The sequence below is a fragment of the Zingiber officinale genome, chromosome 10B (assembly GCF_018446385.1).
Source record: "Zingiber officinale cultivar Zhangliang chromosome 10B, Zo_v1.1, whole genome shotgun sequence".
Taxonomy (NCBI): domain Eukaryota; kingdom Viridiplantae; phylum Streptophyta; class Magnoliopsida; order Zingiberales; family Zingiberaceae; genus Zingiber; species Zingiber officinale.
The window spans coordinates 61,046,748-61,118,836 of record NC_056005.1 but is presented as its reverse complement, the minus strand read 5'-3'; the positions used below and the strand labels follow the sequence as shown (position 1 = coordinate 61,118,836).

General features: G+C 39.1%; 2 protein-coding genes across 2 annotated transcripts; both read left to right on the top strand.

Moving 5' to 3' along the window:
• The first annotated feature begins 20,708 nt into the window (after positions 1-20,708).
• LOC122029160 (NADPH--cytochrome P450 reductase 1-like) lies at positions 20,709-22,400 on the top strand. Its single transcript, XM_042588106.1, has 5 exons — positions 20,709-21,035; positions 21,108-21,167; positions 21,252-21,368; positions 21,453-21,536; positions 22,206-22,400. The coding sequence occupies exons 1-5, from the start codon at positions 20,709-20,711 to the stop codon at positions 22,398-22,400; spliced, it is 783 nt and encodes a 260-aa protein (XP_042444040.1).
• Positions 22,401-34,681: 12,281 nt separating this feature from the next.
• On the top strand, positions 34,682-63,027 carry LOC122029158 (NAC domain-containing protein 37-like). Its single transcript, XM_042588105.1, has 4 exons — positions 34,682-34,942; positions 35,042-35,316; positions 35,434-35,525; positions 63,012-63,027. The coding sequence occupies exons 1-4, from the start codon at positions 34,780-34,782 to the stop codon at positions 63,025-63,027; spliced, it is 546 nt and encodes a 181-aa protein (XP_042444039.1). The 5' UTR covers positions 34,682-34,779.
• Positions 63,028-72,089: the final 9,062 nt, after the last annotated feature.

Genomic DNA, 72,089 nt, shown 5'->3' with positions numbered 1-72,089 from the left:
AAGGGAGAAGGGAAAACACCTTTTCATTCTTCCCTTCATTTAGAATGCCCTTAACTAAGTGAAGGGAAAATGAAGGGAGAAGGGAAAATGAACTCTTCATGCCAAGTGAAGGGGAGAAAGAAAAGATAAACTTTTCTTCTAAGTGAAGGGAGAAAGGTGTCCCTTCACCATCCCTACCCTTAACTACAATTTTCCTTTCCTTCCTACCAATACTTCCTCTGGAGCTAATGGTTCTCCCATACTACATAAAGCTTTGTCACCTACTAAAAGGTTCAAGGTTCGAACCTTGGGCATGCTTCTTTTTTGTTCTATTTTCTCTTATTAATCTTTTTTTTTTGAAAGAGTCCTCATAAAGCTCATTCTGATCATGCAATAAATTATATAAAATTACTTGAGACTTTATCGGTGTTACATCAATATAGTAGTAAAATTATTTTATGAGCTGTAGTTGGTCATATATTTAATTTTGGAAATTTTTTAATTTTTTTTAAGAAATTTCATTTTAGGGAAATTTCCATATTAATTAGAAAATTTTAATTTAAAAAAGTTTCTGAAATAATTTAAGCAATTTCGATTTAAAAATATTTTATAATAATTTAGAAAATTTTCATTTGGAAATATTCTGAATTTATTAAGAAATTCTATTTTTAGAAAGTTTCATAATTAGTTAGGAAATTTTAATTTTAAAAAGTTTATGAAATAATTTAGAAAAAAATCTAAATTTGCATGATTCTAAATTAATTAAGAAATTCAAATCATATGTTTCCTAATTAGTTAGGAGTTTAAAATTAGAGAATTATTATTTAATTATTTTGGTTTTATTAATTAGGAATTATTTCCTAAATAAAGTATATAATTAAAATTTAGAAATTTGTTTCCTAATTTAATTAAAGGAATCTTGATTTATGGAAATCAGATTCTTAATCATATTTTTTTTACAAATAAAATTATGATAATTATGACATTATTAACGTCATGATTATGTCATATTGTATGTCATGTAGATACATTAATTATTTCTGATATTTATACCATGATTAGAGATAATTATGGCTTGTCATGTAGATAGTTCATTTGCTTGAAAGGTAGATGAGACCAAATCCCTTATGAAAAATATTAAAGTTTACATCTTCCTTTAATATGGTAAGAGTCAAAGTTTAATTTCTTGTTTGAGTTATTATATTCATTCCAAGATCAACCTTAAATTAAAAATGTTTGAACCATTGAGATATGATCTCATGATTAACGAGATGACTTTAGCTTGAAATGTTGATTTGTTGGACTCATTCCAAGGTTAATGTAGATAGAGGTGAAGTTGGGTGATATATATCTTATATATATGTGTTAATGTGTTAACAACCCGATATTTTTGTGAATATCAATTAGTTGATAGGATAATGTGATAGTTGCATATATGTGATATGGAATCGGTATATTTGATACCTACCACTATAGCTAAGATTGACTTGTTAGACTCACTCCAAGGTTGTTCTTATCTTTAGTGGATATCAACCCATTTGGAGAAAACCTATGATCTCTTGAATTTAAAGTAAGGGCTCTTGAATTTGATAAGTAAGTGGGATATCGTATTTATGTAAGTTGTTTACATTTACAAAATTAAATCATGTCTCTCATATTTGCTCAATTATGTATTTCTAGGTTAATTGTTTGATTGTGATGTCTTTAAATTTGCGTTTGATTTTAGAATCAAACAAATGGACTGGGTCAAACTTAAAAACTTGAGAGTTCTTCTCAAGATTGAAGAGCTTGTATATGCCCTTGATGAGCCTCTTCCCACAAGTCTATGGGATGATGGAACTTTAAACCAATTGTTAGCCCATCAAAAGCATACGACCTATTCTAAGCTTGCTAGTTGCATCATGTTAGCCTCGATGCCTCCTGAGCTATAGAAGTAGCATGAGCATATGAATACTTATACTATTATCTATCATCTTCATGGGTTTTTTGATGAGACGGCTAGATCCGAAAGGTTTGAGGTCTCTAATCTTCTCTTTTGCTCAAAGATTCAAGAGGGTTCATCTGCGGTGCAATTTATACTGAAGATGAATGACTACATTGAGTGATTGGGATCACTCGATTTTGTAATGAATCACCAATTAAGTATTGACTTATCCTGCATAGTTTACCTAATAGTTATTCACAATTTGTGATAAACTATCAGATGAACAATCTTGAATCCACCATTCTCAAAATGATCAACATGCTTAAGACTATGGAGCCATTTATTAAGAAAGAGCATAAGACTGTGATGTTAGTTAACTCTTTTAAAAAAAAAGGTTCTAATAAAAAGTCAAAATATCAAGCCAAAGGGAAGAAGAAGGCTAAGAAGGAAGAATCGGTACAAAAGGGCACATGCCACTATTGTGATAAGATGGGCCACTGGCGAAGAAACTACAAGATCTATCTTGAGTCACTGAAAAAGAAGCCAACATCTAATGCCCATCTATTTTAGGTATCTTCGTTATTGATTGTCATACTATTTCCTCATACACCTAGATATTAGATACATGGTGTGACTCACATATATGTAATGACATACAAATGCTAAGGAATAGCGAAAGACTTGTCAACGGAGAATCAAATTTGTGAGTTGGCAGTGGAACAAAGGTTGTAGTTGTGGTCATCAGAACATATTTATTAAAACTTTCTAGTGAACTTATCTTAGAACTGGATAATTATTATTTCGTTCTTGTATTAATAAAGAATATTGTTTATATTTCTTGTTTAAATAGGACACATATGATTCTTCAGAGATATGGATTTCTTATAAGTGAATTGAATGATGTGTTGTTCATTGAGGATGAGGAACCTACTGATTATAAAGAAGTTCTTAAAGTTTAGAAAGGGATATGTGGCTAATGGCCATGAAATCGGAAATGAATTCCATGTATGAGAACTAAATTTGGAACTTGGCACCTAAAGGCATTACGCCTATTAGATGCAAGTGGGTTTTAAAAAATAAGACTGACATGGATGGTAATATAATTACTTACAAAGCTAGATTAGTGGTGAAAGGCTATCGTCAAAGGCAAGACATTGACTATGACGAAACTTTCTCACTGATAGTTATATACTTAAATCCATTCGGGTACTCTTGGTCATAGCATCTCATTATGATTATGAGATATAGCAAATGGATGTAAAAATGACATTCCTCAATGGGAAACTATTTAAGAATGTGTATATGATACAACCCAAGCTTTTCACATCTATTGAAAGAAATAAAGTATACAACCTTCAACGATCCATTGATGAACTGAAGCAAACATCCAGAAGTTGAAATATCTATTTTGATTAGGTAATCAAGGAGTTTGATTTCTTATAAAATTATGATGAACCTTGTGTATACAAAAAGATAAGTGGGTGGGCAGTCGTGTTCCTAGTTAGGAAATGATGTGCCCGTTTTATAGTCAGTTAAACTTTGATTGTCCAAAATGTTCTCCATAAAAGATATGGGAGAAGAAACCTACATCCTCAAGATTAAGATCTATAGGGATAGATCTAAATAGTTACTTGGTTTTCATAGTCTACATATATAGATAGAGTGCTAAAGCGGTTTACCATGGATGAATCCAAGAAAAGTTTTATACCCATGAGGCATGGAATCCACCTTTCAAAATATATGTGCCCACACATAGAAGACAAGAGGATTTGTATGAGTAAGATACCTTATGCGTCAGCGATAGAATCTATCATATATATTATGTTATGTATAAGGTCTTATGTATCATATGCTTTGAGAGTCATGAGTAGATACCAATCAAATATAGGCATGGACCATTGGGTGGTTGTTAAAATAATCCTAAAGTACTTAAGAAGAACTAAGGATATGTTCATGGTATATGGAGATGGTGATATGGTAACACGCGAGTATACGGATGTCAACTTCCAAATGGTCAAGGATGACTCCAAGTCCTAATCTGAATACATATTCACATAAAATGGAGGTGCATTAAGTTGGAAGAGTTCCAAGTAATACACCCTCACTAATCCAACTACTGAGGCGGAATACTGTTGGTTGCTACGCGAAATATCATACTGATTCCCCTATATAAAAATTTTGTACAAGTTCTTAACCTTTACTAACAACCTATCATGTTCTTTAGAAATTAAATTAGGAATCACAAACGGAACTTAACATTATTGATTCCAAATTTAGCTTATCTATTCTTAGTGGTTTAGACTTGGATCGCAAACGATGCTTAACATTATTGATCCAAATCCACCCATGTTAAAAATTCAATTAAATATTAATTTCATAAATCGGCTTTTAGGTTAAACATGGTGAGGCACTAAGCCTTCTTGGGTATGGGAGCTTCCACCACTTCCTAGACAAAGCCTTTTAATGAAATTAATATTTAATTTCCTTATATAACCTTAGGTTTAACCAAAAGGAACAATCAAATCAAAAATTTGAAAAGCAAAAATACACAAACTTGAATCACAAATTCGAAATCTTGAATTATATGCCTCTTGTGTTTGGAATTCATACAAAGGAAAACTAGTATGATGCGGAAAACAATTACTAGTTATACCATTCTTTGTAAGCAACAACCTCTTGATCTTCTACCGTATTCCCCTTGTTTTCTCGGACGTCGTATGGGCGACAATCTATCGAGATGAGAACCACCCAAGCCATTCTTCTTCCTTCTTCCAAGATTCGGCCAAGCAACCTTCTCTAAGAGATTATAAGTCTCGGCCACCAACCAAGCTCCAAGGAAAACTAGGAAACAAAACCTCCTTTCTCTTCTTCTTCTCCAAGCTAGATCCGGCCACCAAAACAAGCTCCTAGAGATTGATGAGGTTCGGCCACTAAGGAGGAAGAGGAGGAAATTATATGGCCGGCCACCACCAAGGAAGCAAAGAGAGAGGAAAAATAGAAGAGAGTTGTTATGAGGTGAGGCACCTCTACCCCCTCTTTTATATTCCTTGGTCTTGGCAAATAAGGAAATTTAATTATAATCAAAATTCTCTTATATTCCTTGCCTTTGGTTAATAAGTAAAATTTAATTAAACTTTCCTTTTAACTTTTATCATGGTCGGCCACATCACAAGCTCCAAATAAGGCAAGTTTTAAAGACAAAATTAAAACTTCCTTATTTGTTTCTGAAAATTTTAAAACAAAAATTTCTCTAATAATTTTTCCCTTCATGGTTGGTTATAAAAGGAAATTTTATAAATTAAAATCTCTCTATTAAAACATGTGGATGATTTCCAAAAAGGAAAATTATTTTAAAATTAAAATCTTCCTCTCAATCTACAAATAAGGAAAGATATCAAATCTTTTCTTAATCTTTTGTAGAAACTATAATAGGAAAGATTTAATTTTAAAACACTCTTTTATATCATCAAGATGGTTACAAAAAAAGAAAGTTTTATGAAACATTAAAATCTTCCTTTTAACTATAAATAAGGAAAGATATCAAACCCTTCACTTAATCTTTTATAGAAAGCTATAAAAGGAAATATTTAAATTTAAACTCTCTTTTAAAACCATGGCTTCCACATAAGGAAAGATTTTAAATAAATCCCTTTTATTTTATATGTGGTCGGCCACACCTAGCTTGGGCTCCAAGCTAGGGCTGACCACTAATCTTGGGTCAATCCCTTGGTTTTGGCCGGCCCAAGCTTGGGCTCCAAGCTTGCTTAGTCGGCCACCTAAGGGTGGGTAGGAAGTGGGTATGTGGTGGGTATAATTCTCTATATACAAGAGGCTACGATAGGGACCGAGAGGAGGAATTGGTTTTGGTCTCCCGATGAAATTAAGCTTCCCGTGTTCGCCGCGAACACCCAACTTAATTTCATCAATAATAATTCATACCACTAAAGAAATATTATTGAACTACCACACCAACCCAAATTACATTTTGAGCTCCTTATTATCATGAGTGTGTTAGTCTCCTCGTGTTTAAGATATAGAATGTCCACTAATTAAATGAGTTACTGACAACTCACTTAATTAATATCTAGCTCCAAGAGTAGTACCACTCAACCTTATCATCATGTTGAACTAAGTCCACCTGCAGGGTTTACATGACAATCCTTATGAGCTCCTCTTGGGGGCATCATCAACCTAGATTACTAGGACATAGTTTCCTTCTATAATTAACAACACACACTATAAATAATATCATTTCTCAACTTATCAGGCCTATTGATTTATCAAACTAAATCACACCCTTTGATAAGTCAAAGAAATAAATACTAGATATATGTGTTTGTTATTATATCAGGATTAAGAGCACGTACTTCCATAATAACAAAGGTCTTATTCTTTTATGTAGTTAGTACAAAAAAACCTTACCTTAAATGGTTCTGCTTAATACACTTAGAGTGTACTAGTGTAATTTTATAGTTAAGATAAACTAATATCAAACTACACTACGACTATTCCAATGGTTTATTCCTTTCCATCTTAGTCGTGAACTATTGTTTATAATTTATAAGGAATTGATAACATGATCTTCTGTGTGACACCAGACACTATGTTATCTACAATATAAATTAATCGAACAACTACACTTAGCTTATAAATGTAAACATTTGACTAATGTGATTCTTATTTCTAAATAAATGTTTATACAAAAGTTAGACTTTTAATATACACTCTAACAAATACATTGTGACTTTGGATGCTACAAAGGAAGCAATGTGGATCCAAAAGTTTATCACTAAACTGGAAGTGGTTCTAAGTTGATATGGTTTAGGTTTCGTGGATCCCTGGCAAGGTAGGGAAAGAAGATAACCAAGTAGAGGAGATAGATCAATATCGGCCGGGATATACCTCACAGGAGGTAGACCAATATCGGTCGTGATATACCTCAAAGGGGATAGGCCAATATCGGCCAAGATATACCTCAAAGGAGGTAGGCCAATATCGGTCGCCATATGCCTCAAAGGAAGTAGGCCAATATCAACCGGGAAATACTTCCGAGTGAGTAGACCAGTGTCGACCGAGACATACCTTTAAGAAAGGAAGGCCAATATCGGCCGGAATATACCTCCAAAGAGGTAGACCCATATCGATCAGCATATACGTCAAAGGAGGTAGGATAATATCGGCTGAGATACGCCTCCAAGGAGGCAGGCCAATATCGATTGAGACATGCCTTTAAGAAAGGAAGGCCAATATCGGCCGGGATATACCTCCAAAGAAGCAGACCCATATCGATCAACATATACCTCAAAGGAGATAAGATAATATCGTCCTGGATATACTTCCGAGTGAGTAGACCAATATCGATCGAGATATGCCTTTAAGAAAGGAAGGTCAATATCGGTCGGAATATACCTCCAAAGAGGCAGACCCATATCAATCAGCATATACCTCAAAGGAGGTAGGCTAATATCGGCTGAGATACGCCTCCAAGGAGGCAGGCCAATATCGATCGAGACATGCCTTTAAGAAAGGAAGGTCAATATCAACCGGGATATACCTCCAAAGAGGCAAACCCATATCGATCAGCATATACCTCAAAGGAGGTAGGCTAATATCGGCTGAGATACGCCTCTAAGGAGGCAGACCAATATCGATCGAGACATGCCTTTAAGAAAGGAAGGCCAATATCGACCGGGATATACCTCCAAAGAGGCAGACCCATATCGATCAACATATACCTCAAAGGAGGTAATATAATATCGTCCTGGATATACTTCCGAGTGAGTAGATCAATATTGACCTAGACATGTCTTTAAGAAGGAAAGTCAATATCGACCAGGTTGACTAATACCTTGAAAAGATACTTGATAAAATACAGCCCAGTGCAAGCTAAAATAATAAACATAAAGGAGCCTGGATGGGCACTGCCCAGGAGCTTCATTAGAGGTAATAATAATTGATCAAACATAATTAAGCTCAGCTTTGATCAATACAAGGAACATTAGTATATTAAGTTATCTATGATGTAGTAAAAACAAGAGGGACGAGTAGGAAAGGTAGAAATACTTTAAAAGAACTTGTGAAACAAATGAGAATTAATATTTCAAATAATGCGATGCAGGAAGATATTTGCAGTATATGATTGTATGACAGGTGTTATATGTTTTGGCCGAAAATGTATTTTTAGACTATTTTGCAGGTACTAGACGACAAAGAAGGTACATCTGGGGTACAAAAAAGATTCCTTAAAAGTCGTTTACCACAAGTACGCAGCTTACGTCATCTCATAACAAACTCTAACAAACCGGGGTCCACTTCATGACTACGGAGGTTATATGAAGTGGTATAAAAAGGGTAAGCCTCTCCATTGGCTAGGTAAGTTCACATCATTGCGCACATTCATGACCCTAATTTTTAACTACTATTGATTTTCTTCTTTCTTCCTACATCCACACCGAGAGAGATGACTAACTTGAGTGTCGGAGGGCCTAGCCAGGGATTCCCACCCCGGTCTTAGGTCACTGACGATAGTGTTGGTTGGTCTTTGGTGCGCAGGAAGCCTTGGAAGCTCCGGATCTAGGTTTTCTTCTGTCAGGATCTATTTATCGCCATTAGTACTTTGCATCGGAGGGACATTTCGGGGTTTCCTCTTCTTGGATCCGCTTTGGGTTTCTCGGATCGGTGTTCTATAGGTATTATTCTTCACCAGCAGTAGGTTTTTTCCTTCCAACTCTCCGTCTTGTCTAGTTTCTCAGACAGGATCAAATTTGGCGCCGTTTGTGGGAACTTCACCTGAATTTGAGACTACAAGATGGAAGAGGCTGGAAAATCAAATATACTCACCATCAGCCGTGAGGATTTGGATTTCCTCATTAATTCTCATGTGCAAAAAGCCTTGCAACAACAACTTCAGGCGCATACTGGAGCTACCCTGCCAACAGCTCATAATCCAGCGATTTCAACCACTGAGCATCGAAAAGGAAAGGAACCGGAAGAAGAGGAAGATGCATAATTTCCTCCAGCTGTAGTTTCTCCGACGCGACGTCCGCGAGCCTTTCTTTGTACTCCCATGGAGCAGGGGGGTTGAAGGTCCGTGTTCCAAGATTCTTCTGGTGAAGCACCGGACAAAGAAAAGCATAAGATTAAAATGATAACCAGTGATAGCTCACCAGAAAAAGTCATCTCCCCATTCTCTCAAAGTGTACTGGATGATCCGCTACCTAAGCGGTATCACAATCTTCAGATCGGTGAGTACACTGGAACAACAGATCCAGAAGATCATCTATTGAAATTTGAGAATGTAGCATTATTACAACAATTCTCTGACGGGGCAAAATGTCGGATGTTTCTTACTACCCTCGGTGGAGCCGCACAACGCGGGTTCAAGAGGCTGCCAGAGAAGTCTATCCAAAAATTCAAAGACTTCAAGAAAGTTTTCCTGCATCACTTTTCTAGCAACAAAAGGTATCATAAGACTCCTTGGAGTCTATTTTCAATTAAGCAAGCATCCAAAGAGTCCATCCGAGCCTACATCAAAAGGTTCAATCATGTAGCTATCGATGTATATAATGTTACCACTGAAATCTTAGTAAGCGCTTTCTCTCAGGGTTTAAATGATAATGATTTCTTTAAAGACTTAGTGAGAAATCCTCCTGTTAATTTTGATTTCTTGATTGAGCGTGCTACTGAATTCATTAATGTGGAAGAAGCTCAAGCCGCTTGTAGAAAGGAGGGAGTTACTTCTTCTCCTACCCCGGTTAAGGAGAAAGCTCCTGCCCCTGTTCTGTTGGGTTTTTCGGGCCGCGAAAACCGCATTTTCGAGTCGTGGAAACCCCGAATCACCCATGCCACTGAATCTCGTGCGAAGGATAGATTTCAAAATTTAATTACGAGTACGAGTTTCTACTTAGATCTACTCCTAGACCTACATGAAGAAAGATTTATACCTTCGATGCGAAGCCCTTCGAAATCCCGCTTGTCCTCGGTTCGCCGGATCTCGAAAGTGTCAAAGTAGACACTTCTCTATGTGTATCCACACAAGCAAGAGATGGAGAAAAATCTCTAAGGATGTGCTAGCAACCTTAAAGATCAGTAGGGAGGAGAGGGAGAGCAAGAAGAAAACTCAAGAGGAAGAAGAAGATGGAGTTACAACCACTTGAAAAATGAAAAATCAATTTTACATTACACCTAAAAGTGGCCGGCCACTTCAAGGCATGTAACCCTTATGGAATATCAAGAGTCAAGTCTCTTGATCTCCTCCATGAGGTGGCATTTGGTCAAGTCAAACTTGACCAAATGAAGAAGCCTTGATGATGTGGCATTTGACAGGTCAAAGTCAAGTCAAAACTTGACTCTTCATCTTCCTACTTAAGTCAAGTCAAACTTGACCACTTCTCTCCCTTGGTTGATCTATTCTAACCATTGGTTCAAGTCAATTTTAATTTAATGAATCTCAATTCATTGAATTAAATTAATTAAATGAGTCTAAGTCCAAATTAGACTCACTTAACACATGAACCAAATTGAGTCCAACTACTCTTAATCTAATTTGGTTCATCATATGAACGTAATCATTTAGGTTCATCTAATGAACCTAATCTCCATCTAATTGCCCTTAGTGTGTGACCCTATAGGTTCTTGTAACATTGGCATTGCCCCTAAACCCATTTAGGAGCATAAGTAATGAGCGGTATCTAGCAACACATCATTACTACCCAAGTTACAAGAATGTTGAGATCCAACATCACCTTGTGACTACTAATTGTGACTCCTCACAAAATATGACAAGTGTCCTTCTATCCTAGACATCTAGATTGATCAATGCAAGGCATATACCGTGTAATCCTCTAATCAATCTAAATCTTGAACTCCAAGTAGACTCACTCAATCAAATGAGCTCAATATCCTATATTGACTCATTTGGGCATGGTCATGCACTTCGTGGTCTCACTCTATCAAGAATATCGATGTCGCTCCCGTCATATAGGAGGGATAGATCCCATCTACATCACTCACATCCCTCTGCATAATTCGTTACATACCCAGTAATCGCCTTTATAGTCCACCCAGTTACGGGTGACGTTTGACGAAACCAAAGTACGTAACTCCTTATGTAGGGATCCATGGTGACTTCAGGTCTAAGGACTAGTAGTCATACTAATAGCCACATGAGAAAGTATATGACACTCATATAACGATCCATGATACTTTCTCATGGCGGGTCATTCAGTATACATTCTCCAATGCATACCCATGTGTCAACTTGATATCTCTATATCCATGACTTGTGAGATCAAGTCATCGAGTTGACCTACATGCTAGTCTTATTGCATTAACATTGTCCCTGAATGTTAATACTCGACTAGGAATGATTAAGAGTAGCGTTCCCTATATCATCTCACTATCGGTTCAACTAACCGATTGATATAGGTGAGAACCGTCTACTCAAGGGCGTTATTATACTTAGTTTATTTAGCACCAATACAAGTAAGTATAATAACCAAAAACCAAATGCCTTTATTTATAAAGAATATGATACAACAAGTCCAAAATACAATCATCAAATGATTGGCTCTAGGGCTCTAGCTAACAATCTCCCACTAGCACTAGTGCCAATCACTGTAGGCTCTAAGCCCCAATGACCTAGTGTGACCATCATGCTTCCTCTGTGCTCAAGCCTTGGTCAAGGGATCTGCGATGTTAGACTCTGTAGGTACTCTGCAAATCTTCACATCTCCTCTCTCGATGATCTCTCGAATGAGATGGAAGCGCTGTAGTATGTGTTTGGTCCGCTGGTGTGAGCGAGGTTCCTTCGCCTGTGCTATAGCTCCATTGTTGTCACAATAGAGCTCAATAGGTTTAGCAATGCTAGGAACCACCCCAAGTTCAGCGATGAACTTGCGAATCCAAACTGCCTCCTTTGCTGCCTCTGATGCAGCAATATACTCGGCCTCTGTTGTAGAATCAACTACTGTGTCCTACTTCGAACTCTTCCAGCTCACAGCACCACCATTAATGCAAAACAAGAACCCCGACTGCGATCTATAGTCATCTTGGCCGGTCTGGAAGCTAGCATCACTGTAACCCTTTACAGCTAGCTCATCATCACCTCCATATATCAAGAAATATTATTTAGTCCTTCTTAAGTACTTAAGAATATTCTTGACCGCTATCCAGTGACTTTCACCTGTATCTGACTGGTATCTGCTTGTCATGCTCAAAGCATACGAGACATCAGGTCGAGTACATAGCATAGCGTACTTGATCGATCCTATGGCTGAGGCATAAGGGATCTGATCCATGCGGTCTCTCTCCTCTCTAGAAGAGGGACCTTGAGTCTTTGAAAGACTCACGCCATGTGACATCGGCAGAAATCCCTTCTTGGAGTTCTTCATGGCAAACCGTAGGAGTACCTTATCAATGTATGTACTCTGACTTAGGCCAAACAATCTCTTAGATCTATCTCTATAGATCTGTATCCCTAGAATGTGGGATGCCTCACCTAAGTCCTTCATTCAGAAGCAACTCCCTAGCCAGGTGTTGACAGACTGAAGGATAAGGATGTCCTTCTCAATGAGCAGTATGTCATCCACATACAATATGAGGAAGACAACTATGTCCCCTACAACCTTCTTGTAGACACAAGGCTCATCTTTGTTCTTGATGAAACCAAACTGTTTGATCACATCATCGAATCGAAGATTCCAGCTTCGAGAAGTTTACTTAAGTCCATAAATAGACCTATGCAGCTTGCATACTCTGCTAGTATGCTTTGGATCTATAAAACCCTCAGGTTGTGTCATGTACACATCCTCGAGTAGGTTTCCATTCAGAAATGCGGTTTTGACATCCATCTGCCAGATCTCATAATCGTGGTAAGCTGCAATAGCAAGCATGATCCGAATGGATTTAAACATCGCTACTGGAGAAAAGGTTTCATCATAGTCAATACCATGAATCTGCTTGAAACCTTTAGCTACCAAGCGACCCTTATAAATAAGTCCATCCATGTCAGTCTTTCTCTTAAAGACCCACTTGCACCCAATGGGTTTTACCCCTTCAGGTGGATCAACCAAAGTCCATACTTGGTTGGTGTACATGGATTCCATCTCGGATCTCATGGCTTCTAGTCATTTCTCGGAATCTGGTCTCATCACAGCTTCCTGATAGGTGGTAGGCTCATCATCTATGAGCACAACGTCATCATGGTCAGACAAGAGAAATGAGTATCTCTCAGGCTGACGACGTACCCTATCAGACCTGCGAAGAGGTATGTCTACTTGAACTGGTTGTTGTTCCTCAACTCTTTGTGGAACAACATCATCGACAACACTTTGTGGTTCCAGTTAAATTTCCATCGAGGCTTCAGTGTTAGGATCCGCATCTTGAACTTCTTCAAGATCGAATGTACTCCCACTAGTCTTTCTAGAAACAAAGTCCCATTCTAGAAAGACTCCAGTCTTTGCCACAACTATCTTGTGCTGACTGGGAATGTAGAAGTAATATCCCTTAGTTTCCTTGGGATATCCTATAAAGTAGCACTTGTCGGATTTGGGCCCTAACTTGTTTGAGACTTGACGTCGAACGTAAGCCTCACAACCCCAAATCCTCATGAAAGACACCTGGGCATCTCTCCCAGTCCATATCCTATATGGTGTCTTCATCACGACATTGGATGGAACTCGGTTGAGTATAACAGCAGTCGTGTCTAAAGCATAGCCCCAAAGGTATGTCGGAAGATCTGTGTGGCTCATCATCGATCGTACCATATCTAATATGGTACGATTCCTCCTTTTGGATACACTATTCCACTGTGGTGTTCCAGTAGGAGTGAGTTGAGATAGAATCCCACACTCAGCTAGATAGTCACGAAACTCATGGCTAAGGTATTCTCCAACTCGATCGGATTGAAGTATCTTAATACTCTTGCCAAGCTGGTTCTGTACTTCATTCTTGAATTCTTTAAACTTTTCAAAGGATTCAGACTTATGTGTCATCAAGTACACATAACCATATCTACTGAAGTCATCAGTAAATGTGATGAAATACCTATAACTGCCTCTAGCAGCAACATTGAAAGGGCCACATACATCACTATGTATGAGTCCTAACAAATCAGACACTCTCTCGCTGTGCCCACTAAAGGGAGTCTTGGTCATCTTGCCTCGTAGGCATGACTCGCATATCTCATATGATTCTAAATCAAATGAGTCCAGCAAACCATCCTTATGGAGCTGGGATAAGCGCTTGTCATTTATATGACCTAAGCGACAGTGCTAGAGGCAGGTTTGGTTCATGTCATTTGACTTGAACCTCTTGGTATTTATGTTATAGATAGGGCTCTCAAGGTCTTGAATATTGAGTCTGTTTATCAAAGGTGCACTACAATAGAGAATATCGTTTAAAAAGACGGAACAACATTTGTTCCTTATTGTAAACGAGAAACCTTTCTTGTCTAAACATGAAATTGATATAATGTTCTTAGTAAATGCAGGCACATAACAACAATCGACTAACTCTAGTACAAGCCCAGAGGGCAGAGATAGAAAATAAGTCCCTACAGCAACAGCAGCAACCCGTGCTCCATTGCCTACTCGTAGGTCCACCTCGCCCTTTGTCAATGCCCTGCTATTTCTCATCACCTACACATCAGTACAAATGTGAAAAGCACATCCAGTATCTAATACCCATGATGTAGAAATAGATAAATTGACTTCTATAACATATATACCTGAAGTGGAAGTGTCACTTCGCTTCTTCTTAAGATCCTCCAAGTATACCTTGCAGTTTATCTTCCAGTGCCCGGTCTGACCGCAGTGGAAGCAGGTAGCATCCTTGGCGACCCCTCCTTTAGACTTCAGTGCCTTGCCTTTGCCCTTGGCTTGGGACTTTCCCTTGCCTTTGGACTTGCCCTTGCCCTTATGTTTCTGAACCATCAGAACAGTGTTGGGCTTAGCCTTCTTAAGGTTCAGCTTAGCCGTTCTTAACATGCTAAGCAGCTCGGGCAGTGGCTTGTCAATCTCGTTCATATTGTAGTTTAGAACGAATTGACTGTAGCTATCCGGCAAGGATTGCAAGATTAGGTCAGTGGCCAGCTCTTGGCCAAATGGGAACCCCAACCTTTGTAGGTTCTCTATGTACCCAATCATTTTTAGTACATATGGGCCTACAGGAGCCCCGTCTGACATCTTGCACTGAAACAGTGCCCTTGAGATCTCAAATCTCTCATGCCTCGCTTGACCTTGATACAGTTGACGAAGATGTTCAACCATATCGTAAGCGCCCATTAACTCGTGTTGTATCTGAAGCACAGAGTTCATGGTCGCGAGCATTAGACAAGACACATCTAATGCGTCATCTTGATGCTTCTTGAAAGCATCTCGGTCAGCTCGCGGGGCAGTGGCAGGAGGAGCCTCCGGAATGGGCTGCTCCAGAACGTACAGTTTACGTTCTTGGGTGAGAACTATTCTCAGATTCCTGTACCAGTCCAGGAAGTTTGCTCCGTTGAGCTTGTCCTTCTCGAGGACAGATCGCAGGGAGAAGGTGTTCGTATTCGACATCATGGTATTCTACAACAGAAATAAAAGTAGAAATAAATATCATATTCTTAAACATTTAATTAGGACTTTAACTGAATGATGCTCTCACTGAATTCTATAATTCATGTGGGACAAGATCCACATCATACTAACCCTTGAGTTAGCTTTGGCTAATACGCCCAAGAATTAGTATGATCGGTCGGTAATGATTACCAATTACATCTCTATGCAACTCTTGTTTATAGGATCAATATCCGTATTTATATTAAAACTCGAGTTAGCTTTGGCTAATACGCCCGAGAGTTAATATATATGTGATTTTGACATATCTTTCCAACCGTTGGAAGAATGCCTATAGTTATACTCGATCCAACCGAGTTAACTAGGAATACTTAATCTAATTGAGTTGTACTCACCCATGCGTTGATAGGCGGGACCAAGATTGTCCCTCCGTACCCTACCAAGATAGTATGTGTCGCTCTGCTTTGGCAGATTCAACAACAACATGCGATCGAGGTAGTGGTAGGTATCACGGCATGGTAGGCATTATGAGTTGACGCGTTTTAGATCTAATCTAAACGATGATGCGTATCAAATACTTGATTTAGATCTAATCTAATCGTGGGGTGCATCATGTGCATGATATAGATCTAATCTAATCGCTAGGCACTAATTAACTACTTAATTAAACATGCATCACATACATATAAGCAATTAATTAAATTATTTTGTGATTGTGTCATGGCCCTACTATGATCTTCTCAAGCCAATGAGAAGATCGGACGGTCAACCTAAGGTCAACAACTTCTCAAGCTTCTTCGTTTGACCACCTTGTGTTGCTCGCGCCCTCCTCGTAACTCCGTCTCATGTGGACCTTCCACCGCTTAAAAATTTACATTACAATTTTGAAACTTGAGTTACATTCGAGTCTAAATCTAATTTACAACCAGAATATAAGAGAAAGGCACGACGCGCAGGTCGTGAAAATAAAATAAAAATAAATAAATACAGCACGCACATCACATAACGGCACGCAGGCCGTATTATGAATTACAACACATTTCCAAATCCAATTTAGGTCGTTTGGGCCATGACTATCACAAAATTAATATATAATTCTAAATTATATTTTTTTTCATAATTTTCTGTAATTTTCATAATTTTTACAATTTTATGAGTAAATTTTTTCCGGCGGTCCCGTTTAGCGTTTTCGGGCGCAATCGCGGAACGAATCCCCTTGCGGGGCCAGGGGCAGCGCCCCTACCCGTGATCTAACCATCGCGAGGGTTCCTTTGCGATCTAACAGTGCCTAAGCCCGCTGTCCCAAAAAATTTTAGGGCGAAACATTGCCGTTTCGGAAATTTCTTCTCGGTAGTCGAAGCCTACAAGTGTCTAAACACTTGTGCTTCGCTTCTACGAGAAAAATACCTATTAAAACTATAAAAACATGAATTTACAGAAAGTTTACATATCTTTATTTTTCATAAAAATATGAATCTAAACTCGTACTCGCTTCGCACGTGGCTCTGATACCACTGTTGGGTTTTTCGGGCCGTGAAAACCGCATTTTCGCGTCGCGGAAACCCCGAATCACCCATGCCACTGGATCTCGTGCGAAGGATAGAATTCAAAATTTAAATAAGAGTACGAGTTTCTACTTAGATCTACTCCTAGACCTACATGAAGAAAGATTTATACCTTCGATGCGAAGCCCTTCTCAATCCCGCTTGTCCTCGGTTCGCCGGATCTCGAAAGTGTCAAAGTAGACACTTCTCTATGTGTATCCACACAAGCAAGAGATGGAGAAAAATCTCTAAGGATGTGCTAGCAACCTTAGAGATCAGTAGGGAGGAGAGGGAGAGCAAGAAGAAAACTCAAGAGGAAGAAGAAGATGGAGTTACAACCACCTGAAAAATGAAAAATCAATTTTACATTCCACCTAAAAGTGGCCGGCCACTTCAAGGCATGTAACCCCCATGGAATATCAAGAGTCAAGTCTCTTGATCTCATCCATGAGGTGGCATTTGGTTAAGTCAAACTTGACCAAATGAAGAAGCCTTGATGATGTGGCATTTGACAAGTCAAAGTCAAGTCAAAACTTGACTCATCATCTTCCTACTTAAGTCAAGTCAAACTTGACCACTTCTCTCCCTTGGTTGATCTAATCTAACGATTGGTTCAAGTCAATTTTAATTTAATGAATCTCTATTCATTGAATTAAATTAATTAAATGAGTCTAAGTCCAAATTAGACTCACTTAACACATGAACCAAATTGAGTCCAACTCAATTAGCCTACTTTGGATTACTCTTAATCCAATTTGGTTCATCATATGAACATAATCATTTAGGTTCATCTAATGAACCTAATCTCCATCTAATTGCCCTTAGTGTGTAACCCTATAGGTTCTTCTAACGTTGGTAATGCCCCATTTAGGAGCATAAGTAATGAGCGGTATCTAGCAACACATCATTACTACCCAAGTTACAAGAATGTTGAGATCCAACATCACCTTGTTGTTGGTTGCTACTCGGAAAACCTAGAGTTTCCACTGTACAAAAATTTTGTACAAATGCCTGAACCTTTTTCCTAGCTACCATGTGTTATTTTAAATTAAATTTTGGATCACCTGCAGAACTTAACACGTTTGATCCAAAACTTAATCTATTTGTTCTTTTAGGTTTAGTCTTGGATCTCCTGCGGAACTTAACACGTTCAATCCAAATCACCTTAAGTTATTAATTCCATTAAATATTAATTTCCATAATTGGTTCCCAGTACTGACGTGGCGAGGCACATGGCCTTCTTGGATATAGGAGCAACCACCAACGACTAGACAAAACCTTTTATGGAAAGCAAATATATAATTTCCTAAAATAATTTTAGGTTAACCAAAAGGAACAATCAAATCATAAGGAAAAATAAATCAAAAGAACACAACATCGAAAAAAATATTTGAAATACTAGAATCGTAAGCCTCTTGTATTTGGTATTATTTCCAAAAATAACTAGTATGATGCGGAAAGAAAAATTACTAGTTATACGTTTTAGAAAGACCTCTTGATCTTCTACCGTATTTCTCTTCTAACCTCAGACGTTGTGTGGGCAATGATCTTCCAAGATGAGAAACCACCAAACACCTTCTTCTCCTCCTAGCTAGGTTCGGCCAAAACAAGAAAGCTTCACCAAGGAAGAAGAAAAAAACACCAACCAAGCTCCAAGGGATGCAAGCTTTCTCTCCTTCTTCTTCTTCTTCTTCTCCAAGTAGTATCCGGCCATCACAAGAGCACCAAGGGAGATGAAGAATTTGGCCACCACAAAGAGAAAGAAAGAAAGAGAGGATGGCCGGCCACAACACCAAGGAAAAGAGGGAGAGAACAATAGAAGTTGTGTACCATGAAGGCACCCCTACCCCTTCTTTTATATTCCTTGGCATTGGCAAATAAGGAAATTTATTTATAATAAAATTTCCTTAACTTTCCTTGACAATAATTAATTAAGAAAAATTTAATAAAATTTCTTAATAAATTAATCATGGCCGGCCACATCATAGAGAGAAAATTAGGAGAGTTTCAATCAACAATTAAAACTTCCTTATTTGTCATTGGAAATTTTAAAAAATAAAATTTCCCTTTATAATCCCTTCATGGTTGATAAAAAGAAATTTCTATAATTTTAATTTTTCAACATGTGAATAATTTTCAAAGAGAAAAAATAAAATATCTTTCCAATCTACAAATAAGGAAAGAGATATAATCTCTTTCTTTAATCTTTTGTAGATCCTTTTAAGAGAGATATTTTAATTTAATTCTCTTTAATAAATTATATCTTCCACATAATAAAAATTAAAATTAAAATTCTTTTAATTTTATTATGGCCAGCCCCCTCTAGCTTGGGTTCAAGCTAGGGCCGGCCACCCATAAACCAAGCTTAGGCCGACCTTAGCTTGATTCCCAAGCTAGCTTGGCCGGGCCCCTTTAGGTGGGTATAGAAGGTGGATATAGGTGGGTATAGTACTTTATAAATAAGAGGCTACGATAGGGACCGAGAGGAGGAATTGGTTTTGGTCTCCCGATAAAATTAAGCATCCCGTGTTCGCCCCGAACACAACTTAATTTTATCAATAATAATTCATTCCACTAGAGAACTATTATTGAACTACCGCACCAATCCCAAATTACATTTTTTTTGGGCTCCTTCTTATTATGAGTGTGTTAGTCTGCCTGTGTTTCAGATATCGAATGTCCACTAATTGAGTTACTGACAACTCATTTAATTAATGTCTTAATCCAAGAATAGTACCACTCAACTTTATCGTCATGTCGGACTAAGTCCACCTGCAGGGTTTAACATGACAATCTTTATGAGCTCATCTTGTGGACATTATCAACCTAGATTACTAGGACACAGTTTCCTTCTATAATCAACAACACACACTATAAGTAATATTATTTCCCAACTTATCGAGCTTATTGATTTATCGAACTAAATCTCACCCATTGATAAATTAAAGAAATAAATATCAAATATATGTGCTTGTTATTATATTAGGATTAAGAGTACACACTTCCATAATAACTGAGGTCTTTGTTCCTTTATGAAGTCAGTATAAAAGAAACGACCTCTAATGGTCCTACTCAATACACTCTAAGTGTACTAGTGTAATTATATAGTCAAGATAAACTTATACCTAATTACACTACGACCTTCCAATGGTTTGTTTTTTTCTATTTTGGTCGTGAGCTACTATTTATAATTTATAAGGTACTGATAACATCCTTTTCTGTATGTGGCACCACATACTATCACTACAACAAAAACCCTCATAGACATCAGTGGAACAACAACGATTTTAAGCAAAAACTGATGTCTTTAAGTATTTTACACCGGTTTTTCCAAAAACCGGTGTCTATGAGCGCAGATTTTCGCTCATAGACATCGGTTTTTTAGGCGATGTCTATGAGCGTTCGTTTTTTTGTTAATAGACACCTATTTTTACATCGGTTTTTAAAATTTGATGTCTATGATAATTTTCCCACCAATACTTAGCTAAAATTTTCAACTCTTCCCTCTAATCTAACCCTATATGATGCCGTCCACGGGAGGCAGAGAGAGAGAGCCGTCTTCGGGCGACTCACCTACTCCGCTTCTATCTTCTCCTCCCCTCCCATCGCCGACCCAATCTCGACCTCCTTTATTCTCCCAATTCGAAGCAGACAGAAACAGAGATCGGAGATCTGTGCTTCTGATTCACCGCTCGATCCGGCAAGATGCAGATAGGTTCCGAGAAGGCGTTGTCCCTTGATCTCTTGTCGGTCGTTGTCGCCTCCCTCTCCGATGGATATGGGCTCGATTCCACCACCGGGGATGCGTTCGTGGAGAACCGGCTGCTGATCGCCGTCCTAAGCATAGTCATCGCCGTGCTTGTCGGTTGCGTGGCAATCTTCTTCGTCCGGCGATCGAGCGGAAGGAAGCCCGCCGAGCCGCCGAAGCCGCTAGTGGTGAAGACCCAGATGGATACAGAGGAGGACCAAGGGAAGAAGAAGGTCACCGTCTTCTTTAGGACGCAAACCAGGACGACAGAGGGGTTCGCGAAGGTTAGGGTTTTTATCCGAGTAGTTCATTTTTTGAATTTTTCTCCCATGATCTTAGATTTTCCCCCCTTCTAGGCGCTGGCTGAGGAGGCAAAAGCACGGTACCCTAATGCCATATTTAAAGTCATGGATATCGTAAGATTATCTTCCTTCTGTTTCAGATCATTGGAAATACTACTGATTAATTGACTGATCTGTAGTTAGTTTCCTCAATTATAGGACGAATATGCTACTGAGGATGATGAGTACGAGGAGAACCTGAAAAAGGAGAGCTTGGCTTTGTTCTTCTTGGCTACGTATGTTGAAAGCCAGGAATTCTACAAATGGTTTACAGAGGTTCTGGAAACATGCACATTTAGTTAATCTATTCTACCAATAATCCTTTTGCCTTGATCGATTGCTGATTATTAGTTTTTATAGGTGAAAGAGAGAGGAACCTGGCTGGAAAATCTTCAATTTGGTGTGTTTAGTTTGGCCAATCAGCAATATGAACATTTTAATAAGGTTTGACATGATGAAATTGTCAGTATTCTTTTTGTGGGAATTGCTTGGCTAATATATTTGTGTATTGTGTCCTTGCAAAGGTTGCTGTGGTGGTCGATGAACTGCTTTATGAGCAAGGGATATAGTTGATTTATTTAGTTTGTGATTTGACTAAGTCACATATGCTCCTAAAGCTGATTTTAAATCCTATCTTTAGTTGCAAGCTCAAAGTTCATGCATTTCATTTTTCTAGAGAATTTAACTTGTTTTGTAGACTAATTGTTACTCTAAAAACTTGTAAAGTCAACATGGTATGAGGAGTTACTAAGAAACAGTTGAGTAGTCATGTTATCTGTGAGTTTCATACATACAACTGTAATGTAGTAGTCATGTGCAAGTTTGTAGATGTGTTTAATGAATTTAAGCATCATTCGTACTTGGATATTCTTCTATATTTTTTTTCCTCTGCATAGGCGCCAAGCACATTGTCCAAGTGGGGTTAGGAGATGATGATCAGGGTATTGAGGATGACTTCTCTGCATGGTATGTAGTATCAGCAAACTTTTATACATGCCATCCAAATTTCAATGTCGTCTACTGCTATTTTTTAGTTTTCTATTTTTTTTCTCTTTTGCCCATCATTATCTCATTACTCCTGTGTGGAATATGAAATATCAACTGTACTTTCAGGAGGAGCTTCTTTGGCCGGAGTTGGATAAGTTACTTCAGGATGAAAATGAGACAGGTGCATCTACTCCTTATACAGCTGTCATTCCTGAATACCGGGTTGTATTTGTCAAGCTTGAAGAAGTTCCATATCTGGACAAAAGATTGAATTTTGCAAATGGCCATGCTATTCATGACATACAACATCCATGCAGGTAGAGATGCTCTTTACAAAGACAAATCTGTTGGGTTACTCTACAAGCCTTTGTTGTCATTGCTAGTCTTTTGACATCCTTTGGTATTCATGCTAGCCTCTTGGTTCATCTTCAAGTCAGATGTATATGAATGCTTACTCTGTGATGCCAAAATTTGATTGTCTTGGTAATAATGCTAAAAGAATATAGCTTTACTGAACTCCATTTTGCTTCATCATGCTTTAGTTATTCAGATGGTATAGCTATTCAGCACACAGTTTTATGGAAGGTGGCTGGAAAACTAATCATGCCAAAACCAAAGTGTAAAGCCCGAAAAATTCCCGAATTTATTTTAGAATTATTCTATGATTTTTCTGGAGTTTTTAGATATTTTTCCGGAATTTTCCGAGTAGCGGAAGTAGCAAAAATAAATAGAATCGTAAAACGGCCTAAGCGGGAATTGAACCCGAGACCTACGGTTTACGGATAATGTTAGAAACCAGTGAACCCAGCAGGGCCGTGCTGAAAGGAAAGGGATTCAATAATATTTATGTTAGGTTTGGGCGGAAATTACCACTTAATATAAATAGGAGGTTCAAGTGGGTTTGGTTTATTTTAACTTAGTTTTGGTTTGGAAATCTCTCAACCAAAACCTCACGCCACTTTTTCTCCTCTCCCAAAACCTCACGCCGCCTCTTCTTTCCTCCTCCTTCTCTCGGCGCCCTAGCCCAAGGTCCCTAGGTTCATCTTCCGGCGACGACTCCAACACGAAAGAGGTTCTTCTCCGCGAGAGGAACGCGAAGACGTGATCGGATCGTCGAGAGGATCATCTCCACCGGAGTTCTAGCGAATAGAATCGTAAGAAATTACGATCAAGAGGTAAGAAACCCCTCACCTGCAGTATAATAGCTTCCGGTTGAGTTTTTATACTTTAGTTAGGATGTATGCGGATTTTTATCGATATCTAGGGTGTATTTAACTCTCTTCGCAGATTAGGGACTTAGTTGAGCACCTTTAGATGGGCCAGGCATGTCTTCCCTCTTCAAATAGGAGGTTAGATGTTGTCGGGTGCCTAGAGGTGGTCTCCCTAATAGGGAGAAGAGTTAGAGCATCCCAGGTGTTCGATAAAATAGCTAGTTTAGTAAAAATGCACCATAGGCATTTGTAACAGCTCAGTTAGATACTTTAGAGGTATCTATTCAGTATTTTCAGTTTATTTCAGCTTATATGGATTAGATATCCAATGGGTGGGCTCCCACAGTCGCCTCTAGGTTTAGATAACCTAGCTCTAGGTTCAGATAACCTAGGAATAGTATGAAAAAGCATGTATTAGCTATTTCAGTATTTTATTTTCAGTGGCACTGTACTGGATTAGATATCCATTGGGTTGGACTCCCACAGTCGTCCCTAGGTTCAGACAACCTAGTAAACCCTGCTAAATTCGGGACTTGCAACCCCGGGTCTAGTAGGGATGCGCGCACAGCAAGTACAGTTGCCGGGCCCAACAGCATGTTTATTATTTTCACTTATTATGTACTAGTTTTCAAACTCAAAATCAGTTATGTTAGTTGAGTTGATTTCAGCTTCAGTTTAGTTTAGTTTAGCTCAGTATTATGTTTCAGTTCAGTTCTCTATGTTAGCTTTATGATTAGTTGTATGCTATGCCATGACTTGTTCAGTATGCCATGTTTCTATGATTGTATGCCATGCCATGCTAGCCTGTTCAAAATATTTTCGAATAGCATGTTTTCAAATCATAACTGCATCGTATGCATGATTTTGTGAGGTAGATGGTTTCTTACTAAGCTTGTTAGCTTACAGATACTACTTTTCTTATACTGCAGATAAAGGTAAAGGAAAAGTGGACTAGCAGTGGGGGCTGGAGGGCAATGCGGAGATGGTGTGTGTGTGTGGAACTGGAATGAAAGATCTCAGGGATCTAACAAGTTTTAATTATGCATTAGAACTCGTTAGCATTTACGTTCAGCACTTTCAGCTTATTAGTTTTGATACTTTCATTTTCATGCAATTTAGATTTGGAACGCATTGAACTATGAAAGAATGTTTTAAAATGTCAGTAATCATGTTAGAATGTTATTACATGTTGTTAGAATAGTTTATTATGCAGTAGGTAGTCGTTAGATTGTATTTTGGCACGCCAAAGTGCTGAAGTCTGATTTTCCGGGCGAAATCAGACTCTGATCGGTCTCCAGACCGATCAGAGCCTGATCGTGCCACTGGATCGGTCAGCCGACCGATCCAGCGCAATACAGTAGCTTCCGGAGAATTCCCAGGTTCCTGGATCGGTCTGCCGACCGATCCCGCGCAATACAGTAGCTTTCGGAGAATTTCCAGGTTCCTGGATCGGTCTGCCGACCGATCCAGACATACCTGGATCGGTCTGCCGACCGATCCAGCTGGGGACAGAATCGTAGCAGGTCTGATCGATCCGTGGATCGATCAGCAGCTAGCTGGGAAGTAAATTATGAGTCCCTAGCTAAGTTGGGATGTTTAGTTTCCCCTCTTTAGCACATGTACACCAGCAAAGGAGGTCTTTAGACCTTTCTTATCAGCTGTCTTAGTTATAGTAGAGTAAAATTTTAATTAGCCCAGCTTTCCGCGCAGTATAGCTTAGCAGAATTGTAGCGATTCGCCTTACAGCTTAGTACCCAGAAGGCGGGTCGTTACAGAGTGGTATCAGAGCAGTGTTCCATACTTCCTACACACACATCAGCATTGTACCTGCAGCTTCCAAGTAAGAATACCTCTACTCTCTTAATTGTTCTTGTTTATAGTTACAGTTCATGTTATATGCTTATTGCCGGTTAGTACATGATAGTTTAAACAGGATGTCAGAAATTATATAACTGTGATAGTATTAGTTATACATATGTTCTCTATGTCATTAGAAATGGCACGAGGACGCCCAGCAAAAAGGGCACTAGCCAGTGAGCCCCAGCAAGAGGCAGGCAGTTCAGTGCCTCCTCCAGATCTTACAGCATTAGTGGCTCAGTTACAGCAGCAGCTAGCCACCTTAAAGGCTAATCAGCAGAATACCCCCACAGTCACCCGGAACCGAATTTGACAACTCCGGTAGTCTTAGAGGTTCCACCAGCTCAGCCTAGCAGCTGAGCCAAGGAAGGAAGCCTATCTAATCCAGTGGCGGGAGTCAAGCCAGAGAACTTCTCGGGCACTAGTGAACCATGGGATGCTCAAGCCCGGTTCAAAACACTGGAAAGCACGATGGAGCTGAACACGAGAAGGTGAAGTGTGCCTCCTTCGCTTGACAGGAGATGCACGCATGTGGTGGGAAAGGATCGAGCAAGCGCCCGTGAATCGGATGTCATTCGAGAGGGAATTCTTCGAGGAGTTCTTTCACATGCGGGTTACAAACCGCCACTCGACGAGTTCACGGAGTTTCGTGGCAACCTTTCGGTGGAGGAAGCAAGAAATTCAACAGTTGGCTCGTCTATGTCCGAGTTAGTCAGACCGAGAAGGAACGAGTCGGTTGATGCTCAAGATCTTGAGGCCGAGATCGCGGTGAGCGTGGCGGTGGCATTCATAGGCCAGCACCACGGAGGAGCTAGTGGCGTGCCTTGACCACGAGCATTACGCAGCAGCAGCGAAGCAAGTCTCCTCGAGTCCAAAGGCCAAGGAAGCTCTCACACTCGAAAACAGCAGGGCCACAGCTCCAGGAACTCCAACAGCAAGCGCAAATCGGGAGTGACCCAAGAGGAGGCCATCTAGCAAGCCAGTTATCCAAAGTGTGCTACTTGTGGGAAATTCCACCGAGGGGTTTGTCGCAGCACGAGGATGCTGAATGTGGACAAGAAGGGCACATGGCCAAGCAGTGCCCGAACAAGGCCGGTCTGCCAGCCAGCTCAGTTATATCAGATGCAGGCCGCTCTAGAAGGCCCACATATCAGCCAGGGCAGATTAGAAGCCCCCAGCTATGGCGAACGAGGATCTACTCACTCACCGAGAGGACGTAGCAAATGCCTCGACAGATCGTCACAGGTCGATTAGCATTTTAGTGTAGTGCTACTGTTCTATTTGATACTGGGCAACCCATTCATATATAGCGGGATGTTCTCCGAAAAATTAGAGTACCCCGAGATACTCGGTGTCGGTTTTGGCGCTACCTTGAGGAGAGATCATGGCGTCACGCTCGAGGCGCGGTCATTATAGCGCAGAGCTCTTTTGCGATCGATAGTGCTAGAAATGACCGACTATGACGTTATCTTGAATGGACTTTTGGTCAAACGGTGCCTCTATCGAGTCGTGTAGAAGTCACGTTCCAACCTGCGGCACGGTTGGTCGTCGGGAACCAAGGAGAAAGGCCAAGAGGTTTCTCTGGTATGAAGGCACGAAGTTCTTGGATTCAGATGCAGGATTCTTAGCACACGAGTCGGCACACGTCGGGGCACCAACTAGCATGAGAGGTTGAGTCGTCTGCGACTACCAGTGATCTTCCCGAGGAGCTACGGGCTTAGCACGGTGAGATTGAATTTGAGATAGAGCTCATCCCGGACAAATCCAATTTCCAAGGCACCGTACCGCATGGCTCCAGCAGAACGAAGGAACTTCAGGAGCAACTACAGGAGCTTCTTGACAAAGGTTTCATACGCCCGAGTCACTCACCATGGGGAGCGCCTGTGTTGTTCGTGAAGAAGAAGGATGCATAGACTACAGATCACTGAACCAAGTCACAATCAAAAACAGGTATCCTCTTCCCAGAATAGATGACCTATTCGATCAACTGAAGGGGGCATCAGTGTTCTCTAAGGTAGATCTCAGATCAGGTTATCATCAGGTAAAGGTTAAAGAAGGGGATATACCGAAGACAGCATTCAGAACCAGATACGGACACTACGAGTTCGTGGTCATGCCCTTTGGCGTGACCAATGCTCCAGCTACATTCATGGATCTCATGAACAGAGTATTCAGGGAGTATTTAGATAAGTTTGTTATTGTGTTTATCGATGACATTCTTATCTACTCAGGAACTCAGGAAGAACATGCAGAGCACCTGAAACTAGTATTGCAGACACTTCAGCAGAACCAGCTTTACGCCAAGTTCACGAAATGTGAATTTTGGCTAGATCAGGTGTCCTTTCTGGGTCACATCATCTCAAAGGATGGTGTTATGGTGGATCCCAGCAAGATAGAAGCAGTAAGTAACTGGAAGCAGCCAAAGAACGCCAGTGAAATCAGGAGCTTTCTGGGATTAGCAGGATATTACAGGAAGTTTGTAGAGGATTTCTCCAGTGGACAGAGGACTGTGAGGACAGCTTCAGCGAGCTAAAAAGGAGGTTGACCAGTGCTCCCGTTTTGGCTCTACCAGACGACACCAGCAGCTTTGACATCTATAGTGATGCCTCTAAGTTGGGACTAGGAGCAGTACTGATGCAAAACGGCAAGGTGATTGCCTATGCCTCCAGACAACTCAAGGATTATGAGAAGAATTACCCTACTCATGACCTTGAGCTTGCAGCAGTAGTGTTCGCTCTCAAAATTTGGAGACATTACTTATATGGAGCTCAGTGCAGAGTGTATACAGATCATCAGAGTCTGAAGTACTTCTTCACTCAGAAGATGCGCAAATGGCTAGAGCTGGTCAAGGACTACGATATAGACATCCTCTACCACCCAGGGAAAGCCAATAAGGTAGCAGATGCACTTAGCAGGAAATCTAGTGCTACCTTATTAGCTCTTACATGCCACCCCTCAGAAGGAGATCGTGGATTTCGGTCTCGAACTCATCGTGGGACAGCTCTACTATGACCCTAGAGTCTACCTTGCTTGGTGATATTCGATCAGCTCAGGATCGGGACCCCGAGATTCAGAGAATCAAGCAAGGGCTAGCAGAATCAGAGAGTCCGATAGCGGGGTGTTGTATTTTGGCGACAGACTCTGTGTTCCAGATCGGGAGTAGCTACGGAGACAAAATTTAGATGAGGCTCACAGGACTCCCTACGCGATGCATCCAGGCTCCACCAAAATGTATCAAGACCTGAAGAAACACTTTTGGTGGCCCGGGCTGAAGCGAGACATCGCCAGATATGTTAGCATCTGCCTCACCTGTCAGAGGGTCAAGGCAGAACACCAGCGACCAGGGGGAGTTCTGCAGCCTATACAGATTCCAGAATGGAAGTGGGAGGATATCTCGATGGACTTCATAGTGGGGCTACCCAGAACCACAAATGGTTTTGATGCCATCTGGGTAATAGTTGACAGGTTGACTAAATCAGCCCACTTCCTAGCTATCAAGATATCCTACTCCATGGAGAAGCTAGCTCAGTTGTATCTCCAGGAGATCGTCGACTACATGGAGTCCCACGAACCATCATTTGACAAGAGCATTTACATCACACGGAAGTGTGTTCGATTAGCTATGGGCACCCGCTAAAATTCAATGACTTTCCATCCTCGCACGGATGGTCGACGGAGCGAGTAAATCACTCGAAGATATGCTCCGAGCTTGTGCCCTAGATTTCAAGGAAGTTGGTGCAAATATCCGAGTCTAGCGAATTTGCATACAACAACAATTATCGAGCCACTATCGGCATGGCTCCTTATGAGGCACTCTATGGGCGGAGGTCCCATCTGCTGGTATGAGAGTGGTGAATGAGCTAGAGCTTGAGCAGATCTAGTGGCGAGATACCAGCGGCTATACAGATTCGCGGAGGATAGAAGCAGAGCCGTCGGAAGAGCTATGCCGATACACCCTAGAGTTTTCAAATACGAGCTCGAGTAGCTCCCATGAAGGAGTCATGCGTTTGAAGAAGGGCAAGCTAGCTCCCGTATATGTGGGACCATACCTTATCACGAAGAGAGTGGGCAAGGTAGCATATGAGCTAGAGCTACCTCGGGAGATGTCACCTGTCCACAACGTATTTCATGTCTCCATGTTGAAGAAGCATATCCCAGACGCCACCCAGAGTTGGTACAGTCCGTGATGATCTCAGCTATGACGGTCGGCCTATTCGGATAATAGACCGAGCAGGTAAAGAAATTACGGAACAAGGAAGTACCATTAGTTAAAGTCACTGGCAAAATCACACGCGACTTGGGAGACAGAGACAAGCATGAGACAGAAGTACCAGATTTGTTTTAAGTTCGAGGACGAACTTTTTATAAGGTATGGGAAAGCGAAAAATTCCAATTTATTTTAGAATTATTCTATGATTTTTCTGGAGTTTTTAGATATTTTTCCGGAATTTTCCGAGTAGCGGAAGTAGCAAAAATAAATAGAATCGTAAAACGGCCTAAGCGGGAATTGAACCCGAGACCTACGGTTTACGGATAATGTTAGAAACCAGTGAACCCAGCAGGGCCGTGCTGAAAGGAAAGGGATTCAATAATATTTATGTTAGGTTTGGGCGGAAATTACCACTTAATATAAATAGGAGGTTCAAGTGGGTTTGGTTTATTTTAACTTAGTTTTGGTTTGGAAATCTCTCAACCAAAACCTCACGCCACTTTTTCTCCTCTCCCAAAACCTCACGCCGCCTCTTCTTTCCTCCTCCTTCTCTCGGCGCCCTAGCCCAAGGTCCCTAGGTTCATCTTCCCTCCAACACGAAAGAGGTTCTTCTCCGCGAGAGGAACGCGAAGACGTGATCGGATCGTCGAGAGGATCATCTCCACCGGAGTTCTAGCGAATAGAATCGTAAGAAATTACGATCAAGAGGTAAGAAACCCCTCACCTGCAGTATAATAGCTTCCGGTTGAGTTTTTATACTTTAGTTAGGATGTATGCGGATTTTTATCGATATCTAGGGTGTATTTAACTCTCTTCGCAGATTAGGGACTTAGTTGAGCACCTTTAGATGGGCCGGGCATGTCTTCCCTCTTCAGATAGGAGGTTAGATGTTGTCGGGTGCCTAGAGGTGGTCTCCCTAATAGGGAGAAGAGTTAGAGCATCCCAGGTGTTCGATAAAATAGCTAGTTTAGTAAAAATGCACCATAGGCATTTGTAACAGCTCAGTTAGATACTTTAGAGGTATCTATTCAGTATTTTCAGTTTATTTCAGCTTATATGGATTAGATATCCAATGGGTGGGCTCCCACAGTCGCCTCTAGGTTTAGATAACCTAGCTCTAGGTTCGGATAACCTAGGAATAGTATAATCAGTATTTTATTTTCAGTGGCACTGCACTGGATTAGATATCCATTGGGTTGGACTCCCACAGTCGTCCCTAGGTTCAGACAACCTAGTAAACCCTGCTAAATTCGGGACTTGCAACCCCGGGTCTAGTAGGGATGCGCGCACAGCAAGTACAGTTGCCGGGCCCAACAGCATGTTTATTATTTTCACTTATTATGTACTAGTTTTCAAACTCAAAATCAGTTATGTTAGTTGAGTTGATTTCAGCTTCAGTTTAGTTTAGTTTAGCTCAGTATTATGTTTCAGTTCAGTTCTCTATGTTAGCTTTATGATTAGTTGTATGCTATGCCATGACTTGTTCAGTATGCCATGTTTCTATGATTGTATGCCATGCCATGCTAGCCTGTTCAAAATATTTTCGAATAGCATGTTTTCAAATCATAACTGCATCGTATGCATGATTTTGTGAGGTAGATGGTTTCTTACTAAGCTTGTTAGCTTACAGATACTACTTTTCTTATACTGCAGATAAAGGTAAAGGAAAAGTGGACTAGCAGTGGGGGCTGGAGGGCAATGCGGAGATGGTGTGTGTGTGTGGAACTGGAATGAAAGATCTCAGGGATCTAACAAGTTTTAATTATGCATTAGAACTCGTTAGCATTTACGTTCAGCACTTTCAGCTTATTAGTTTTGATACTTTCATTTTCATGCAATTTAGATTTGGAACGCATTGAACTATGAAAGAATGTTTTAAAATGTCAGTAATCATGTTAGAATGTTATTACATGTTGTTAGAATAGTTTATTATGCAGTAGGTAGTCGTTAGATTGTATTTTGGCACGCCAAAGTGCTGAAGTCTGATTTTCCGGGCGAAATCAGACTCTGATCGGTCTCCAGACCGATCAGAGCCTGATCGTGCCACTGGATCGGTCTGCCGACCGATCCAGACATACCTGGATCGGTCAGCCGACCGATCCAGCGCAATACAGTAGCTTCCGGAGAATTCCCAGGTTCCTGGATCGGTCTGCCGACCGATCCAGCTGGGGACAGAATCGTAGCAGGTCTGATCGATCCGTGGATCGATCAGCAGCTAGCTGGGAAGTAAATTATGAGTCCCTAGCTAAGTTGGGATGTTTAGTTTCCCCTCTTTAGCACATGTACACCAGCAAAGGAGGTCTTTAGACCTTTCTTATCAGCTGTCTTAGTTATAGTAGAGTAAAATTTTAATTAGCCCAGCTTTCCGCACAGTATAGTTTAGCACAGTACAACTGTAGCGATTCGCCTTATAGCCTAGTAGTAGAAGGCGGGTCGTTACACAAAGGGCTTAACATCTGAGATTAAAAAAGCTCCGTCATATGGACTTAAGTGGTCCTTTTCTCCTGGGACTAACCTGCTATCAGCTGGTGCTGCAAAACTTGAAAAAGAGTCTAGGCAAAAACTAAATGAGTTTTCCAAGGAACTTAAAACATTTAGAAGTGTTGACTTGTCAGGTTAGCACACTAAACTTGTTAGAATGTATCTACAGCAAATGATTACAATTGTTCACTCTATAACTGATTATTTCTAAATCTAATATCTGGTAATGAATATGCTGAGATAACTTTTTCATTGGATTAAACTTACATTTACTTTACCAAGGTAATGGAATACTTGTAGATATTTAACAAATTCATGATTCTATTAGGTCGTAACTTTGGTGATGATGGTCTGTTTTTTCTTGCTGAAAGCCTTGGTTACAACAGGTTAGTTCTTTTCCTTCCTTTTCCATAACCTTACTTTTTTTCTTGTTCCTACTTGTAAACTATTACTGAACCAGACTCTTAAAGGTATGACATTACTAAAGCAAGACATTTAAGCATAACTTTTTTTTTGTGTCGTTTAGCATCTCATTAGTTTTTTTCCAAGTCTCAAGCAGTAGAGGAAGTTGATTTTTCTGGCAATGGGATTACAGCAGTTGGCCTAAAGGCACTTTATGGTGTTCTTCAGACGAATACCATGCTTAAAACTCTGAACCTATCAGGAAATAATATTGGCGATGAAGGAGCTAAGGTAAGTCCATTTTTTAATTTTAATTTTACTAATTTTTATGTTTGCGCCTATTCATCTGGAAATAAGCAATTTGATTCTGCTGGAAGTACAGTAGTGTATTGGAATACAATAAAAATTAAAGTTCATTATCACCATTAATTGATAATTTGATATTAGATGATTTCTTTGACGGTAAATGACAAAATTCTTTAATGGTATCAGAAAATATGCCTTTCTATTTTTTTTTCTCAAAAGGTCTCATTCTTCTTGAAGATTTATTTCACATTTTATATGGTTTTAGTATTTGTTATCTACTCTAGAATGTTAATTGTTACATGGATAATTAGACCTTTGATGAGGTATTGACATCATATCGTGTCAGCTATAAAATGTATGTATATATGTCATGGATATCCTTTACACAAGACTCTATTTTTATTATTCTTTGTGTGGGTTTAGCAGTCAGTAGAGGCACTGTACTATCAATAATCTTTTCAATTTTGGTGAATGTTGAAGTTTACACCTGCTTTCTTTTTCAGGAGAATGTGGATATTAAAATTTTAACAAATGATGATGTTCTAGGTGATGCAATACCTTATGATCAGCAAGATGCAATGCGCCACCTCTGTTACCAATTCCTTGATTTAATGCCGCCTACGGTATGGATACTTCACCTTGTAATAGTTGTTATTTCTTTCAATTATATTATCCACATTAAATGGTCATTAAATAATACTACATCTGTAATAGGAAGTTGCTGCAATTACACTGGAATTTTAGATCATAAGCTCTACTTTTTTTTCCTTCTTCTAGCACCTCTTGATTTATGATTCAGTTTTTTCTCAGTTTGCCACTTTTATGGTCTTTCTTTATGAATTTTATTTTTCAAACCTTTATGAATCTGTTATACATAATCAGTCAGGGAGCCTCTGTTATTTATTGATTCACAAGTATCTGTTATTTTGGTAACTAATATAGTTATACTTTAGATCTAGCCCTACTAAAATTTTCAATTAACAGTGACATTTTCACAATGCGATTTGGTCTTATTTGCTGTGGTTTTATTTGATCGTATTAACTCATTTATATTTTATTTCTTATTAGTTCTCTGTTTCTTATTCTTGGTTATTAGGGAAGAACAAACCCACAATTTCCTGGTTCACATCTAGTTTCTCTTAACAGGTGTGTCTTTATCCTTGTCAATATATATATATATATATATGTGTGTGTGTATATATATACATACCTTATTTATTTAACATCTTTAGCCTGACGTGAAAGATAGCTAGTAGTTCATTGTGTTTCAATGTTCAAATCTGCAAAATTATGAATGTACATTTGGATTTTTGCAACAAACAATCTATTGATTTACATATATTGTGTTTCCATCTAATATTGTGTTTCCATCTTAAATTCCCATGTAACCATGTTTTGGCTGGTTTGCATTTTAGAATGAGCAACCAAAAGCTTTTATCATTCCTTCCCTTTGAAACATTGATGTAAAAGATGTATTTTAAAACATCTCCAGATGTCTGTAACTTTGTGTATTACTATATTTTGCTATGACCTTACTGTTCTAGCCTATGACCTATTTAGTTATCATCTAGTCTTGTGCCATACAGTTTTCATTTTTATCCTTCTCTACCAGCTCAAATCCTATTCTTTTCTAGTGATTACAATTTCAATACATGTCTGTGTCATGAATTTCCACTGTATATGCTAAGTGTGTCAAGAGTTATCTCATGTTGCTTTTTCTGGGTGGTGCACTCGATGGCTCCTAACCTCCCTCCCCTTTAATTCTTTATATATATATATATATTACATCGCTTTCTAAAGAGAAAGAGAGATGCAATACACTATATATATGCCTCTACGAACCCTAGACCTCCTCTCCCTCTTCCTCCATTGCCTCATTTCTCTTCTGGTGAGCTTCCCTTCTTTCAACATTTTCAATCTGTAAGTTACTTAAACTCTGCATATATATGATTATGTACTTATTACTGAATGAATATATACACTAAGAGTGTGTTCTACGTTAACATTGAGCATGCAACCATTCACCTTGTATAAGTTGTAGTGCACTCAAAGAAACATCTCTCTCTCTATATGTGGTCGGTAGTGCTTTTCATGTTTTCTAGTTAGCTTTTTCTTACTAACTTATATTGGAAGGCTTCAATTGCAAAATAAACTTGAAAGTTGTAATAATTCAGGAGTGCTTCGATCGATCAGAAGGTAGATTAATAAGTGCAGTATATATTAATTCTTTGAGATGGAAGGAGAGAGCAGCGTCGTTCCACCGGGTTTCAGGTTTCATCCCACAGAAGAAGAGCTGGTGGGCTACTACCTTGCGAGAAAGGTAGCTTCTCAAGAGATTGATTTAGATATCATTCAAGATGTCGATCTTTATCGAATAGAACCTTGGGATCTTCAAGGTCAGCATACTTAATTTAATTAATTACTACTCTCGATGATCAAGTACTTTGCTAGCTAATTATCTATCTTTTACTTTGGTTAAATTAACAAATATATAGATAAGTGCAAGCATGGAGTACATGAGGAGCAAAAAGAATGGTACTTCTTTAGCTTCAAGGATAGGAAGTATCCAAGTGGGACGAGGACGAATAGAGCTACTTCAGCTGGATTTTGGAAGGCAAGCGGTCGAGACAAGCCGGTGTTATCGAAGTTTAGGGTAATAGGGATGCGCAAAACGCTTGTCTTCTACAAGGGAAGAGCACCAAATGGGAAGAAAACCGATTGGATCATCCATGAATATCGTCTTCAATCCAATGAAAATGACCCAACTCAGGTAGGTCAATCATAATGATCATCCTCAAGCTGTGTATGTTAGTGAAAAACAATCATATTAATACATGTATGAAACACATGCATACTGAAGTATTTTGATGTGTAAAACTTGACACAGGAAGAAGGATGGGTTGTTTGTAGAGTATTCAAGAAGACAAACCCCAATCAAAGGCCTAATTTGGACAGTTTCGAGCACAATTACTATCAAGGGTTAGATTTAAACTTGTTATTCATAGATCTATCACTATATGATGTGGTTGAGATAATTGATGAATGTTTATCTTTTTAAGCATTCCAATTAGTCATCTTGTTACCTGGTGCTCTTATTGCATTTTCAACTATGATCTTTGGTCTTGGTTTACTAATATATTATTTATGTGTTTTTACAGTTTACAAATCTCAAGTACTCCAGAGTTGAAATTGATGAAGTGCGGTTCGAGTGGGTTGAATGCATGCTAGATTACATTTGAAGTGCGGTTCTACCTTGATGTGTTAAAAGAATGTTCTACCTTGATTTTGATATCTATTAGCTAGTTTTTGATGTAAAAAGAATGTTTGAGTATTTTATGGATACTGTTGTAAGAAGATTATTTATATAATTTGTGAATATTTGTGTATTTTATGGATATTGTTGAATGAAGAATATTTGTATAATTTATGAATATTTGTATATTTTTTTTTATTATTGTCAGTTTTTCATTGTTTCAGAAATCAAATTTGTGCTGTTAAAAATATACATATTACATCGGTTTTCCACCGCTTCAAAAGCGATGTTATTAACTAATAGTACATCGGTCATTTACCGCTGCCAAAACTGGTGTTATTAACATACAATATTACATCGGTTTTACACCGTTGATGAAACGGTGTCGTTAAGTGATAGTACACCGGTTAATAACCGATTCGAAGACCGGTGTCGTTAAGTGATACTACACCGGTTTTAACCCGATGTCTAAAATGGCAGACTTTTAACATCGGCTTCATAGACATCGGTCGAAAATGAAATAGACACCGGTGGAAAATCGATGTCTATGAGGATTTTTGTTGTAGTGTATGTTATCTACAATATAAATTAATTGAACAACTACAACTAAATGTAGACAATTTGACCAAATGTGATTCTTTATTCAAAATAAATGTTTACAAAAGCTTAGGCTTTCAGTATACACTCCAACAATCTCCCACTTATACTAATGACTAAGCTGCCATATCTTCTACCATACATCTAATTCTCATTCCCTCCATATGCCGATCGAAAGCTTTCGCCGGAAGGGCCTTAGTGAAAGGATCTGCCAGGTTATCCGCTGATGCAATCTTGGCGATGACAACTTCCCCTCGCTTCACGATATCTCGTATCAGGTGGTACTTGTGCTCTATATGTTTACTTTCCTTATGAGCTCATGGTTCCTTCGAGTTTGCAACTGCACCGCTATTATCACAATAAATTATGATAATTTTGGGCAAACTAGGAATCACATTTAAGTCCATTAGAAAGTTCCTGAGCCATACTGCTTCTTTACCTGCCTCAGAGGCTGCTACATACTCAACTTCCATGGTTGAGTCCGAAACGCATTTCTGTTTAACACTCCTCCATGAAATGGCTCCACCTCCTAAAGTAAACACATAGCCTGATGTAGACTTACTGTTGTCCCTATCTGATTGGAAATCTGAATCCGTGTAACCCACAGGGAGCAAATCGTCTGCTTGGTAAACTAGCATATAATCTCTAGTCCTTCTCAGGTACTTTAATATATGTTTTACCGCAGTCCAATGTCCTTGTCCAGGGTTACTCTGATATCTGTTGACCATGCCCACGGCAAAACAAATATCATGTCTCGTAAATAGCATTGCATACATAAGGCTTCCTACAGCCGAAGCATAAGGAACTGCTTTCATGTCTTCTATCTCCTTTGATGTCTTTGGAGACATCTCTTTAGATAGAGCTATTCCATGCCTAAAAGGTAAGAAACCTTTCTTGGAATTTTGCATGCTAAAATGAGCAAGAACTGTATCTATATATGAAGCTTGGGAGAGACACAACATTCTTTTCTTACGATCCCTTATAACTTTGATCCCAAGAATGTGTGCACAATCTCCTAAGTCCTTCATATCAAATTGTTTGGACAACCATACCCTTACGTCCGATAATACCTTGACATTGTTGCCAATTAACAAAATATCATCTACGTATAGTACAAGAAATACCACCACATTTCCGTTACACTTCTTGTATACACAAGACTCATCCGGACACTGAATAAATCCATATGACTGGATTACTTCATTAAACTGGATGTTCCAAGACCTTGAAGCTTGTTTTAGTCCATAAATGGCCCGATTGAGCTTGCACATTAGATGCTCTTTGCCTTTTTCAATAAACCCTTCTGGTTGCTTCATATGGATGTTCTCTTCAAGACTAACATTAAGGAAAGCTGTCTTGACATCCATTTGTCAAATCTCATAATCCATATGAGCAGCAATGGATAAGAGTATCCGGATAGACTTAAGCATGACTACCGGTGAAAAGGTTTCCTCATAGTCGATTCCCTCTTTCTGAGTGTACCCTTTCGCAACAAGCCTAGCTTTGAAGGTTTCTACCTTCCCGTCTGTCCCTCTTTTCCTTTTGTAGATTCACTTGCATCCAATGGCTTTTACACCATCAGGTGGTTCTACAAGCTCCCAGACCTTAATAGAGTACATAGACTCTATTTTAGAATTCATTGCCTTTTGCCAAGATGATGCATCTATATCTTGGAGTGCTTCGTCATATGTTCGGCGATCAGGTTCATGTTTACCCGGGATCAAGTCCGAAGATTCTCCCAAAAACATGAATCTTTCAGGCTGCCTTACAACCCTCCCACTACGACGTGGCACTGTGGTGGTTGTGTATCATGTGTGACACGTGTTGCAGTCTCTTGTGGTACTTCATCTTGTACTGTTGGTACTGAAGTAGACGTATTGTAACACCCACTAAGCTTTTAAGATAAACATATGAATATGGGATTTTGCCTTAGAAAAATAATAAGAAGTGAGTTGAATCAAAAAGAAATAAAATGAAATAAAAAGAAGAGGAAGTCAAGGATTGAACCTTGAACCTCTTATATTATATTTCATAGAATTAATTAGTAGAAACCAATTGGGATAGAGAGAAGATGTTGATAGCAAAGGAGGAAAACTCATGATAAAGGTAAGAGTAAAAGCAAGCCAAAAGAAAACAAGAAAGGAGCAAGAGAAAGGCAACTTGCCTTCCTCCCTTTCTCTCCCTCTTCCTCTTTGCTTTTGCCAAAAATTTAAAGAGGGAATTAAGAGGATTCAATCCCCCTTATTTCATCATGAATGGTAAGAATAAATGAATAAATAAAATAAATAGGAAATAGAAAAAAATAGAAAATGGGTTAAGGGAGAAGGAAAGCAAAAATCAATCTTGCTACCTCTTCCCCCTTAACATAAAAGGGAGCAAGAAAAGAGAAGTTTATTTTTCTCTCATTTTCTCTCATTCTTCCTCTCCCTCACCGAAACCATCTGTCCCCTCGCCTCCATCTTCGGCCCCAAAGCCAAGGTTTTCTCCTAGAAAGCCTAAGATACAAGGAGGACTAAGCAAGGGAATCAAGGGAAAGGAACTTGAAGAAGAGGCTACTCCTTCCATCACCATACCTTAGATCCACAAGCGAAAAGGATGTAAGCTTCCCCTCACCTGTGGTACAAGGATTTTTATGTGATTTTCAGATTTTATGAGGATTAGAAAACCTAGGAAAGAATTTAAGAAAAACTCGGCTATAGAAAGGGTTTTCAAATCTAGGAAGGTTTAAACAAGTCTTTATTTTATGATATGTTTTCTATGCTATGTAGGAAGGATTTTCTTCATGTTTTTATACCTAATTGATGCTTGATCAGAGTAGTGCCTAACCCTAGAATTTTGGCCAAAAATATTTTAAGGAGGTTAGGGAAAACATGGTGTAACCAAACTAGTACAAGATTCCCTCCATGAACTACTAAGGGTCTTTTATTGGTTTTCTTGCTTGAAAGTTACTTGGAACCAAAAGAAATCCATTTATATGTTTCGGACAAGAAAAGGGCTTAGGGTAGGAAGACCTTTAAATTTAAGTAACCATGTTTGTATGATAGAATATAGAGTTCTCTTAAAGAATTGCATGTTGAACATTGCTAGAAATTCATGAACTCTTATTTTAGATTTTCGGCCATGATAAGATGGATAGTTTAGAAAAGCTTGAACAAAATTCTAATATGCTCAAGACCTCTGTGATATTATGATATGAAAGTTGTTTAATGCTCTCATGTTTAATTGGAGTATAGAAAATTAGTTACATGGTATATGACATGTAAAATCACAAGGGTCCTAGCTTGTTTATGAACCCACTTTGTATATGATGTTCTTAGTAATTTTTGCCATGAAACTTACTTAGGTTTTCCATGCTTTAGGCCACTTAAAACCTAGTTTAAAGACTGGTAGGTTTCGGCCATGAGGAAAAATAAAAGGAAAAGGGAAAGAAACCTAGGAAGCCTAAGACACAATTCACATGTATGTTTTTTATGCTTGTCTTTATACATGCTATGAAACTTGTATGATTTCTTATGCTTTTAGGCTATTTGAAGCAAGTTTATATACTGTTGAGTTTCGGCCAAGTAGGGTTTAAAAGACCTAGAGGCCATAGAAATGAAACCAAATGTGTTAAAAGTGCTTCTTATGAAAATAGGGTAATGTGTTGATTGTGTCACATGCTTGTATAATTTTTCCATGACCTAAATGGACCATTGTATGTTTCGGCAATGAAGGGATAGATGCCCTAGAGACCCTAGAACAAAAATTAAATATGCTTATGTCACTCTAATAGAAATATGATAAGTAGAAAGATAAAGTTCCCATGCAATATGTTGTTTAATGACCTAATTAAGGCTAGGGTAAGTTTCGACCATACATATTGTATAATGTCTTATTATGAATTTATACATGATGTTAGTTCAAGTTCACATGCTTGTATGTTTGTTTTTTTTAGCCCTAATGAACACTTGTTAAAAGTTTGACCATGACATATGTTAAGGGCTTGAAGGACTTAGGAACTAGCTCAATATGCTTACTATGTTACTTGGAAAAAAAATGCTATAAATGTGGTTTAAGGTTTCCATACTTTCATGACATTTGAGACCTTGTTTCACACCAGATAGGGTTCATCCACATGAAGTTTAGGGACTTGGAGAACTTAGAAACCAAGTAAATCATGCTTATAATGCTTCCTATGAAATTGATGTAATGATAATTTAGGTCCCACATGCTTGGAGGTTATTTCTACCTAAATTGAGATCTAAGGGGGTTCGGCAATGATAAGAACCCAAGGGATTAGGAAGCTTAGAACCCAAGTTAACTATGTTACCATGTTTCTTATGATAGTATAATCACATGATACACCCTTATGCTTAAATATGTATGCTTGTGATTTATACTTTTTATGATATGATATGTTTTTAGAAATATGCATGCTTTGATGATATGTTATGTGCTTAGAATATGCATGCTTGATGATATGCTATATGCTTAGAATATGCATGTTTTTATGATATGATATGTGTTTAGAAATATGCATGCTTTGATGATATGTTATGTGCTTAGAATATGCATGCTTGATGATATGCTATATGCTTAGAATATACATGTTTTTTTTTATGATATGCTATGTGGATAGAAATGTGCATGCTTTGATGATATGCTATGTGCCTAAAATATGCATGCTTTTATGACATGATGTATGCCTAAGTGATGCATACTTTTATGACATGATGTATGCCTAAGTGATGCATACTTTTATATGATGTATGCCTAAGTGATGCATACTTTTATGACATGATGTATGATGATGTATGCCTAAGTGATGCATACTTTTATATGATGTATGCCTAAGTGATGCATACTTTTATGACATGATGTATGCCTAAGTGATGCATACTTTTATATGATGTATGCCTAAGTGATGCATGCTTGTATGATGTATGATATGTATAAGTATGACATGTATTTTACTCTGAATGGATTGTACCAAAAGGGTGGGCTCCTTATGCGCCCCTAGGTCGAATTACGGGCCTAGTAAAGGGTGGGCTCCTTACGTGCCCCTAGGTCGAGCTACGGGCCTAGTTTCCTAGTAGGTTCAAGACTAGCTACCTTGGATCTACTTAGGATGCGCGCATTATGTATGTATGTGGTACTAAGCCGGGCCCCTTTATGTTGAGATTATGTTCAAGTATATATGTAAGAAGAAATGATTTTAAAAGATCATGAAACATACACATGTTTTTCGGATACATGTTTTCAAAATCATATTGCATATAATTTATGATCATGTTTTGATGATGCTATGATTTATGATATGCCATGATTGAATATGAATATGTTATGTTTCATGCTATGATTTAAGAGCTTGATATGTTATGTGATCTTATGATGATAATATGGCATGCCATGATTAGATATGATTATGTTATGTTTCATGCTATGCTTTAAGAACTTGATATGCTATGCTACCTTAAAATGATACTAGGATATGCCATGATTAGATATGATTATGTTATGTTCCATGCTATGCTTTAAGAGATGATATGCCATGACTAGTCATGATGTTGTTATGTTGCATGATATGCTTAAAGAGTATGATATGTTATGCCATGACTAGTTGAGATTATGTTATGTTAAGATATTCTTTGATCATGTGATAATTTTCGGTTTTAGTGAGTAGGAAAGGAACTTACTGAGCCATGAGTGCTCATAGCTTACTTTCCTTGTACCACAGATAAAGGAAAAAGTTGGATGTGCTAAAGGAGCAGCAGGAGAGGCAAGGAGATGTGTGTGGCGGTGGCTAGGCAACCAAATAAGAACCTGCTTTAAGAACTTTTAAGAATTTCACTTTGGTTTAGTAAATTGTAGTACCATATGGTTGACTTGATGTTATGCTTTTATTTATCTTGTTATCATGTTATGGAAACCATATTAGTGTAGTTCGGATTTTATTAAACCAAGAAAAATGATTTTAAGTCTTCCGCTGTAATATGTACGTAGAGTATCGTAGCCACGTCCCTTAGGGTTAGCAGGGAGGGCGGGCGTTACACGTATCCTCTCTAAGTTCTTCTAAAACAACTTTGCTACTGGGCTTGTGATCCATTATATAGTCTTCTTCTAAAAACTGGGCATTGGTGCTAGCAATGACCTTCTGGTCTTTAGGACTATAAAATAAACCACCTTTCGTTCCTTTGGGATACCCCACAAACACGTGAACTTCTGTACGAGATTCTAACTTATCAACATCTGGTTTCAGCACATGTGCTGGACTACCCCAAATCCGAATATGTCTTAAACTGGGTTTTCGCCCATTCCATAATTCTGTGGGAGTAGAAGAAACTGATTTAGAAGGTACTAAGTTCAGAATGTATACTGCCGTTTCAAGAGCGTATCCCCAAAACGAATTTGGTAATTCCGAATAACTCATTATCGATCTAACCATCTCCATAAGAGTTCTATTCCTTCGTTCTGCCACACCATTCTGTTGGGGTGTACCAGGTGTGGATAGTTGGGATAGAATCCCGACCTTTGATAAGTAATTCCTAAACTCTCCTAAGAGGTATTCGCCACCATGATCAGACCGTAGTGTCTTGATACTTTTACCTAGTCGTTTCTCCACATCAGCCTTATACTCTTTGAACTTATCAAAGCACTCGGACTTGCGGCGCATTAGGTAAATGTATCCATATCTTGAATAATCGTCTATGAAAGAGACAAAATATTCAAAACCTCCTCTTGCTTGGACAGACATAGGACCACACAAATCAGAGTGAACCAATTCTAACACTTCTTTGGCTCTATACCCCTTGGCCTTGAAAGGCCTTTTGGTCATTTTACCTTCCAAACATGATTCACAAGTTGGAAAATTTTCCAACTCTAATGAACCCAAAAGTCCATCGGCTATAAGCCTCTGAATCCTACATAAGTTAATATGACCAAGCCTTAGATGCCAAAGATATGCTTGGTTCATTTCTGAAGGTTCTTTTCTCTTATTAGAGTTAGAAGATGAGTTATAAATTTACATGTTTTGCTTTGTGGGAGAAATTGGATTTAAAGTATACAAATTGCCAACTAATGCACCAGAACAGATAATCACTTTATTCTCTTAATAACTACATCATTACTAAAGGAAACTGAATATCCATCTAGAAACAGTTTAGAAACTGAAATTAAATTCTTTCTAAAACTGGGTACATAAAGACAATTTTTTAAAACCAAATTTCTATTTCTATTAAAAGATAAGTAGACGTCTCCCACTGCAACAGCCGCCACCTTAGTAGCATTGCCCATGTAGACGGTAATCTCTCCTTCAGATAGTCGTCGGGTTTCCTGGAACCCCTGCAAGGAATTGCAGACATGATCAGTGGCTTCCGTATCTACACACCAGGTGCTGGTAGATAACACCGCTAAACATGTTTCAACAACTAGAGCATGAGATATACCTTTGTTGTTCTGATTCCTACGAGGACAGTCCGCCTTCCAATGCCCTAACTACTTGCAGATGAAGCACTTGCCCTTCGGCTTCTTCATTCCAGCTTTAGGTCCTGTACTCTGAGATTTATTCACTTTCTTTGTTGAACCAAATTGTTTCTTCTTCTTCTTTCCTTTCGGCTTAGAAGTAGAACCATTTTCAACATAGTGAATATGAGAGTTGTGACGAAACAATCCTTCTGCTGCCTGAAGTTCTGTCAGTAGTTCCGCCAATGAATATACCCTTTTGTTCATATTGTAATTCAGGCGGAATTGCTCAAAACTTCTAGGTAGTGTTTGGAGGATCATATCGAACTGGGTTTCCCCATCAATTTCTCCTCCAAGGATCTGTATTTCGTTCAGATAAGCCATCATCTTTTGGATATGATCCCTCACAGGAGTACCCTCTTGCATGGTGGCTGTCATTATTTTTCTCATGGCTTCTTGCCTAGAAGCCCTATCTTGATGACCAAAGAGTTCCTTGAGATTGTTCATAATATCATAAGCTGTTGGTAAATCTTGATGCTGATGTTGCAATACATTTGACATAGAACCCAAAATGTAACACCATGCCATCTCATCTGCTTTTACCCATTTCCTATGATATTCAATCTCCTCTTGGGTAGATTCACCAGTGGGTGCTTCAGGGCAAGGCTCAGTCAGTACAAATTTATAGCTTTCAGCAGTAAGAACAATGCCCAGGTTCCTTTTCCAATCTATGTAGTTAGGACCGATAAGTCTATTCTGTTGTAGTATGATGGACAGTGGGTTGAAAGTCATCCTAAGAATAACAAATAACTTTTGGTCAGAACTCTAAATTTAGAATAATATTGATTCCTCAAACAATAGTATTTTAAATTAACCAACACCTCAAACCACCGTGAATTTTGTATGCCACGATATTGTGGACGTATACAAATTCAACATTTGTAAAAGGAGGGTTTTAACCCATTAATTTTATTTTCTTCTCAACCTAACTTTTTGATAAATAAAATTAATAGTTGGTATCCTTTGGTCACACAAATAATAGCAGTGACTCCGATGAGGAGGATACTATTAGTTGTGCCTAATTGTATACCATTACTTGACACTAAGTCCATTAATAAGATTGTATCCCTTCCGATGGGGAAGATCACACGCTCTTAATTAACTTCCTATAGCCATCCCAAATGGAAGTTTGTTCTAGTGATCCACAAACAAGCTCATCCGATATGGAGGAAGGCACTCAGAGCCAACGCGCAAGCTTGTTTGCATCACTTACAAACCAGTAATGGAGACCATGGGTTTTACTTAAAAATCCCTCTCCCACTTAGTTATTTATAAATGAGGAATTTTAACTATGCTAGCCTACTAAACATGTATACTAACATACACACACAACACAATATAAAAGTAATAAATAGAAAATCTAATTTTCAACTATTATGGCTTTTATCTATGGTTGTCCTCCGTGTGTTGTCATCCCAAGCTGCTGCCATATTTGGCCACCGCCACCGGGTCTAGCTATCGCATACATCTTGCTCCTTGTTCCGTTGCGCCTCTGGTCCTCAGAAGGTTCCACGCTTTGCAAGATTCGATCCGCGACATAAATAGAATTTTACAATTTTGATCCTATATTCCATAAAAGGAATGTACATGTATCTAGATCAAAAATAAAATCCTAATAAAACTAAACACAGCTCCTGCTGTATTTTCTAATACAATCATGCCCACACATATAAATGCCCTTGACATGTCCAAGGGTCCAATCACACACATAAAACTATAAGCCATAATAGTTGGATCCTGCATCCACAAAGTTAGCACATCCTACTATTATCCTGCCTAAATTATGTATGACATGTGCATAATTAAACTAATACCAAATACACAGAGGCAAAACCCTAGCTCTGATACCAATTGTTGGTTGCTACTCGGAAAACCTAAAGGTCCCACTGTACAAAAATTTTGTACAAAGGTCTGAACCTTTTTCCTAGCTACCATGTGTTCTTTTAAATTAAATTTTGGATCGCCTACGGAACTTAACACGTTTGATCCAAAACTTAATCTATTTGTTCTTTTAGGTTTAGACTTGGACCTCCTGCGGAACTTAACACGTTCGATCCAAATCACCTTAAGTTATTAATTCCATTAAATATTAATTTTCATAATTGGTTCCCAGTACTGACGTGGCGAGGCACATGGCCTTCTTGGATATGGGAGCAACCACCACCGACTAGACAAAACCTTTTATGGAAAGCTAATATTTAATTTCCTAAAATAACTTTAGGTTAACCGAAAGGAACAATCAAATCACAAGGAAAAATAAATCAAAAGAACACAACATCGAAAAACATATTCGAAATACTAGAATCGTAAGCCTCTTGTATTTGGTATTATTTCCAAAAATAACTAGTATTATGTGGAAAGAAAAATTACTAGTTATACCTTTTAGAATGACCTCTTGATCTTCTACCGTATTCCTCTTCTAACCTCGGACGTTGTGTGGGCAACGATCTTCCAAGATGAGAAACCACCAAACACCTTCTTCTCCTCCTAGCTAGGTTCGGCCAAAACAAGAAAGCTTCACCAAGGAAGAAGAAAAAAACACCAACCAAGCTCTAAGGGATGCAAGCTTTCTCTCCTTCTTCTTCTTTTTCTCCAAGTAGTATTCGGCCACCACAAGAGCTCCAAGGGAGATGAAGAATTCGGCCACCACAAAGAGTAAGAAAGAAAGAGAGGATGGCCGGCCACAACACCAAGGAAAAGAGGGAGAGAACATTAGAAGTTGTGTACCATGAAGGCACCCCTACCCCTTCTTTTATATTCCTTGGCTTTGGCAAATAAGGAAATTTATTTATAATAAAATTTCCTTAACTTTCTTTGACAATAATTAATTAAGAAAAATTTAATAAAATTTCTTAATCAATTAATCATGGCCGGCCACATCATAGAGAGAAAATTAGGAGAGATTCAATCAACAATTAAAACTTCCTTATTTGTCTTAGGAAATTTTAAAAAATAAAATTTCTCTTTCTAATTCCTTCATGGTTGATAAAAAGAAATTTCTATAATTTTAATTTTTCAACATGTGAATAATTTTCAAAGAGAAAAAAATAAAATATCATTCCAATCTACAAATAAGGAAAGAGATCTAATCTCTTTCTTTAATCTTTTGTAGATCCTTTTAAGAGAGATATTTTAATTTAATTCTCTTTAATAAATTATATTTTCCACATAATAAAAATTAAAATTAAAATTCTTTTAATTTTATTATGGCCGGCCCCCTCTAGCTTGGGTTCAATGTAGGGCCGGCCACCCATAAACCAAGCTTAGGCCGGCCCTAGCTTGATTCCCAAGCTAGCTTGGCCGGCCCCCTTTAGGTGGGTATAGAAGGTGGATATAGGTGGGTATAGTACTTTATAAATAAGAGGCTATGATAGGGACTGAGAGGAGGAATTGGTTTTGGTCTCCCGATAAAATTAAGCATCCCGTGTTCGCCCCGAACACACAACTTAATTTTATCAATAATAATTCATTCCACTAGAGAACTATTATTGAACTACCGCACCAATCCCAAATTACATTTTTTTTTTGGGCTCCTTCTTATTATGAGTGTGTTAGTCTCCCTGTGTTTAAGATATCGAATGTCCACTAATTAAGTGAGTTATAGACAACTCATTTAATTAATGTCTTAATCCAAGAATAGTACCACTCAACTTTATCGTCATGTCGAACTAAGTGCACCTGCAGGGTTTAACATAACAATCTTTATGAGCTCATCTTGGGGACATTATCAACCTAGATTACTAGGACACAGTTTCCTTCTATAATCAACAACACACACTTTAAGTAATATCATTTCCCAACTTATCGAGCTTATTGATTTATCGAACTAAATCTCACCCATTGATAAATTAAAGAAATAAATATCAAATATATGTGCTTGTTATTATATTAGGATTAAGAGTACACACTTCCATAACAACTGTGGTCTTTGTTCCTTTATGAAGTCAGTATAAAAGAAACGACCTCTAATGGTCCTACTCTATACACTCTAAGTATACTAATGTAATTATATAGTCAATATAAATTTATACCTAATTACACTACGACCTTCCAATGATTTGTTCCTTTTCATTTTGGTCGTGAGCTACTGTTTATAATTTATAAGGTACTGATAACATCCACTTCTGTATGTGGCACCACATACTATGTTATCTACAATATAAATTAATTGAACAACTACAACTAAATGTAGACAATTTGACCAAATGTGATTCTTTATTCAAAATAAATATTTACAAAAGCTTAGGCTTTCAGTATACACTCCAACACTTGTGACTACTAATTGTGACTCCTCACAAAATATGACAAGTGTCCTTCTATCCTAGATATCTAGATTGATCAATGTGAGGCATAGACCGTGTCATCCTCTAATCAATCTAAATCTTGAACTCCAAGTAGACTCACTCAATTAAATGAGCTCAATATCCTATATTGACTCATTTGGGCATGGCCATGCACTTCGTGGTCTCACTCTATCAAGAATATCGATGTCTCTCCCGTCATATAAGAGGGATAGATCCCATCTACATCACTCACATCCCTCTGCATAATTCGTTACATACCCAGTAATTGCCTTTATAGTCCACCCAGTTACGGGTGACATTTGACGAAACCAAAGTACATAACTCCTTATGTAGGGATCCATGGTGACTTCAGGTCTAAGGACTAGTAGTCATACTAATAGCCACATGAGAAAGTATATGACACTCATATAACGATCATGATACTTTATCATGGCGGGTCATTCAGTATACATTCTCCAATGCATACCCATGTGTCAACTTAATATCTCTATATCCATGACTTGTGAGATCAAGTCATCGAGTTGACCTACATGCAAGTCTTATTGCATTAACATTGTCCCTGAATGTTAATACTCGACTAGGAATGATTAAGAGTAGTGTTCCCTATATTATCTCACTATCGGTTCAACTAACCAATTGATATAGGTGAGAACCGTCTACTCAAGGATGTTATTATACTTAGTTTATTTAGCACCAATACAAGTAAGTATAATAACCAAAAACCAAATGCCTTTATTTATATAGAATATTATACAACAAGTCCAAAATACAATAATCAAATGATTGACTCTAGGGCTCTAGCTAACAATCTCCCACTAGCACTAGTGCCAATCAGTGTAGGCTCTAAGCCCCAATGACCTAGTGTGACCATCATGCTTCCTCTGTGCCAAAGCCTTGGTCAATGGATCTGCGATGTTAGCCTCTGTAGGTACTCTGCAAATCTTCACATCTCCCCTCTCGATGATCGCTCGAATCAGATGGAAGCGCCGTAGTATGTGTTTGGTCCGCTGGTGTGAGCGAGGTCCCTTCGCCTGTGCTATAGCTCCATTGTTGTCACAATAGAGCTCAATAGGTTCAGCAATGCTAGGAACCACCCCAAGTTCAGTGATGAACTTGCGAATCCAAACTGCCTTCTTTGCTGCCTCTGATGCAGTAATATACTCGGCCTCTGTTGTAGAATCAGCTACTGTGTCCTGCTTCGAACTCTTCCAGCTCACAGCACCACCATTAATGCAAAACACGAACCCCGACTGCGATCTAAAGTCATCCTAGCCGGTCTGGAAGCTAGCATCACTGTAACCCTTTACAGCTAGCTCATCATCACCTCTATATATCAAGAAATATTCTTTAGTCCTTATTAAGTACTTAAGAATATTCTTGACCGCTATCCAGTGACTTTCACCTGGATCTGACTGGTATCTGCTCGTCATGCTCAAAGCATACGAGACATCAGGTCGAGTACATAGAATGTTATACATGATCGATCCTATGGCTGAGGCATAAGGGATCTGATCCATGCGATCTCTCTCCTCTCTAGAAGAGGGACCTTGAGTCTTCGAAAGACTCACGCCATGTGACATCGTCAGAAATCCCTTCTTGGAGTTCTGCATGGCAAACCGTAGTAGTACCTTGTCAATGTATGTACTCTGACTTAGGCCAAGCAATCTCTTAGATCTATCTCTATAGATCTGTATCCCTAGAATGCGGGATGTCTCACCTAAGTCCTTCATTGAGAAGCAACTCCCTAGCCAGGTCTTGACAGACTGAAGCATAGGGATGTCCTTCCAAATGAGCAGTATATCATCCACATACAATATGAGGAAGACAACTATGTCCCCTACAACCTTCTTGTAGACACAAGGCTCATCTTCGTTCTTGATGAAACCAAACTGTTTGATCGCATCATCGAATCGAAGATTCCAGCTTCGAGAAGCTTACTTTAGTCCATAAATGGACCTATGCAGCTTGCATACTCTGCTAGTATGCTTTGGATCTACAAACATGTTGTGTCATGTGCACATCCTCGAGTAGGTTTTCACTCAGAAACGCGGTTTTGACGTCCATCTGCCAGATCTCGTAATCGTGTAAGCTGCAATAGCAAGCATGATCCGAATGGATTTAAACATCGCTACTGGAGAAAAGGTTTCATCATAGTCAATACCATGAATCTGCTTGAAACCTTTAGCTACCAAGCGACCCTTATAAATAAGTCCATCCATGTCAGTCTTTCTCTTAAAGACCCACTTGCACCCAATGGGTTTTTCCCCTTCAGGTGGATCAACCAAAGTCCATACTTAGTTGGTGTACATGGATTCCATCTCGGATCTCATGGCTTCTAGCTATTTCTCGGAATTTGGTCTCATCACAGCTTCCTGATAGGCGGTAGGCTCATCATCTATGAGCACAACGTCATCATGGTCAGACAAGAGAAATGAGTATCTCTCAGGCTGACGACGTACCCTATCAGACTTGTGAAGAGGTATGTCTACTTGAACTGGTTGTTGTTCCTCAACTCTTTGTGGAACAACATCATCCACAACAATTTTTGCTTCCAGTTCAATTTCCATCGAGGCTTCAGTGCTAGGATCCGCATCTTGAACTTCTTCAAGATCGAATGTACTCCCACTAGTCTTTCTAGAAACAAAGTCCCTTTCTAGAAAGACTCCAGTCTTTGCTACAACTATCTTGTGCTGACTGGGAATGTAGAAGTAATATCCCTTAGTTCCCTTGGGATATCCTATAAAGTAGCACTTGTCGGATTTGGGTCCTAACTTGTCTGAGACTTGATGTCGAACGTAAGCCTCACAACCCCAAATGCTCATGAAAGACACCTGGGCATCTCTCCCAGTCCATATCCTATATGGTGTCTTCATCACGGCATTGGATGGAACTCGGTTGAATATAAAAGCTGTCGTGTCAAAAGCATAGCCCCAAAGGTATGTCAGAAGATGTGTGTGACTCATCATCGATCGTACCATATCAAATATGGTACGATTCGTCCTTTTGGATACACCATTCCACTGTGGTGTTCCAGGAGGAGTGAGTTGAGTTAGAATCTCACACTCAGCTAGATAGTCACGGAACTCATGGCTAAGGTATTCTCCACCTCGATCGGATTGAAGTATCTTAATACTCTTGCCAAGCTGGTTTTGTACTTCATTCTTGAATTCTTTGAACTTTTCAAAGGATTCAGACTTATGTGTCATCAAGTACACATAACCATATCTACTGAAGTCATCAGTAAATGTGATGAAGTACCTATAACCGCCTCTAGCAGCAACATTGAAAGGACCACATACATCACTATGTATGAGTCCTAACAAATCAGTCACTCTCTCGCTGTGCCCACTAAAGGGAGTCTTAGTCATCTTGCCTCGTAGGCATGACTCGCATATCTCATATGATTCTAAATCAATTGAGTCCAGCAAACCATCCTTATGGAGCTGGGATAAGCGCTTGTCATTTATATGACCTAAGCGACAGTGCCAGAGGTAGGTTTGGTTCATGTCATTTGACTTGAACCTCTTGGTATTTATGTTATAGATAGGTCTCTCAAGGTCTAGAATATAGAGTCCGTTTATCAGAGGTGCACTACAATAGAACATATCGTTTAAAAAGACGGAACAACATTTGTTCTTTATTGTAAACGAGATACCTTTCTTGTCCAAACAAGAAATTGATATAATGTTCTTAGTTAATGCAGGCACATAACAACAATCGACTAACTCTGGTACAAGCCCAGAGGGCAGAGATAGAAAGTAAGTCCCTACAGCAACAGCAGCAACCCGTGCTCCATTGCCTACTCGTAGGTCCACCTCGCCCTTTGTCAATGCCCTGCTATTTCTCATCGCCAGTACATCAGTACAAATGTGAGAAGCACATCCAGTATCTAATACCCATGATGTAGAAATAGATAGATTGACTTCTATAACATATATACCTGAAGTGGAAGTCTCACTTCGCTTCTTCATAAGATCCTCCAAGTATACCTTGCAGTTCCTCTTCCAGTGCCCGGTCTGACCGCAGTGGAAGCAGGTAGCATACTTGGCGACCCCTCCTTTAGGCTTCAGTGCCTTGCCTTTGCCCTTGGCTTGGGACTTTCCCTTGCCTTTGGGCTTGCCCTTGCACTTATGTTTCTGAACCATCAGAACAGTGTTGGGCTTAGCCTTCTTAAGGTTCAGCTCAGCAGTTCTTAACATGCTAAGCAATTCAGGCAGTGGCTTGTCAATTTCGTTCATATTGTAGTTTAGAACGAATTGACTGTAGCTATCCGACAAGGATTGCAAGATCAGGTCAGTAGCCAGCTCTTGGCCAAGTGGGAACCCCAACCTTTGTAGGTTCTCTATGTACCCAATCATTTTGAGTACATATGGGCCTACGGGAGCCCCGTCTGACATCTTGCACTGAAACAGTGCCCTAGAGATCTCAAATCTCTCATGCCTCGCTTGTCCTTGATACAGTTGACGAAGATGTTCAACCATATCGTAAACGCCCATTAACTCGTGTTGCTTCTGAAGCTCAGAGTTCATGGTCGCGAGCATTAGATAAGACACATCTAATGCGTCATCTTGATGCTTCTTGAAAGCATCTCGGTCAGCTCGCGGGGCAATGGCAGGAGGAGCCTCCGGAATGGGCTACTCCAGAACGTACAGTTTACGTTCTTGGGTGAGAACTATTCTCAGGTTCCTGTACCAGTCCAGGAAGTTTGCTCCGTTGAGCTTGTCCTTCTCGAGGACAGATCGCAGGGAGAAGGTGTTCGTATTCGACATCATGGTATTCTACAATAGAAATAAAAGCAGAAATAAATATCATATTCTTAATCATTTAATTAGGCCTTTAACTAAATGATGTTCCCACTGAATTCTATAATTCATGTGGGATAAGATCCACATCATACTAACCCTTGAGTTAGCTTTGGCTAATACGCCCAAGACTTAGAATGATCGGTAGGTAACGATTACCAATTACATCTCTATGCAACTCTTGTTTATAGGATTAATTTCCGCATTTATATTAAAACTCGAGTTAGCTTTGGCTAATACACCCAAGAATTAATATATATGTGATTTTGACCTATCTTTCCAACCGTTGGAAGAATGCCTATAGTTATACTCGATCCAACCGAGTTAACTAGGAATACTCAATCTAATTGAGTTATACTCACCCATGCGTTGATTGGCGGGACCAAGATTGTCCCTCTGTACCCTACCAAGATAGTATGTGTTGCTCTACTTTAGCAGATTCAACAACAACATGTGATCGAGGTAGTGGTAGGTATCACGGCATGGTAGGCATTACGAGTTGATGTGTTTTAGATCTAATCTAAACGATGATGCGTATCAAATACTTGATTTAGATCTAATCTAATCATGGGGTGCATCATGTGCACGATATAGATCTAATCTAATTGTTAGGCACTAATTAACTACTTAATTAAACATGCATCACATACATATAAGCAATTAATTAAATTATTTTGTGATTGTGTCATGGCCCTACTATGATCTTCTCAAGCTAATGAGAAGATCAGATGGTCAACCTAAGGTCAACAGCTTCTCAAGCTTCTTCGTTTGACCACCTTGTGTTGCTCGCACCCTCCTCGTAACTCCGTCTCGTGTGGACCTTCCACCGCTTCAAAATTTACATTACAATTTTGAAACTCGAGTTACATTCGAGTCTAAATCTAATTTACAACCAGAATATAAGAGAAAGGCACGACGCGCAGGTCGTGAAAATAAAATAAAAAAAATAAATACAGCACGCACATCACAGAACGGCACGCAGGTCGTGTTATGAATTACAACACATTTCCAAATCCAAATTGGGTCGTTTGGGCATGACTATCAAAAAATTAATATATAATTCTAAATTATATATTTTTTCATAATTTTCTGTAATTTTCATAATTTTTACAATTTTATGAGTTAATTTTTCCCGGCGGTCCCGTTTAGCGTTTCCGGGCGCAATCGCGGAACGAATCCCCTTGCGGGGCCAGGCGCAGCGCCCCTACCCGCGATCTAACCATCGCGAGGGTTCCTTTGCGATCTAACAGCGCCTAAGCCTGCTGTCCCCAAAAAATTTTGGGGCGAAACATTGCCGTTTCGAAAATTTCTTCTCGGTAATCGAAGCCTACAAGTGTCTAAACACTTGTGCTTCGCTTCTACGAGAAAAATACCATTAAAACTATAAAAACATGAATTTACAGAAAGTTTACAGATCAATATTTTTCATATAAATATGAATCTAAACTCGTACTCGCTTCGCACGTGGCTCTGATACCACTGTTGGGTTTTTCGGGCCGCGAAAACCGCGTTTTCGCGTCGCGAAAATCCCGAATCACCCATGCCACTGGATCTCGTGTGAAGGATACATTTCAAAATTTAAATACGAGTACGAGTTTCTACTTTCATCTACTCCTAGACCTACATGAAGAAAGATTTTTACCTTCGATGCGAAGCCCTTCGCAATCCCGCTTTTCCTCGGTTCGCCGGATCTCGAAAGTGTCAAAGTAGACACTTCTCTATGTGTATCCACACAAGCAAGAGATGGAGAAAAATCTCTAAGGATGGGCTAGCAACCTTAGATATCAGTAGGGAGGAGAGGGAGAGCAAGAAGAAAACTCAAGAGGAAGAAGAAGATGGAGTTACAACCACTTGAAAAATGAAAAATCAATTTTACATTCCACCTAAAAGTGGCCGGCCACTTCAAGGCATGTAACCCCCATGGAATATCAAGAGTCAAGTCTCTTGATCTCCTCCATGAGGTGACATTTGGTCAAGTCAAACTTGACCAAATGAAGAAGCTTTGATGATGTGGCATTTGACAAACCAAAGTCAAGTCAACACTTGACTCTTCATCTTCCTACTTAAGTCAAGTCAAACTTGACCACTTCTCTCCCTTGGTTGATCTAATCTAACCATTGATTCAAGTCAATTTTAATTTAATGAATCTCTATTCATTGAATTAAATTAATTAAATGAGTTTAAGTCCAAATTAGACTCACTTAACACATGAACCAAATTGAGTCCAACTCAATTAGCCTACTTTGGATTACTCTTAATCCAATTTGGTTCATCATATGAACGTAATCATTTAGATTCATCTAATGAACCTAATTTCCATCTAATTGCCCTTAGTGTGTGACCCTATAGGTTCTTGTAACATTGGCAATGCCCCTAAACCCATTTAGGAGCATAAGTAATGAGCGGTATCTAGCAACACATCATTACTACCCAAGTTACAAGAATGTTGAGATCCAACATCACCTTGTGACTACTAATTGTGACTCCTCACAAAATATGACAAGTGTCCTTCTATCCTAGACATCTAGATTGATCAATGTGAGGCATAGACCGTGTCATCCTCTAATCAATCTAAATCTTGAACTCCAAGTAGACTCACTCAATCAAATGAGCTCAATATCCTATATTGACACATTTGGGCATGACCATGCACTTCGTGGTCTCACTCTATCAAGAATATCGATGTCGCTCCCATCATATAGGAGGGATAGATCCCATCTACATCACTCACATCCCTTTGCATAATTCATTACATACCCAGTAATCGCCTTTATAGTCCACCCAGTTACGGTTGACGTTTGATGAAACCAAAGTACATAACTCCTTATGTAGGGATCCATGGTAACTTCAGGTCTAAGGACTAGTAGTCATACTAATAGCCACATGAGAAAGTATATGACACTCATATAATGATCCATGATACTTTCTCATGGCGGGTCATTCAGTATACATTCTCCAATGCATACCCATGTGTCAACTTGATATCTCTATATCCATGACTTGTGAGATCAAGTCATCGAATTGACCTACATGCTAGTCTTATTGCATTAACATTGTCCCTGAATGTTAATACTCGACTAGGAATGATTAAGAGTAGTGTTCCCTATATCTTCTCACTATCGGTTCAACTAACCGATTGATATAGGAGAGAACCGTCTACTCAAGGACGTTATTATACTTAGTTTATTTGGCACCAATACAAGTAAGTATAATAACCAAAAATGAAATGCCTTTATTTATATAGAATATGATACAACAAGTCCAAAATACAATCATCAAATGATTGGCTCTAGGGCTCTAGCTAACATGTTCCTCCACCCAAAGGACCTCGAGCGACTCATCCACCTCACCGTCAGCCAGAATATCGTCCACAGGCAGTACAACACGTAGATATACAACCAGAGACACCAAGAAGATGGTGCACTTATCATAAAACTAGCAGTCATCATACTGAAGACTATTTTGTTTTAAGAAATAAATGAGCTAATAGGGAGCGTTATCAAAGACAAAATTATTATCGGCAACAGTACCCTAGACAACAAAGTCCGCTCAAATTGGAATATCGTCCGGTCGAGCCTCGGCAGGATGCATTGTCAGCCCCGGTCGGTACAAGCCAAGTGTCGTAAAAAGCTCCTTCTAAAGCCATGACGACTCGACAGGAAGAAAACAGGAGTAATGCCGCTCAGGGCAATATCAATATGATTGCAGGTGGGCCCACTGATGGGGATTCTAATAGGGCCAAGAAAGCACATGCCCGAAGACTGGAAATTCATGCCGTAGGATGTAGCATGGAACGAGCAGCTGGTCCCGAGATAAGTTTTGGGCCTAGAGATCTCGAGAGGGTAGAAATACCCCATGATGATGCCCTGATTATCAAAGCCGTGATAGCCAACTATGTTATTTCTCGTACCTTCATAGAGACGGGCAATTCTGTCAACATTATATTCAAGAAGGCTTTCGATCAATTACAGATTGATCCGAGTGAACTTCAACAGATGGTCACTCCTCTATATGGATTCATGAGCAACGAAGTACAACCGCTGGGTCAAATAAAGTTGGCCATATCTTTAGGAGAGGAGCCTCTGATGAGAACAAGGAGATCTTATTTCATGGTGGTAGACGTCCCGTCCTCTTATAATGTGATACTAGGTCGACCGGCCCTGAACGAGTTTAGGGCGGTCGTTTCTACTTTTTGTCAGAAAATTAAATTTCCTGTTGATGACCACGTCGGGGAGGTGCAGGGTGATCAGAAGACAGCCCGAAAATGTTATGTAGAAATAGTTCGGGCTGAAGCTAACGCTGCCCGACAGATTCAAAGAATGGAAGTCATTGTCGTTCAGGAGAAGCAGCCTGTTCTGGTTTATGAAGAAAAGGAAGAAGTTTAGATTCAGACAGGTCGGCCTGAAGCTACTACATATGTTGCGACTGATCTTGATCCCACTCTAAAAGCCGAATTGGTACAATGCCTAAAGAAGAATAATGATGTATTTGCCTGGACGCCCAAAGAAGTCTCAGGCATTTCTCATTTAGTCATGGAGCATTCCTTACATGTCTTCCTAGATGCCCGCCTGGTCATGCAAAGAAAGAGGAATTTTAGTGCGGAACAGAACCAAATCATCAAAGAAGAAATAACTAAACTTATGGAGGTTGGTTACATCAGGGAGGTACAATTTCCTAGCTGGTTAGCTAATGTGGTGTTAGTCTCTAAGCCAGGAAACAAATGGCGAGTATGCATTGATTTCCAAGATCTCAACAAGGCTTGCCCAAAAGATTATTATCCATTACCCAGGATCGATCAATTGGTAGACTCCACTGCTGGGTGTGAGTACATCTCTATGCTAGACGCTTATCAAGGCTATCATCAGGTTCCCTTAGCTAAAGAAGATCAAGAAAAAGTCAGTTTCATAACATCTGAAGGTACTTATTGTTATAATGTTATGCCCTTCGGACTAAAAACTGCAGGAGCAACTTATCAAAGGCTTATGAATAAAGTCTTTCAGAAGCAGATTGGGAGAAATTTGGAAGTATATGTTGATGATATCTTAATAAAGTCTCTTCAAGATGTTGATCTGTGCAGGGATGTAGAGGAGACCTGCAAGACATTGAGACAATATGGGCTCAAGTTAAATCCGAGCAAATGTTTATTCGGAGTGAAAGGGGGGAAATTCCTGGGGTATATGGTGTCCGAGCGAGGAATAGAGGCCAACCCGAGTAAAGTAAAGGCACTTCAGAACATGGAGCCTCCTCGCAACATGAGAGAAGCTCAAAGACTGACTGGCTGGATTACAGGCTTGTCTAGGTTCATTTCCAGGTCGGCCGATTGTAGCTTCCATTTCTTTAAAATACTTAGGAAGGCAAACAAATTTCAGTGGAACGAGGAATGTGATAAGGCCTTCCAAGAGTTAAAAGACTACTTGTCTACTATTCCTGTATTAGCTAAGCCTATAGTAGGAGAGACCCTCTGGGTATATTTGTCGGCTAATGAAAACGCTGTAGGCTTTGTATTAGTTAGACAAGAAGGAAAGGAACAACAACCTGTATCTAACCATTTATTAAAAGGAGCTGAGTGTAGATATACTACACTAGAAAAATTGGCTTATGCATTAGTATTGATTGCTCAGAGGTTGCGCCCATATTTCTTAGCACATGAAATTGTTGTATTAACCAACAGTACTCTTGGACGGGTATTACTTAACCTAGAGGCATCAGGTCGGCTGATCAAATGGACAACTGAACTTGGTGAATATGACATACAATATCAACCTCGCTCAGCCATCAAGGCACAAGCTCTAGCAGATTTCATTATAGAAGTTCAAGGCCCTGAGGAAGAAAACATCTGGAAGTTTATGTGGATAGGTCCTCGACTAGACAAGGTAGCGAAATTTGTGTTCTTCTTATATCTCCAAGGGAAGACAGACTCCAACTCTCTATCAGATTGAATTATAGAGCTACTAACAATGAGGCAGAATATGAAGAATTGATAGATGGATTGCAAGCCGCTCGACATATAGAGGCAGCTCGAGTCCTCATCTATTCTGATTCTCAATTAGCAGCCCAACAATTATCAGGTAATTTTGAAATTAATAATGACAGACTCAAGTTATATGCTGAGGCATTTGATAAGTTGAAGTCCTAGTTTCAAGAAGTAAATATACAAAAGGTTCCTCGATCTGAGAATCAGGTAGCAGATGAATTGGCTAAGCTGGCCTCTGCTATAGTACCATGGAGTCTAGATTGGCCAGTAGAACAAAATCTATTAATATCCTGTATCAAAAGACAGGCTGACGCAGAAATTCTAGGTGACTGGAGAGCTCAAATCATACTATATCTACAGCAAGGTGTTCTTCCAAGTAATACAGAACAAGCAAGGGTATTTAAGAAGAGAGTTGCTCAATACACTAGGTAGGAGAACAGTTATATAAAAGAACTTTTTCTAGACCTCTGCTCATGTGTATTGGCACAGAAGATATACAGTTTATTTTACAGGAGGTTCATCAAGGCTCATGTGGTAGTCATATAGGAGGAAGATACTTGGCTCGCAAAATTTTACTAGCAGGATATTTCTGGCCTACTCTACACGAGGATGCCAACAAGTTGGTAAGAACTTGTATTTCTTGTCAGAAACACCAAAATATTTTGCACCATCCTACACAGCTATCGAGGACCTCTAGAGTCTCATGTCCCTTCGATCAATGGGGCATGGACATAGTAGGCTTGTTTCCTATGGTAGCTGCATAAAGAAAGTTTTTATTGGTAGCAGTGGATTATTTTTCTAAATGGGTAGAAGCAGAACCACTTGCTCGGTTTACCGAGGACGCAGTTATTAAATTTCTGTAGAAAAATATTATATGCAGATTTGGCATTCCTCATAAATTAGTCTCTGATAATGGAAGGCAATTTCAAGGGGATAGAATCTTAGATTGGTGCAAAAGCTATGGTATTATTCAAGCCTTCACCTCTGTGGCTTATCCGCAAAGTAATGGTCAAGCGGAAGTAACCAATAGAGAAATTATAAGGGGTTTAAAAACTAAATTGGATCATGTCGGAGGTAGCTGGGTAGATGAATTACCCAACGTTCTTTGGGCATACCGTACTACACCTCGAGAAGCTACAGGAATCACTCCCTTTCAATTAGTTTCTGGGGGAGAAGCAATAATTCCCATTGAGGTGGGAGTAGAATCTGACAGAAGGCAATTATATGATGCGGACAATGAGGGTCGATGACTCATGGAGCTAGACTTGATAAAGGAAATTAGAGATAAAGCTACTACTCATCTCGTATCATACCGACAACAAATGAGGCAAAATTATAACAAAAGAGTCATCCCCAGATTTTTCCAAGTAGGAGATTTAGTATGAAAGCATATTAAACCTGTCGGGGATGTCAGTAAGTTGGCACCACAATGGGGAGGACCCTACAAAGTGGTGGAAAAGCTCGCATCAGGTTCATATTATCTCCAAGATACTGAAGAAAGAATTCTGGAACGTCCCTGGAGTGCAAATCATTTGCAACCTTACCAGACCTGACAAGATCATGCCACTTAAGAATACGTCTGAAAGAACAAATCATAATTATCTGAAGTAAGTTCTCGGTGAGCTGAGAACAAGTATGCTTACAGTTTATGTACTCCATTTCTTTCAATAAATGCAATGCAAGACAAATACCGCCATAGAAATAAATGTGGTTCATACAGATTGACAAGTATTGGCAGAACTTTTATAATTTGTTTCAAGCGATCAACAGTGGGGAATCCTAAAGACCTATTCAGCTCCCCTAAGAAAAACCCAGAAATTTTAAAACCATTACAAGGTCAGTACAAACATCATAATTTGGCATAATAACATAGTCGATCGGGAAATCTCATGAAGTAACTCGGACGGGTCTTCATTGGAGGAACCAGAGACTTTAAACTATCACAGAACATAGTCGATCGGGAAATCTCATGAAGTAACTCGGACGGGTCTTCATGGGAGGAACCGGAGACTTTAAACTATCATAGAACATAGTCGATCGAGAAATCTCGTGAAGTAACTCGGACGGGTCTTCATGGGAGGAACCGGAGACTTTAAACTATCACAGAACATAGTCGATCAGGAAATCTTTTGAAGTAACTCGAACGGATCTTCATGAGAGGAACCGGAGACTTTAAACTATCACAGAACATAGTCGATCGGGAAATCTCATGAAGTAACTCGGACAGGGGTCTTCATGGGAGGAACTGGAGACTTTAAACTATCACAGAACAGATTCGATCGGGAAATCTCATGAAGTAACTCGGACGGGTCTTCATGAGAGGAACCGGAGACTTTAAACTATCACAGAACATAGTCGATCGGGAAATCTCATGAAGTAACTCGGACGGATCTTCATGGGAGGAACCAGAGATTTTAAACTATCACAGAACATAGTCGATCGGGAAATCTCATGAAGTAACTCGGATGGGTCTTCATGGGAGGAACCGGAGATTTTAAACTATCACAGAACATAGTCGATCGGGAAATCACATGAAGTAACTCGGATGGGTCTTCAAGGGAGGAACTAGAGACTTTAAACTATCACAGAACATAGTCGATCGGGAAATCTCATGAAGTAATTCCGACGGGTCTTCATGGTTGGAACCGGAGACTTTAAACTATCACAGAACATAGTCGATCGGGAAATCTCATGAAGTAACTCGGACAGGTCTTCATGGGAGAAACTGGAGACTTTAAACTATCACAGAACATAGTCGATCGGGAAATCTGATGAAGTAACTCGGACGAGTCTTCATGGGAGGAACCAGAGACCTTAAACTATCACAGAACATAGTCGATCGGGAAATCTCATGAAGTAACTCGGACGGGTCTTCATGGGTGGAACTGGAGACTTTAAACTATCATAGAACATAGTCGATCGAGAAATCTCATGAAGTAACTCGGACGGGTCTTCATGGGAGGAATCGGAGACTTTAAACCCTCACAGAACATAGTCGATCAGGAAATCTCATGAAGTAAGTCGGACGGGTCTTCATGGGAGGAACCGGAGACTTTAAACTATCACAGAACATAGTCGATCAGGAAATCTCATGAAGTAACTCGGGAAATCTCATGAAGCCTGATCAACCAGGAATTAGGAATATATTGGCTTGGTAAATACAAAGTTATATGGATTTATTCACAAGATCGGATGATATTTTACATTGGATCAGAAACTAGGGTTCAAGGGGGATTCTATGCATATGGCACATTTTCTATCTGGAGGTCTATTCACATGGAGATCTTTATTTAAAATCACCCGGAGCATTATACTCAGCTCAGAACCTAGGAGTTTATACAGTTCCTTATCTAAAATCGCTCGGGACTATTCATTCCTTTGAAACATGGAGCACGCTAGATATTATTTGCAAAGGAATTTATTAAGACAATGTTTGACTTCAAAAAGTAAGTAAGGAATTCTTGAATAAGACTTATACGCAATACCCGGAAGCATTTCAAAGGAGGCATTCTCAAACTAGCACAAAAGAAAAACAGGTAAGTATCAAAAATTTACTATATATCGCAATCACTTAATTACCAAGTTTTTGGTTACAGTTCTTTTCACTACCAGTTTTATCCATTACAAGTCTTTTCATTGCCAATCTTTTTGGATACATAGACATTATTAATTAAAAGGACTTTTTAAATCTGCGGGTAGTTCTTCGTTAAGTCTGCGATGACTTATGAAAGAAGAGGGAGGTTCCTTAGGTAGATAACCACCCTTCCTCAATTGTTGGAGAACTCCCGACACATAATGATTTAGAGCACCCACCATTCGATGGACAAATTCTTTGGCAAACGTCGAAGACTTTAGATAAGTCAGATGCCACTCTTCCCATCGGTTCTTCTCTTGCTCCTTATAGCTCTGAAAATCAGCTTGTAGTTTAGTGTTTTGATCTTTTAAAGCATCCTTCTCTAATTTGAGTTGTTCCAATTCCTTCTAGAGTAGTGACAACTCAACATCTTGAGCTATTCGTTGCTCTTGTTCCTGTAGGATAGCGAAATCATGAGAGTCTAGGTCTTGAGCTTGATCAGAAAGACAGCTTCACTACTTTCTCTAAAATAAGACTTTTATGAGAAGCGTCTAAGAGAGCTTTCCCCTTTAATGCAATTTCTAGTCGGAGACCAGAGTGTAATCGATCCACCTGTAACTCCAAAGTTCTCCTTGCAAGCTCTTTGTCTTTCAATAATTGTTGTGATTCCTCTAATTTCTGTCTCAATACCCCTAACTGTTGATCTTGCAAGGCCACTTTCTCTTGCAATTGAGTCAGGTCATTATTAGAAGGAGGTAAAGTAGCCTTCAATGTCTATAGTTAAGCTTTTAGCTTATTATGCTCCCGGTCCCAAGCCATAAGTAGCTGGTCAATGTGCAGACTTGAGGCAAGGAACTAAACAAAATGATGATACAGTTAAAGATAAGGATACGAAGTTGACAACATATAACCAAGAATACTTACAGCTACTGCCTGACGACTGTGGTGGTCGACCCGATTTGGAAGACTAAGGCCCCTTAGTTGTTCTTGGCCCTGTAGCCAAGATTCGACCAATAGGCCTTGTAATTGTAGAGAACCATAGCTAGGTGGATCAGAAGTCTGCCCCAATTGAGAGGGCAGACCCATATCCTGCTTAAATAAAGGCAGGGGAACAGAGGAAGAAGGAGGTAGGGAAGAAGAAGATGCAATGGAAGGGAAAGAAGTAGTAGAAACAAGAGTAGCAGAAGAAGAACTAGATGGAATAGAAGGTGGCAATGCAAGGGATACTGACTCGGTCGGGGAAACGCAAATTGCTAAAGGCCTGGCACTAGGAGAAGATCTCCGGCAAGGTGTTCGTTTTGCCTTGGCCCGGAAGCCAAAGGAGGCAAGGCCAATGTAAGAGGTGGAGAAGACATAGAAGGGATAATGACCATCTCAGAAGCAGAAGTAGAAGCAGTGGGAGCTGAAATAATAGCACAAGAAGAGGGGATGAGTAGACCAGGTCTCATCATCCTAAGAGTAGGATTAGAGATAATATGGGTAGGAGTCATCGGGGCCTTATCTCTCTCAAGAGAAATGGGTGCCGGAACAAGAGGAGCTTGAACAAAAGTACCAAAGAGATCGCCAAAGGAGGCATCCTCAGTAAGCTTTGGCTTTTTGATCAAGGCAATAAAAGGCTCTTCTTCTTCCTCTTCCATGGCTGCGACAACCTCTTCTTGTCGCTCTTCTTCAGATAACAAGCCCAAGGTGGAGGAATTAGGATTAGCCCTGCGAGCTCGCAACCACTCTTCTCCTAGATTATTAACAAAGGACTTAGTCATAGTAGGATTCTTGTACATAAAAGCTGGAAGAAGAGCATCAGCTGGAACAGAGGAATTAAACACCATTATAAAAAAGAAATACTAATCATTAAATGTAGAACGAAATGTTTATACATACCAAAAGAGCCATCCAAGGGAGTGTCAATATTGCCTATCCCAAAAGGAAACATCAAACCCTCCACAATTAAATGCGGTAAGCTGAATTTTGCTCCCCTCAATTTAGATAAAGCAAAGGCAACAGTGGGATCATTAAGGAGTTTATGGGTACTAGGAATTGGGGGTAAATCGCATATCCATTGGATAGGAAAAGGAGGAGGAGAAGGAAGACGTATACGAAAAAATTTATGGCTCCATTCCCCTTGAGGGGGATACGGTTAAACAAAATAGCCTTAGGGCGAGATTGAAACTTGAAAACACCCATATCTATCTGGCGCGGAATGAAGAAGTGATGAAAAATACAAGGGTATAAAGGAAAGTCTAGCAGTTTAGATACTGCAATGAAACCCATAATGATAGAAAAAGACTGTGGGATAAACTGATTGAGGGGAATATTGAAGTATACACTAACATCAGAAAAAAAAGGGAGGAAGAGGGAATCAGAAACCTTGTAGGACTTGGTCCCGGAAGATAAATATACACCTTAAAGGAGGAAGATGTGGACTATCCAGCGGAGTAGGATGAACTATATAAGAAGGAAAACCATAAGTCACCTTCAAATCCACCTCTTCTGTCTCCGTAAGATCAGAAGCACACGAAAGGAACCATGCAGGAGGGGAAGTTGCCATGATGAAACAGTAGAAGGAAGATGAATCGAGGGAGATGAAGAGAAAAGTGGGAAAGTGGGAGAGAACTTCTTAAAACCCTTGTTTTCCTTTCGGTCCTATGCTAAAACCCCCAAATAAAGATAACAGAAGAAACAGGAAAAGAAAAAGTACTCGGAATGCCAATCATCATAAATGGGTGATGACGTTAAAGGATAAAATCAAATTCCAAAAAGGGGAATGAATCCCAAGAAAAAGAGGTTGAGTTAAGTAATCTTCCTCGAAAAATGTAAAAAGTTTCCCTAAGTATAATTTTAATCCTTAAGAGAGTCCAACGAATATAAGAAAAATCGGTTAGGTACTATAAGTTCGGATCATTTGTCTAATAAAACAACAAACCCAAATGAGCATAATAGACCGGGCGAGAGTTATATAGGAGGCATTAGTCGATAGACAGGACTTGGTTAGAGGATACCAGACGAGATTCATAAATGTGAATATGGATCGGTCGGTCATAATAGATCGACCGAGATAAATGCTATTCAAATATGTCGAACAAAGGCTTATTATGGTAAGTCATACGACATGCACTATGATAAGACCATACGAAATTTGGTTAATACATAAGATGACATATATAAATACGAGTGTAAATCAATTGAGTAGAACAAATCGACCGATATTGAGAATATTACAATAAAACTGTACTAGATCGAACGGGACATAATTAACCTATAGAGTATCGGACGGTATTTGTCAGTATTGATATATACCGCCTGGTCATGATGGAACGGTCTAAATAGATAAACATAATAATATGTTAGGTGAGGTTTTATAATGACCAGCCAAGTGGCATTCAACATATTCAAACAAAACAGACGATCATCATAAGAAAGAGCAAGTTTAACAATGAGAAGGGATAATCCACTTTACATGAGTCCACTAAACTGTCATGACAGAGTCCCGATCCCCTTTATAGGGATTCAAATTTAGGTAAGAAAAGAAAGTCATACTAAGCTTAGTTGAGGGAATAGATCAGGAGGCCTTTCCTCAATAAGTTTGCGACGATTTAGGAAGTTAGGAGGGGGATCATGCGATAAGTTGTTTTCTTCTCGCAATTGTTGAACCGCCCCTTTAGCTCCCGCAGTAAAGGCTGCTAAGATTGACTTCATGATCGGCCTATTGAATTCAGTAGATTCAATCATGTTGGCGATCCTTTCCTTGTAACGAGTATCTTCGTTCGCCTTGTAGACCACCAGAGCCGTTTGGGAAGTCTTCAGTTAGTTTTCTTTGACAGAAACCTCGGTTTTAACTGAATTGAAGGAGGTATTCAAGGAAGTTATTTCATCATCCTTCAGCTACAGGACTTTGAGTTTTCAGCTAATTCCGCTTCATAATCATCCTTTAGTTCACCAATTTTGGAAGTTAATTCTTGGTTAAGATCCGTAGCTGATTTGAATTGTGCTTGAAGACTTTCAATCTGAGCTTCAAGTTGTTTCTGGGAAGCAGCAGAAAATGAGGCAGAAGATAACTCAGCAACTTGTCGTCTCAGCTTATCATTCTCAAGTCTCAGCTTTTTGTTCTCATTATATAAATTATGCATCAGGCGAGAAAAGCCCATATTTTCTATCCATCGCTAGAAACATGATAAAGGGTTATAACATAATCACTGGTGAATGAAAGGTAAATGTTAACAAACATACCTGATTCTCGTTATGAGAAAAATGATCAATTGTTTCTGGGGTGGTGAGTTCTTCAAAAATGGGACGAACTTTATCCCAAGCGCTGGCATGGGAACCTCCTAGCAATATAGGAAGGATGGGAATAGCAGAGGAACCAACGGAAAAGGAGGAAGTAGGAATTGATGGAGGAGCAAAGACTAAGTAAGAAGAGGGTGAGGAAGGTAAAGATCCGAATTCTGGAATAGACAAGGGGAAGGTGAAAGAAGCATCACCAGGGGCACTGGTGTTGGAAGAAGGTGAAGCAGTATAGGTTAAAGAAGGGTATAGCTCAGCCAAATTAGGTTCATCAGAAGGAATGTCGGTAGAAGTAAAACCTTCTGAAACAAGTTCGTCGGCTGGAAGGATAAGTCTCCTTTTTGGAGGAGGAGCCGGGGTAAGTTTACGCCCAGGGCATTTGCCGATAGTAACTTCAGCTATTAATTTACCAGAACTCCCAGGAGATGTGAGTTCAATAACAGGGAGAGGGGCGGCTAATGAGGTAGCAGTAGCCACTAGTGAAGCCACAGCGGACAAAGAAACGGCAGGGATTTCTGCGAGATGACCTTCAGGAGCCTCAAGAACTCCCGAAGAGTTGGGTATCTCAACTAAGGGAGTCGGTTCTTCGATTGGAGGTGGCGGAGTAATAGTGGCCAGAAGCTCTTTTTCTTTAGCGTGAATTGTGTCCTCCTCTAGACGCAGTTCTTCATCAATCGAAGCGTCATAAAAGCTCTCCACTACATAGGAAAGAAAAATAGTTTAGTTAGTTAAAATCAATGAGTAAGAAATAGGGTTTTACCTAAAGAACCTTGTGTATTAGGCTTGACGGGGCTTAGGCCGAACAAGTATAAAAGATCGACTTTCAGCCATTTGGAAATAGAAAGTCCACGGTTCAACAACTTTTCACAATAGATAGGAAAAGAAGGATGAAGATGAAACTCCCTGACATTGGGCAAAGGAGGTAAGGAGGATTTCCAAGCATAAGACCAAGGAATGGGTCCTGGAAACCTTATGAAGAAGAAGCGTGATTTCCAAGCTTTAAGAGACAAAGGCATATCCTCGAAAAGAACCATTTTAGTCCAGGATTGGAACAAGAAAACACCAGGTTTCAAACATTTGGGGTAAGAAAACATGAAAAAAATTTGAGGAGTAGGGGGGATATATAGCAGACGAAATAATATGTAAGCACCACATAGATAACGAAAGGCATTGGGGGTAAACTGTTGTAGAGGAATATCAAAATATTGGCTTATTTCGATCAGGAAAGGTGGAATGGGAAACCTTAAACCTCCTATCAACTAATCCATGAAAAAAGTCACGCAATTAACAGGGGGACGATGAGGACAATCATCCGATTTCGGGATTATAATTCCATACTTCCGGGGGATTTCATATTGACGACGGATGGTAAGCCTAGCACTTTTATCAAAGGAAGAAGATATTTGGACATACCAAGGAGCAATTGCTTCTTCAGCTATAGAAAAGAGTAAAATCTAGCAGAACAACAGATTACTTACTAAAAGCAAGGAAAGAGATCACCGGAAAATAGTGGACAATAGGTTTAATTGAAAACCGCAGCAAGAAAAGAATGCTAAGGTAAGAAAACAAAGGATGAAGACGAAAAGAAGGCAAAGGGTTTAGGGTTTGAGAAACACATAGCCGTCGTCAGATCAAAACATTTTATCTCAGTAGACGCTGAGGATTACAAGAAAAAAGGCAAAGGCTTACGTGACGTAGCAGAGAGAGAGAGAGCATGTGTCACATAATCATATAGAAACATTTTGTAACGATTGACCCATTTGGCGGCCCATTTGGCGACCCATTTGATGACCATCGGGTCGTCGACCATCGACCGTCGGTCGTGCCGTTACTCACTAGGACTTTCCACCCCTGGCCAGTGGATTTTAGCCTCCCCCAGGATTCAAACTCTAGACCTCCAGGCTTAAGTACTAGAGTTTATGAATCCTGGTAACCAAGTGAGATCATGTAAGTATCCTTTGTTTTTGTAGACTAAAAAGGGAGATAGAACCAAAAAGATATAAAAAGAAAAGAGGTGAAGTCAAGGATTGAACTTTGAACCTTTTTATTAAATGGCAACCTTTAGGAGTTATCGAATGACCACTAGGCCATTATGGATTATTGTTGAAAAGGGGATGGAAATTTTAGATAAAGTAAGAATATGGTTAAGAGAAGGAAACAAGAAAATATCAAGTAGCTTTCCTCTCCTTCTCTTGATTAAGAACAAGCAAAAAGACAATTGTCTTTCTCTTCTTCTCCCTTCCATTTTCGTGGGAATGAAGAGGAGATAGGATTTGAAGAAATTACGGGGATGAATGGGGACATATTCTCATTAGGGAATGATATGAGTGAGTTAAGGAGAAAGGGAAGGCAAAGTTCATCTTTGTTTCTTCCTCCCACTTAGCATAAAGAAGAAAGAAAGAAAGGGATTTCATTTTCTTCTTTCTTTTCTCTTCCTCACCATTGCTGAAACATAGAGCTCTCCCTCTCCTAATTTTGAAATCCACCTAAGGTCTTTCTTCCTAAGAATACTAATCCACAAGAAGGAACCTTCAAGATCTACCCCTTCCAAGCAAGAGAAGAAAAAGGGAGTGCTAGAAGGAGGAGCTCTCTCTTCTTCCTCTTCACAAGGGTACCATTTTCATTAGGAACCACAAGAGAAAGGAAGTGAGTATTCCCTCACCTGTGGTACAAGTAGCTGATGATTTTTCCATAGATTTAAATGGCTTAAAAACCTAGGAAGTTTTCTTACAAGTTTAAAAGCCAAGGAAAGCTTAAACTCAAATTTAACATGTTTATGATTTTTCTAATGACATGATATGAATATTTCCTTGGTGTTTCATGTTTGTATGTTACTTGGAAGTAGATGAACCCCACCTTAGGGTTTCGGCCATGCCATGTTTAAAAGCCTAGGAAAGCTTAAACTCAAATCTAACATGTTTATGATTTTTCTTATGACATGATATGAATATTTCCTTGGTGTTTCATGCTTGTATGTTACTTGGAATTAGATGAACCTCACCTTAGGGTTTTGGCCATGACAAGTTTAAAAGCCTAGGAAAGTCTAAATTCAAATCTAACATGTTTATGATTTTTCTAATGACATGATATGAATATTTCTTTGGTGTTTCATGATTGTATGTTACATGCAATTAGATGAACCCCACCTTAGGGTTTCGGCCATGACAAGTTTAAAAAGCCTAGAAAATTTAAACACAAAACCAACTTACTCATGATCTTCCTCATGATATGGTAGGAACATAACTTGATGTACTTATGACACTAAGCTTTTAAGATAAATATGTGAATGATGAATTTGCCTTAGAAAAATATTAGTAGAATGTTGAAGCAAAAAGAAATAAAATGAAATAAAAAGAAGGGGAGGTCAAGGATTGAACCTTGAACCTCTTATATTATAATTTATAGAATTAATTAGTAGAAACCAATTAGGATAGAGAGAAGATATTGATAGCAAGGAAAGGGAATGCATGATAAAGATAGGAGTAAAGATCTAAGAAGAGAAAAGCAAGAAAAGAGCAAGAGAAAGGCAACTTGCCTTCCTCCCTTCCTCTCTCTTTTCCCTCTCTTGCCGTGACCTTAAATGGAGAATTAAGGGGATTCATTCCCCCTTGTTTCATCATGAATGATGAGAATAAATTAGAAAATAAAATAAATAAAAGAAAATAGAAAAAAAGGCTAAGGGAGAAGGAAAGCAAAAACCAATTTTGCTACCTCTTCCCCCTTAACATATAAGAGAGTATGTAAAGAGGAGATTTTATTTTTCTCTCATTTCTCTCATTCTCTCCTCTCCCTCACCGAACCCTCAGTCCCCTCTCCTCCATCTTCGGCCCCAAGCCAAGGTTTTCTCCTAAGAAAGCCTAAGATACAAGGAGGACTTAGCAAGGGAATCAAGGGAAGGGAACTAGAAGAAGAGGCTACTTCTTCCATCACCACACCTTAGATCCCCAAGAGAAAAGGATGTAAGCTTCTCCTCACCTGTGGTACAAGGCGTTTTATGTGCTTTTCGGATTTTATGAGGATTAGAAAACCTAGAATAGAATTTAAGAAAATTCGGCCAAAGAAGAGTTTTCAAATCTAGGAAGGTTTAAACAAGTCCTCATTTCATGATATTTTTCTATGCTATGTAGGAAGGTTTTCCTTCATGTTTTTATACCTATATGATGCTTGGTTAGAGGAGTACCTAACCCTAGAATTTTGGCCAAAAATATTTTAAAGAGGTTAGGGAAATCATTGTTTAACCAAACTAGTACAAGATTCCCTCCATGAATTACTAAGGGTCTTTTGTTGGTTTTTCCTGCTTAAAAGTTACTTGGAACCAAAAGAAATCCACTCATATGTTTCGGCCAAGAAAAGAGCTTAGGGTTAGGAAGACCTTTTAATTTAAGTAACCATGTTTATATGATAGAATATAGAGTTCTCTTAAAGAATTTCATGTTGAATATTGCTAGAAATTCATGAACTCTTCATTAAGATTTTCGGCCATGATAAGATGGATAGCTTAGAAAAGCTTAAACAAAATTTTAACATGCTCAAGACCTCTGTGATATTAAGATATGAAAGTTGTTTAATGCTCTCATGCTTAATTAGGGTATATAGAATTTAGTTACATGATATATGACATGTAAGATCACAAGGGTCCTAGCTTGTTTATGAACCAAATTTGTATATGATGTTCTTAGTAATTTTTACCATGAAACTTACTTAGGTTTTCCATGCTTTAGGCCACTTAAAACCTAGTTTAGAGATTGGTAGGTTTCGGCCATGAGGAAAAATAAAAGAAAAAGGAAAGAAACCTAGGAAGCCTAAGACACAATTCACATGTATGTTTATTATGCTTGTCTTTATACATGCTATGAAACTTGTATGACTTCCTATGCTTTTAGGATATTTGAAGCAAATTTAAACACTGATGAGTCTCGGCCAAGTAGGGTTTAAATGACCTAGAGGCCATAGAATTGAAACCAATTGTGTTAAAAATGCTTCTTATGGAAATATGATAATATGTTGATTGAGTCACATGCTTGTATAATTTTTCCATGACCTAAATGGACCATTGTATGTTTTGGCCATGAAGGGATAGATGCCCTAGAAACCCTAGAAAAAAAATTAAATATGCTCATGTCACTCTACATGAAATATGATAAGTAGAAAGCCAAAGTTCTCATGCTATATGTTGTTTAATGACCTAAAATGAGGCTAGGGTAAGTTTTGGCCATACCCATTGTATGATGCCTTATTATGAATTTATACATGATGTTAGT

Coding starts and splice junctions, on each gene's coding strand:
- LOC122029160 (XM_042588106.1), top strand. CDS start 20,709: ATGCAGATAGGTTCCGAGAAGGCGTTGTCCCTTGATCTCTTGTCGGTC. Junction 21,036..21,107: donor CGACAGAGGGGTTCGCGAAG/GTTAGGGTTTTT, acceptor CCCCCCTTCTAG/GCGCTGGCTGAGGAGGCAAA. Junction 21,369..21,452: donor TCTACAAATGGTTTACAGAG/GTTCTGGAAACA, acceptor TAGTTTTTATAG/GTGAAAGAGAGAGGAACCTG.
- LOC122029158 (XM_042588105.1), top strand. CDS start 34,780: ATGGAAGGAGAGAGCAGCGTCGTTCCACCGGGTTTCAGGTTTCATCCC. Junction 34,943..35,041: donor AGAACCTTGGGATCTTCAAG/GTCAGCATACTT, acceptor ACAAATATATAG/ATAAGTGCAAGCATGGAGTA. Junction 35,317..35,433: donor ATGAAAATGACCCAACTCAG/GTAGGTCAATCA, acceptor AACTTGACACAG/GAAGAAGGATGGGTTGTTTG.